Raw genomic sequence first — 72,089 nt, forward strand, 5'->3', positions numbered from 1 at the left:
CTTTGTCTCTGAGACTCGTAAGTTTTACTATTAGATTTCAGGGTATTGACCTAGTTTTGTTGATTTTGAGGGGGATTCTGTGTGCCTCCTGGATTTTGATGCCTGTTTCCTTCCCCAAATTAGGGAAGTTCTCTTCCATAATTTGCTCCAATATACCTTCTGCCCCTCTCTCTCTTCTTCTTCTGGGTTCCCAATTATTCTAATATTGTTTCGTCTTATGGTATCACTTATCTCTCGAATTCTGCCCTCGTGATCCAGTAGTTGTTTACCTCTCTTTTTCTCAGCTTCTTTATTTTCCATCATTTGCTCTTTTATATCACAAATTCTCTCTTCTGTCTCCTTTATCCTAGCATTTAGAGCCTCCATTTTTTATTGCACCTCATTAATAGCCTTTTTGATTTCAACTTGGTTAGATTTTAGTTCTTTTATTTCTCCAGAAAGGGTTTCTCTAATAACTTCCATGCTTTTTTCAAGCCCAGCTAGTATCTTTAAAATCGACATTCTGAACTCTAGTTCTGACATCTTACTAATGTCCATATTGATTAGGTCCCTGGCAGTTGGTACTGCCTCTTGTTCTTTTTTTTGAGGTGATTTTTTCCATCTTGTCATTTTGTCCAGAGGAGAATAGATGAATGAGAGAACAAAGTGCTAACAGGGTAACAATGACCCCAGAAAAATATACACTAAACAAATCAGAAGAGACCTGAAACCAGGGGAAAATAAAGGGAAAGAAAGAAAAAAGAAAAAGAAAAAGATTAAAAAAAGAAAAAACAGTATATGATCAAATATGATCAGGCTGGTGCATAGATCAGTGCCACACACTAGATTTTGGGCATATTTTGGTCTGTTAGAAGAAAGTCCCTCCCAAATTTTAAAGAAAGAAAAACTTATATGTGTACAAAAATAAGGGTAAATAGGATGAAGGGATGGAATATGACTGTAAAGGTGAAAATTATAAAACATTTTATAAAAGGAATTGATAAGAAGTTGGTTGAAAAAAGAAAGAAGAGGATTTAAAAAAAAAGGAGGGAATGTGATCAGGCAGGAGACTAGAACAAAGCCATACACTTGAGATTTAGGGTATATTTGGTCTGTTAGAAGAAACTGTATCCCAGAATTTTAAAGATAGAACAACTTATATATATATACCAAAAATAAGGTTAACTACTATGAAGGGATAGAATATGACTCTAAAATTGAAAATTAAAAAAGATTTTTTAGAAAAGGAATTGATAAGATGTTGGTTGAAAAAGGGAAAAAGAAAAATTAAAAAAAAAAAGAAAAAGAAAAAAAGAAAATTAAAAAATTTAACTTTGAAGGACTAAAGAATCATGGGAAAAAAGCCATGTCTTCTATGTACTGTATTCCCCTAGTGCTGGAGTTCTGCCATTCTCATTGATGGGTAAACTTGGTCCTGCCTGGCTGTTCTTGCGGATCTTCTGGGGGAGGGGCCTGTTGCAGTGGTTCTCAAATGTCTTTGCCGGAGGCGGAATTGCCCCGTCCTTGCCAGTCCAGGCTAAATAATGTACTCGGGTTTGCTCCCCGTAGCTTTTGTTCCCTGCAAGCTTTCCCTACAGCTTTGGAGGACGAGGGTGAAAATGGCAACCTCCCAGTCTCCACCCCGGAGGAGCCGAGAACTTGTGGCCCCACTCCTCAGTGAGCCCCCGGAGAAAAGCAGTCAGTCACTCTCGTCTCCCTGGTCTCTGGCCGCACTCCGTGCTCACCCGGCCTGTGACCGAGCATTTCTGTCTCTGGCACACCACCCCATGTGGAGTCTCCAAACCCAGCAGATCCCTGCCGTGCACTCCTGCGCCATTTCTCCCCGGGGAGGAAGAGGAGTCTCCCGGATCTGACGCTTGTTGGGTCCCTGCTGGAAGAGCAGTGGCCCGACTGTGCCACGGATCTCAGTTTATGGCAACCCTGAGCTGAGAGCCCGCTCCTCGCCTCTGTCTCTGCAGCCGGCTTCCCCGCTCTGATACCTGGGAGCTCTGCCACACTCAGGCACCCTGGGTCTTTCTGTGACCCCGAGGGTCCTGAGACCACACTGTCCCAGCAAGTGTTCCCCCCCACCGCTTAGCCACTGGAGCAATGTCCCTCAGCAGAGCCGACTTCTAAAATTTACGATTTTGTGCTCTGCGGCTCTATCACTTGCCGGAAACGGCCGATGGAGGCCCCCTCCCCCGCTGTCTATCTTCCCGAATATCGCCTCGGATTCACTTCTCCGCATGTCCTACCTTCCAGAAAGTGGTCACTTTTCTGTTCAGAGAGTTGTTGCTATTCTTTTCTTCGATCCCCTGTTGAGTTCGTAGGTGTTCAGAATGGTTTGATCCCTATCCAGCTGAATTCCGGGGACCAGATGAAATTTAGGTCTCCTACTCCTCTGATATCTTGCTCCTCCCACAGCTCCTTTGATAAACAATTTGGCCTATCCTTTCAAAGCTAAAGATGTAAATTTTTTGTTACTCAGATATTCCACTTTTAGCTATACACTCAATAAAATTGAAAATATGTGAACCTATGTCTACATAAAAAACTTAGACATGAATGTTCAATAGCATCATTATTCATATTAGCTAAAAATGGAAGCAAGTCAAATGTCTATTGACTGATTAATGGATAAGCAAATTGTGGCATAGCCATACAGTGGAATATTATTTGACAATAAAAAAGGAAGGAAGCACTGATACATGCTACAGCAGGTATAAACCTTGGAATATTATGCTAAGTGAAAGAAACTGGTCAGATAAAGCCATTTATTGTCTGACACCATTTATATGAAGTATCCAAAGTAGGTCAGTGTAAAGTAACGTTAAGTAGGCTAGTGGCTGCCAAGTATTGCAGGGAAAGAAGAATGAGGATCAACTACTAAAGAATACAGTGTTTCTTTTTGGAATGATGGGAATGTTCTAAAATTAGACAGTGAAAAAGCTTGCACAACTCCATGGATATACTAATTTACCACTGAACTATTTATACTTTAAAAGTATAAATGTTATATTTAATGAATTATATTCCAGGAAAGCTGCTACTAAAGAAAGAATGTTTGAGCCCATACTTTTTTAGTCAAGGGAGAATTTCCTGACAAATCCCTACTGGATCTTTCTGCAGTAGTCAATTTGGAAGACCCTCGTTCTCTGTGCATACTTCCTTTAACACTCAGCAGTGAAACTCTCACCCTTGTGAGTTCATGGTTATTGCACTTATCAGAGTGTAAATCTATTAGCTGCTCATATGTTCATTGACCCTCCTGGAGGTCAGAAATCATCTCTCATATATATCTCTATTGCAGGATCCAGGCTCTGTGTGTTGAATAAATGAATGGAACTCTGCACTATAGGGGAGGGGCAGAGGAAGCAAAGGAAACAGCTTCTTAACAGGACAGGTAACAGGACTTCTGATATTTATCATATATGCAGATATAAAATGAAACATGATTTCTCAGCAAGGTTGATTTCTAATCAGTGAGTAAGGCTATAGAATGTTGAGGTGAAGGAAAACAGATAAGATCAGAATGTAAAGATCAAATTTAGGGGCACCTGGGTGGCTCAGTGGGTTAAATGTCTACCTTTGGCTCAGATCATGATCCTAGGTTCCTGAGACTGAGCCCCATGTTGGGCTCCTTGCTCAGCAGGGAGTCTGCTTCTCCCTCTCCCTCTGAACCTCCCCCTGCTCATTCTGTCTCTCTCTCAAATGAATAAATAAAAAATCTTAAAAAAAGATCAAATTTATTCAGAGGAATAAACCTGGGAGAAAATAAGAAAGAAAATCAAAGAGAAATGTTTGGGGCTTTTGCATCTGACAGGAGAGCAGGGCTATTTGTGAACACTGTGCCACATGAGGACAATTTATTCTGTTGCCTGAAAAGTTATCTTTTGCTTAGTGTGACCCATTGAAGTTGCAGGATTTCGGTAGCTGCCCATTTAGGGCAATCCATCATTTTCAACCTAGCTGCTCCACCCTTACTAGCAAAGTGGGTGGCAAAATGTAAAAGAAACAAATGGCTCACTTGTGCAATGAGATACTTTTTTCCCCAGTGTTCCCCGAGATGACAATTTCTTTGGTGAATTAACCTGGCCCTTCCATTGCTCAGTAGAAGTGGGATGTAAATATGTCAACAAAGATTTCCAGAGTTTCTGGAAGCAATCAACATGAACCCTGAGGGAGACATGGCCCTCCTCTTTTGTTCCAGAACCATGCAAAAGAGCTGATATACTCAAATCTGTAACAACAGAGAGGAGGTAGAAAGCTGATTGTCAGAAAGTTATTTTTGTTCGTTAACTGTGGTAGGTGTGTATACATAATCCCACCATTAAACTCTATATTGTGGTACATTCCAGATTCCATAGTCCTAGTGACTGCTGGTAAGCCATTCACAAAGTACTTATACCATCAGACCTTAAGTCCAAATAATGGTCCTGAACATGTAAAGCACACAGGATGGTCGAGTTTCAGGAGAGGATTTTGTCAACTCTTAAATTTACATTCAAAACTTATTTTGCTTGTGTTTAATTCTATACTTTGGAGTAGCTTTGCTCAGTTTGGGGACACCCTCACCCTCATCCCCATGGGCCCTCTCTCATTGTCGATCTCATTTTTAAAATGTATTTAAAATTGTTTTATTGAGGTATAATAGATACACAACAGTATTTTAGTTTCAGGTGTACAACATAATGATTTGATATTTGTATATATTGCAAAAGGATCACCACAATAAGTCCATACCTAGTTACAATTTTTTTCCTTGTGATGAGAACTTTTAAGATTTACTCTTTTAGTAATTTTTATATATGCAATATATATTATTACCTATAGTCACCATGTTGTACATTGCATCTTCATGATTTATTTATTTTGTAACTGGAAGCTTCCACCTTTTGACTCCCTTCACCCATTTTGTTTACCCACTCCCTTGGGCAACCACCAATCTGTTCTCTATTTCTGTGAGCTTGGTTATTTTTTGTTTTTGTTTTTGTTCTTGTTGTTGTTTTAGATTCCACATATAAGGGAGATTATACATTTATTTATCTTTCTCTGTCTGACTTACTTCACTTTAGCATAATGCTCTCAGGTTCCATCTATGTTTTCACAAATGGCAAGTCTTCATTCTCTTTATGGCTAAGTAATAATTCCATTTTGTGTGTGTTTATTCCATATTTTCTTTATCCATTTATCCGTAGACGGACCCTTTGGTTGTTTCTGCATCTTGGCTACTGTAAATAATTCTGCAAGGAACATTGGGGTACAGATATCAATCTCATTTTTTCACCCTCCACAACCCACCCAATTCTCTGAATACATGTCAGTGTTTGCTTCCTCTTGAGCCCTGTGTTATTGTCCATAATTTCCTGTAGGAGATAAGAATCGGATTTTTGGATCCTGATGTTGGAAAGAAGTTGGGGGCAATCAGTGCCTCACAGTAGCCTGGCATCCAGGTGTTAAGATGCCATTAGATGCTTTTAATGGTGAATGCTAATTAACTGCCAGCTTATCTTCTGCCCTTTATCAAACTCAAAGATGACCATGTCTTCTCATGATTTAAACTCTTTTACCAAAGTCCCCCTTTTACTATTTCTGAGGGTGCTGAGGAGCCATGTGCCCTGGATGCAGGTAATAAGGTAATGCATTATGTGTAGGTAATTTAACATAATAATAGAGTCTGGCTGAAAGTCTTCTTTTTCCTATTACTCTGAGCCAGAAGTTCTAAACAATGCCAGGAATGAAATACCCTTCCCTGCAGGGGCAGACTCTCCCACTGCCCCCAACTTCACCCCCTCACACTACTATTGAAGAGTGCACAGAACTTTTTCAGAGAGAGAGAGATGATTACATCATGGGAGAGGACCATGCCTGATTTATTCAAAGCTGTTCACTTCACAGTATCTTCCATAATAGTTTAATCTTCCATTATAGGTGCTCAGTAAATAATAAAATAAATGCTTAGTTTTTAAGTGAGAACATTGTAAGCAAAGGGAAAAAAACATGTCAAACAATTAAGGTTAAACTATATGATATGTTCTGATAGCTATATAAAATTAGAATTCCTAATGCATAACATAGAAGAAGGATCCAGGGCATGAGATGCCCATGAAAAATGAGGAATATGAATTGGGTTTGCCAAGATAGTAACATATGAAAAGGCAGTAAAGGGTGATGGGAAAGGAAGAGTGACACAGATTGAAGGGAGATACATTTATTCGATTACTCAAACATAATTTGAGTACTTTCTATTGAAGTGTCCAGGATGTAAGGTTTATAAGATGTTGTTCCCAAATAACTCACAGTCTATGGGGTGCCTGGGTGGCTCAGTCAGTTAAGTGTCTGCCTTCAGCACGGTCGTGATCCTGGAGTCCTGGGATCGAGCCCCATATCGGGCTCCCTGCTCAGCGGGGAGTCCGCTTCTCCCTCTGCCTCTCACCTGCTCATGGTCTCTCTCGCTCTTGCTCTCTCTCAAATAAATAAATAAAATCTTAAAAAAAAAATACTACCAAATAACTCATAATCTAGAGGGAGAAGTAGAAGGCATTAATATAAAAAAACATAAAGGATGTTTTTGAGTGCCTTCTATATACTAGGCATTTCCAAATTTAATATTCCAATAAGGCTGCAAGGCAGGTGTAATTATTAATAGCCTTTTAAAAATGAGGAAACTGGGGCGCCTGGGTGGCTCAGTCGTTAAGCGTCTGCCTTCAGCTCAGGTCATGATCCCAGGGTCCTGGGATTGAGTCCCTCATCGGGCTCCTTGCTCAGCGGGAAGCCTGCTTCTCCCTCTCCCGCTCCCCCTGCTTGTGTTCCTCGCTATCTCTCTCTCTGTCAAATAAATAAATAAAATCTTAAAAAAAAAAAATGAGGAAACTGGGTCAAAGAGGCCCAGTTTCACAGTTTCAAGTGGGACAGCTGGTTATGTGAGGTCAGTCCTATCTGTGACCACTGGGAAATGGAAAGGGATCTAAATTAGGTCTGTTTGGTTGCAGGGTGGGGTTCATAGGGGAATGCAGGGAAAGTAAGATAGGAAAAGATGGTTGGAGTCTTCCAAGGGGCTTCTGAAGTCCCCAAATTATTGCTGAAGTCCTGAAAAGAAAAAAAAAGCCATTTGTTAAAAAAAAATGAAAGTGGGTAAAATCAATACCTAACATTTTGAATCCTGTCACAGAACAGAGCAGTATCTTGGCGTTTTCTCTTAATTTGATTTCCTTTAAATCCTGGTAGTGGTATATAATGTAAAAATAGAAGTCTGAATAATATCTGGCTTAGTTCCATAAAGATTGTTTGAGTCCTCAAATTGTCTGGACTTACTAATATTATAAAATGTATTCCCGGAGATTCAAGTAGATTCACTCCAGAAGCTACCTTTTAAAAAAATAAAAAATCGTAACTTAAAAGCATTATTTTTAAAAAAAATTTTTTTATTGTTATGTTAATCCCCATACATTACTTCATTAGTTTTAGATGTAGTGTTCCATGATTCATTGTTTGTGCATAACACCCAGTGCTCCATGCAGAACGTGCCCTCCTCAATACCCATCACCAGGCTAACCCAACCTCCCACCCCCCTCCCCTCTAGAACCCTCAGTTTGTTTTTCAGAGTCCATAGTCTCTCATGGTTCATCTACCCCTCTGATTTCCCCCCCCTTCACTCTTCCCCTCCCGCTACCTTCTTCTTTTTTTTTTTTTCTTAACATATATTGCATTATTTGTTTCAGAGGTACAGATCTGTGATTCAACAGTCTTGCACAATTCACAGCGCTCACCAGAGCACATACCTTCCCCAGTGTCTATCACCCAGTCACCCCATCCCTCCCACCCCACCCCCACTCCAGCAACCCTCAGTTTTGTTTCCTGAGATTAAGAATTCCTCATATCAGTGAGGTCATATGATACATGTCTTTCTCTGTTTGACTTATTTCGCTCAGCATAATACCCTCCAGTTCCGTCCACGTCGTTGCAAATGGCAAGATCTCATTCCTTTTGATGGCTGCATAATATTCCATTGTATATATATATATCACATCTTCTTTATCCATTCATCTGTCGATGGACATCTTGACTCTTTCCACAGTTTGGCTATTGTGGACATTGCTTAAAAGCATTACATTTATCCAAGTCTCCAAAGCTGCATATAAAAAATATACACATATATATGCATGTATAGATATGTGTGTATATATACACATTCATGTGTATATATGTATATATATGTAGTCAGACACATACAGATACACCCATCCACATGCATGTGCGTATGTGTGTACAGGCACATAGTACACCCATCCACATGCATGTGCATATGTGTGTATCGCCTGTTTAGTTTCTGCAATTTCACAATGACATATAAAATGAACAGGACAATTGGACAAAGGGTTGGATATTGCCCTATGTCAAAGTGTTAGAGATGTTATATATTTTAAGTGGATTTCTTAGTTTTTTTTTTTAATGCAATTCAATGTTATTGTAAATACTTGGTGAATCTTCAGTACACATCCAACCTAACAGTCTTTTTAGAAGGTTGTATGTGGAACACATTAGTGAATTACTTTCAGATATTCAAAATTCTGTTGTATGTGAGTCACAGTGAGGAGAATTTGAGGATATTTAAGTTCACTCCCAAGGTATCTCCTTTGTTTTCAGTGGTATTTGATGTTTAGTTCTCTGGGGTGTTGTAGGAAGAAGGGGCAGTTTAAAAAAGCCCAACAGAAGCTGCCTGTTTTACGTTAAAGAGCCTAGTCAGTTTTGCACTTGCATTGCTGTGTTTTATCCTGGGGCCTTGGGGATGAAAACTATTTCAGGACAATCTTCTATTCTATGCTGGGGTCACAGAAGGCCTTCAAATCAGAAATGCAGGGCTCCAGCAGTCTTAAAGCAAATTTAATTTTTCTTTACAAATTACTTGATAAGTTAGATCATAATTTTAATAGATTATTCTAGTGTTTTTATATCATCTAGTAAATTTGAGCTCAGTGTTTTTGGAAACATACTCAAACCACTCTCCTTCAGCTTTGCATTGGGAGTTCAGACACCATTAAGAAAAACTGGATGCCAAAAAAGATAATTTTTTCTTTTTTACTGAATTGATGTTTTCTTCTCCCTTTTAAGCCTAACTTTAAATAGCTTTCATGCTCCTCAATTCAAATAATGTCCATGAGTATAGTCTATTCATGATAAAGAACATAATCAGCAAAATTTTCAACTATTAGATAGCTCATATATTTTATTTTGGGGAATGTGTACCAAGCTTATAAACTCATTTTTTCATCTTGAAGAGTGAGAAACTGAAACTTGAACAGTTGGTAACTTCTCTGGATTATCAATGAGTACTTTATATTTTTTAAGCATGAATAGGCTTTGGGATCTGCAATGCTTATCCATAAAAGCCACTTTTGAGTTAACTGTAACAAAACCATTCTTCTATGCACATTCATACACAAATTCCCTAGATAGCTTAATCAAGACTCTTTTGTTGTTGCTGCCATTTTGATCAAAATTCAATCCAAATTGGCTTGGACAATCATATGCATTATGCATGCTTAGAAACACACACACTCAATAAAATTTTAAAAGAAGAAAAGGGAAGTTGAAAATATTAGTTCAATTAACCAAATCACAGAATCAGGAGTCTCAGTCATGAGTAAGAAGGCATGCTGTCTTTCTCCATCTACTCAGATTTTTATCCCCTTAGACTAGCATTTCCCACAGGAGTACAGCCTCCTGGCCTCATACATCTTCGATTTAGTCACACAAATGGAAAAGACTTTCCGCCCAACATTTGCACTTTGAAAAATTGTAGGGTAGATCCTTGATTGGCCCATCATGAATCATGTAGCCTTTCCTAGAGCAGTCATTCAGGCCAGCTCAGTAAGAGCACTTAAGAAGACAGGTCCTATGGGACAATTCTCAGAATACAAAGAGGAGTATAAATTTTACAAAAGAAGAGAGGTAAATGAAGACATGATCAACAGGATGAAAATTCTGTACTGGGAACTCAGTTTGGGTGTTCTACCACAGGAAATTAATTTCACGGAATAGTTATCCTTGACTTATTTATCTCCTCCAGGAATCACTTAAAATTAAATCTAATAGTCTTATCATTTGCTCTCCTTTTTTTTTTTTAAAGATATCCCATCTTTATTAAAGTATCCATCTTTATATAAGTGGCCCTTCTCCCTCCACTACTGTAGATGGTGGTGACTTTTCACTGAAAAGGGGTGTGGTAGGGGAAAAGGGAGAAGGAGTCAAGTTATTAATAGAGGTGAAGTGAATGAGGAGAATGACACTCAAAAACCACTCAAGAATCACATCAGTTTTTGCAGGTGTGTTTTAGATTCCATAATCAAAGCAGGCCAGGGGATCCAGTTTTACGGATTAGGTAACTATCACTCTTAGCCTCGCCTCCTCATTTAAAAACAAAAAAAAACCCCAAAAAACAGGCTTCATTTTTTAGAGCAGATTTAGGTTCATATCAAAACTGAGTAGAAAGTACAGGTGGCATGCCATCTCCTGCTTTCTGCCTCCTCCCAGACCCCAGTCTGTACCCCTACTATCAGAAATTCTCTCTCTTCCCATTCCAAACCATATTGCATCCCATTTTAAAGTGTTGGAAGATTCTTCCACATATCTATGCACTTCTTTATTGGCAAAACACTTTGCATATTTAATGTTCCTTCTCTTGCTGATGACCACCCCCGCCCCCATACCTGTGGTTCTAGGTGGACAGGAGGCAGGTAATCTCTAAGAAAAGGAAATTATATAGCTCTTATCCACAGCAGCAGTGGGCATCAGGTTTAGAAACCCTAAGTATATTCTAGAACTTAATGTTGGTTTTCATCACAAATACCACAACCTATAAAGAAGTGCTAGTTGTTATGTGGTGAAGATTCATTAAACAAAACAAACAAAAGTATTCATATCTATGCAGGTATCAGGTCAATTAAGTCTGAAGATTATCCAAAGCAAACCAAACATAAACAGATCTGCTTCAAAGATATTATGTATAAGACTTGATGGAACAAAAGAAGTAGGAATCAGGCCACTAAGTAATTCCAGAGGCAGCCAGATGTTAGCTGCCTCTGATTTATAGTTTATATGTAATAGTACTGAAGGTGGATGCCTGAGATTGAGGGGGGTGGGTAGCTATGTTCTAGGTAACTAATGATACAACTTATAGAGAAGAGAATAGTACCTACTGAGTTATCAGAGTACACATTTAATCAATATGTGCAAACATACATAGGTCAGTTGAGAGAGAGATTTTCCTATAAAAGACTAAATTCTCTGTAACTCAACCCCAAACCGTAGATGTTTCATTTTCTCTAGGTCTTCAAGTGTAGTCTCTCTGTGTCCTACAGTGTGTGTTCATCTCCTGGGGTCATTTTAAAATATACCACTCTCTCCTATAGCTTTCCAGTGACACGGAAAGAGAAAGGACTTTTCTCTGAGTCATGTTGGCTTTTTTTTCCTTCTCTACATGCTATAGTGTTTCATAATATTCTGTATTTCAACAACTTGTCCTTAGGTGGTCAAGAACTTACCACTTAGTCCTTCTGGGTTTTATTTCTCGTGAAGTCACCTCAGACCCTCCTTTCCAAGTCAGTCTTCAGCCTTTGCACCATTGCTCACAGACTGTAATTGACTTTGATCCATTATTTCCTTGGGTGGCTGAGACCAACTGGTTGTATGTCAAAATCATTTCCTTTTGTTTCCTGGAAACACAGTTATGCTGCTTCTCCCAGTCTCCCTTGCACTAATGTGTCACCACTGACTAAGTTCTTGCCAACAGTGTGGCCACTAAGTTCTCGCTAATGGAACATGAGTAGGATGAATGTGCCCCCCTCCAGAACTGTTCTATTAAAACCTCCTGTCATCTCATGCATAAGCCTCTCTTTCCCAGCCACCAACTAAATAGAGAGTCCACTGAGGGTCATCCCAGGGGGAGGTGAAACCACAGTTGGAAAGAATGCTGGTCCTTGAATGATCAGTCGATGGCTGCTCAGCTAGAAGCATCCACCTTATACTGTGACCACAGAAAAAAATGCACTTTTTTTTTTTTTTGTCATTGAGATTTGGAGGTTCATCTGTTATAGAAGCAAGTGTTATTTTGACTAGTAAACTTTTCCCTCTGTGCTTAGTCAACATCACCTAGGTAGAGTTCATCATTCTCATCTCCAGTGCTTGGTGATGATTTGTTCACTAAATTTCCTCTTCATTTCATTGGCTTCTCATTTAGTCCAATGTCAGGACTCAAACTAGTCAGTCTATGGTAACTTCTTAAGGATAGGGACCTTCCTTCTTTTGTATGTGCCATGGTACTTACAAAGCAAGGCACAGAACATGTGATATAGATGTGCCTATTGATCCAGAAAGCCACAAGAGAAATCTGGGAGTCTTTCTTTCCTCTGCAGCCAGGAGAGGTCTATGGAACAAGTAAATAAGGACAAATGTGTTGTATTTGCCCATTCACAGAATGCCACTCAAAAACCACTCAAGAATCGCATCAGTTTTTGCAGGTGTGTTTTAGATTCCATAATCAAAACAGGCAGGGGATCCAGTTTTACCAATTAGGTGACTATCACTCTTAGCCTCGCCTCCTCATTTAAAAAAAAAAACAAAAAACAGACTTCATTTTTTAGAGCAGATTTAGGTTCATATCGAAACTGAGTAGAAAGTATAGAGAATCCCCATATAGTTCTGCCCCCATCTATACATAGCCTCCCCACTATCCACATTCCTCACTGGAGTGGTACATTTGTTACCACTGAAGAACCTACACTGACACATCATTATCACCTAAAGTCCAGAGCGTACCTTAGGGGTCATTCTTGGTGTTGTGCATTGTGCAGGCTTTGACAGATGTATAATGACCTGTATCCACCATTACGGTGTCATACTGAATAGTCTTACTGCTTTAGAAATCCTTTGTGCTCTGCAAATTCATTCCTCTCTCCCTCCCTCCTAACTTCTGGCAACCACTGAACTTCTTACTGTCTCCATAGTTTTGGCTTTTCCACAGTATCATATAATTGGAATCATACAATATGTAACCTTTTCAGATTGGCTTCTTTCATTTAGTAATAGTTATTTAAGATTCCTCCATGTCTTTTCATGACTTATAGCTCATTTCTTTTTAGCACTGAATAATATTCCATTGTCTGAAGATACCACAGTTTATCTATTTACTAAAAAAATCTTAGTTGCTTCCAAGTTTTTTTTTTAAAAGATTTTATTTATTTATTTGACAGAAAGATATAGAGAGAGCACAAGTAGACAGACAGACAGGCAGGCAGAGGGTGAGGGAGAAGCAGACTCTCCGCTGAGCAGGGAGCCCGATATGGGGCTCGATCCCAGGACCCAGGGATCATGACCTGAGCCGAAGGCAGACGCTTAACCGACTGAGCCACCCAGGTGCCCCTGCTTCCAAGTTTTGACAGTTATGAATAAAGCTACTATACACATCTGAGTGCAGGTTTTGTGTGGATATAAGTTTTCAACTCATTTGGGTAAATAACCAAGGGATGTGGCCATCTCATTTTTATTACTGAACTATCTCAAATACATTGTTGTTCTTAGTGGTGACAGCAGCTGGGCAAGCAGGTTTTCCTTTTCTTTTTTCCTCCAGCTTACAAACTCACACATGGAAACCCAAAGAATTTTTAGTTAGCTTATTCCTTCCAATCTCAAGAGTGGCATCACCTGAAGAGAGGGTTATGGGGATGTTAAAAAAGTCAGATGTGCTACCTCAAGTCTGGCACACTCATTCCTACGTATGTACCCAGGAAACAGAACTTTTTGGCCGTAACTCTGCGTCACCCCATAAAGATATTCCTATAGCAAGGCCTGACCTCCAACCTCCATTTAAATTAGCCAGTTTCCTTGATCTTTACTTCTTTTTGGTCCCTCAGCTGGGCTCTTTGCCTTGCCTCCATTTTATGGTTCTGAAATCCCTAGCCTCCTGCACAGATATTGATGTCTTATAGGATTTCTGCTGCTGAGTAAGGTGTGGTAGGAGCTTTAGTTTAGTATGATGGAGGATTAAAAGAGGCCAAAAACTGGTCTGGACCATGAGTTATAACTTGTCATTTCTTTCTTGTTAATTCAGATATCTTAAAATAACAACAATAGGAACAGTTCTCTTGCAGGGGAGGGCTACTATCTTGCTAGCAATTGTTAATGCTTTATCTTAATACTTAAAAGTGCACTGTCTCCTTTCTGAACATGAGTTGCATTGTGGAGGTGGTTTCATGACCATATCTTTATTTCTGGAATTATTTTTCTTTTTCTTCACTGCAACATGTGATGGAAAAGATCACCCCTCACAATTAATACAGAGAATGTTTAAAAAGTGTTGTTCTTTAGTGTTTGGCATCACAATTGGCATTGAAATTGTAATTTGTCTAAAAGTGTTACTATCATAATAAAAGGTGACACAATTATCTCACATATCATAACAATCAATTCCACTTTAATGGAAGGCAGTATCCTGAAAAGAAAGAATACAGAAAATGGGATGACAAGTGCCATGTGTCCATCTCTGTCCTCTACTGGGACCGTAAATCTGCAGTCTCTCAGCCACCACGCATCCTTCCCAGTGAGCGGCTTCAGTACTGTACTATTGTACGTCTCTCTGCCTTTGGCCAAGTTGCTTCCCCTGCCGAGAAGGCCGCTTCCAGCTCTCTCACCCTCCGCCCAACTGTAAATGCCTTTTTAGCTTTTATAGATTAGCCTTTGGATAATGTGCAGTAAGTATAGTTTTCTGACTACCTTCACGCTCCATCCCGCCCTTCACAGAATCCACTCCTCTTCCCTAGGGGCACAACTCCCGTCACGTGGAATCCTCTGGTTGGATCCTCCTAGAGGCGGCCTGCCTCCTCCTATGTGTCCCCCAAGAGCCCCATTTCAGCACGAAGGTCTGAAGGCCGGGGCCTGTACCCTGTCTGTGGCGAAACCATAAAAAATAAGAAAAACTTGGATTTTTTTTTTAAATAAAGCCCCATATATCAATTTAAGAATCTGACTATTCTGAGAGCGTGTTCTTTTTACATATCTGATGTTAAATAGTTTCATAGTTTATGAAAATGTAAAGTGATTGGATTTTCTCAATGCCTCGATTTGGCAAAATCAAAAGTGAGCAATCAAACTTGAGTTTTCAAGTATTTATTTGTTTACTAAATAAATATTTATTAAATTTATTTATTTATTTAGATACATACTGCTTTATAAAATCCACATATCTGGCTGTAGCACCTGTCCACACTTTATTACAAATGCTTTTTTATGTAGACGAATGTCTCTCTGCAAGTTCTAGACCCTGTGACAGTAGGGATCATGCCTTATTCATCTGGACACCAGGATCTCGTTAGTACAGAACATGTTTAAGGAATATTCTCTGCAGAATGGATGGAGGGAAGAAAGTTAACAACAAAAGCAACTTGAACAGTAGAAATATTTTCTTTTAATTTTCTTTTCTTGTAAGCGTAATTTTAAGAAGTATAAAAGGCTCCTCCCCTAAAACAATATGGTACTTCAAGAAGCCAATATTTGTCTATAACAGACATTTCAATCTTTTAGGTCTACTTGTTACTACCTACCCATGTAAGTATATATGAAATGTACATATGAAAAAGAGGTAGTTTATTCAACGAAGTAACACTGATTTCACGTTTTTGAGAGAGAGAATACCTTGTGCTGAGTGAATGTAAAAATAATTTTAAAAATAATACCAGTATTCATTCTTATGATATTTATAAAATTTACACATTTTTTTCACAACTGTTACCTCATCTGAGCCTCAGAGGACTCAATGAATTAAGTATGAAATCCACTTCCCAGACGGAATGATCAGAGAGCCTCGTTTCTGAAGTGGCAGAGTGGAAACTCAGAGCCATTTATTCTATCCTCAAGCATAGGCTTTGTTTCTTCCCCATAGCAGTCATGTACCAAGCAGGGATGCAGTGAGAACAGAGCAATTTCTGTCTCCTATCCTCTGTTCCCTCATGCATGCACATGAGAAGGAACATTTTATCGTTAGTATTGTTTAGGTTTGTCAGAATATGGTGATAAAACAGACTGATTTTTATTATTATTGTTTTTAAATTCTGGACCCATAATGCATCACCACTCTTTTCCTGCGCACTGAGAGGTAATAGCTACCCAGTCATTGGTACACCCATGTGTGTTAGACAAAGCTAGCTGCTAACGGTAAATACCGCTAAAAATCAAATGATTCTTTTTGCACAATAACAATTTATCTGTCACAACACAGTATAATATAGTTCTTCAAAGGGCTCTCAGTTTCATGCAGTCTTTTAGAAATCTAAGCTCTTTATCCTGTGCCTCTGTACCCTTTAGGTCCCATTCTCCCTATTCAGCCTATAGATGGTGAAAGAGAAAGCATGAAGATCTTGTCAGTCAGGCTTGTGAGTGGCATCTCTCAATTCTGCTCAGGAAGATGGCACATGTCACTGTAAGGAAAGCTGGGAGATATGAAGCTCATCTGTACCCTGGGGTTAGGGGGCTCATTGGGTTTTGGTGAACACAAAGTATCTCCAATACACCTGTGCCCAGGCTTCGTTCACTCGCAGGGCTAAGCTGATGAATAGTCAGGATCCTGGCCATGGTGGATGTCTATTAATCATGCATTTGGCATAACATTTTGCAAGTCGTTATTGAAATATAAACACTATTTTTCTGGCAATCAAACTTTTTTAATGCTAACTCACTTCAATTATCATTATCAGAAAAATTCAGTTTACTTTCTGATCATTTTATAGTTTGCAAGTAATTTTTACATCAATTTTTTTATTCTAGCTTAACCATTACCCTATGGATGGTCAAGATCTATTTCTCTTCCCATTTGATATATGAATCATTGACACTCAGCAAGGCTAATGGTGTTTACCCCTTCATCTAGTAGCTGACAAATACTCTCCAAACGGAATTCTGTAAGGGGAAGTGTGTCAGACACTTTCTATTTACCCAACCAATATTCATTCATCCAGTTTCTTTGTTAAAGATCATTCTCATTTCATTCAGATTTGCAACAGATGGGAGTTACATGGCACAATTCAGGGCAGTAATAGAAAAGTAGAAGTCTCTTCTAAAAAGGGAAAGATAAAGCTGATTCTGCCTTCTTTCTTCTTGTGTTGACCAAAGACTGTCAGTGCTTACAACAACAGCAGAAATTTATTTTCCCATAGATCTGGAAGCCAGAATTCCAAAAATAATCTTGGCAGGATCATGCACCCCCTGTAAGGGAGAATTCTTCCTTGACTCTTCCAGGTTCTGGTGGCTCCAGGCATTCCTTGGCTTGTCTGAGTAACTCCAGTCTCTGCCTCCATCTTCACATGCCTTCACCTCTTCCCTGTGTCTTATTTTCTTTGACATCTTATAAAGACAGGTATCATTGGAATCAGGACCCACCTGGGTAATTCAGGATAATTTCATCTCCAAATCCTTAACATTATTGCAAAAACACCTTCACCAAATAAAATAACATTTACAGGTTCTCAGTGTTAGAATGTGGGTGTGTCTTTTGGAGGGCCACCATTCAACCCACCACACCATGTCTACAAGAATGGTTTCCCGTTGTTGCCATAACACATTACCACAAACTTAGTGGCTAAAAACAAAACACTTTTACTGTCTTATAGTTCTGGATGTCAGAAGTCTAAAATCAGTTGTCCTCAGGGCTGCATCCCTTTTGGAGGCTTTAGGAGCGAATGTGCTACTTTGCCTTTTTCAGCTTCTGCAGGTGGCCTGCATTCCTTGGCCCAACACCCTTTCTTACATCATTGCCAACTGTTGTTTCCATCATCATATCTCCTACTACTAACTACCTCCCTATTGCAAGTGCTCTTGTGATTATGTCAGGACCATTCATATTATCCAGAGTAATCACCCCACTGCAGTATCCCCAACTTAATCATATATACAAAGCCCTTTTTGCCATTTGAGGTCACATACTCACAGGTTCTGGGGATTATGGTGTGGATATATTTAGGGGGCTTTTATTCAGTCTACCACACCTACAGTGCCCCCCCCAACCAAAAAAAAAATGTGCATTGAATACTTCACGCTTTGGTCAATTAAATTAAGTTCTGTGGTTGACCTCGCAAGGGATGTTGGGATAGGAGATGGATGTCCCATTATATATGGGCCAGGGCTGATGCTGGTGGACACAGCAAAAATGACCCCCTCTTCCACTCACAAAAGAGCCAGGGCTTGGGATTGTCAGCGCTCTGGTTACTGACCTCTGATATCTGGATTCTCCTGCTCTTGGAGCAATGGATTTTAATCTGCAGCTCTCTCCCTTGTGGAAAGCTTAAAGCACTCTACAAGCATTTGGCTTATTAATCTTCATAGTATCTCTGAACACCCCTGTGACGTTATCAAAGGGCAAAGGAAAGAGCAGCAGTAATTGTCCTTATTTCACAGACAGGAGAGATTGTGACAGGAAAGTAGTTCAATTAAGTTCTCTAATGAGTTGTGGAGAAAGACAGAAAAAGGACCCAGATCTCCGGAAAAGCCCATCCATTCCTCATCCCCTGCACCACTGTTTCACTTTTACAACTTCCTGACTAAGGAATTCTTAAAAGCATGGTCTGGGCTTTCTGGCAGGTGAGTTAGTGACAACAGATGTGCAGGCTACATTCATTTATGCATATCTGCCTATGTCCAGTGTCACTGCCTTTGAGGGGAAGCTTGAGAGCTGTACATCTCAAGGTGGATGAGGCCAGAATGAGCCAGCCCCGTGGGAAGCCGAAACTGAAGTATCAGCAGTGCTCATAGAACTCAATTTCTCCCTATTAAAATGATTCGTTAATGTAGTTTTTCAAAGGGTAGAACAGGTCTCTTTGCAATCTTAAATTTGAAATGGGCACAGGGTGGAACAGTAAGTTCTATTGTATTCACTCTACTCTTGTGTACTTCCTAGGAAATATGCATATGCTCCTTAAGCTTTGTAGGCCTCAGTGAGCTAGTCTTTAATAACCTTTTACTAAAGGAAATTCTTGGAGATCATTCTGCGATGGGAGAAGAAAAAAAGGCCTAGGATAATGATGTTTCCTTATTCATATTCCCAAAGCAGGCACTGAAGGACATTGATCAAAGACTCTACACTCTGCTCTTTCCCTTCCAACCCATCCTTTGTGCTATAAAATAATAGCACTTTTCAGATTTTGTGTCAGGCGGAAGAATTCACCAAATTGAGGGCAAAAATCTGAGAGATTATGGAATGAAACAGTCGAGAGCGGAGGCTGTGCAAGATCTCACTATGTTGAAACCCTTCTTCAGCTCCCTCAATCCCTGCAGGTGGACTTTTTGCAGTCTGGCTCCAGCCATCCCTCTGTTCTCTGGTCTTCAGCCATCCTGAAGTACATGTGATTTTCAGAGCATACCATACATTTTCTCATTTTATTTCCTCTGTGTGAAATGCATTTTTCTCTTATACCTAATTCTCTTGATTCCTATTCATTCATCAGTTTACATGCCATTTCTGTTTAGAAGCCTTCTCTTCCTCCCTAAGGCCTGATGAGATATACCTACATGGTGCTCTAGGACACCCAATATGTGTTCCAAAAAGATTTCTTAAATATATACTAAGTTCAATGTTTCAGCATGTTTTAAAGGTGAGATCTGAGGTACGTTTCAGAAGAATCATCAATCAAAGAAAAAAATAAAGAGCTAAGACGATCCTCATCCAACATATCTGTAAACCTGTATTCTGGAATCCCAAATCTAGGAAATTTTCTTAAGGAATAATCTGAAATTCAGAAATAGTTTTGGAAAAATGATATTCATGGCAGCATTATTTATAAGCATAAAGCATTGAAAACAATATAAATTCTCAAATATAGAAGTAAGGATATACTGTGGAAGGGATTTTATTCATCCATTAAACTTCTTCCAATGAAGACTTTATAATAACAAGGAGAATACTTTTACTGTAGTGTTACATGAAGAAAGTAAGCTATAAAATTACATATAACACCTAGTAAAAATTTATATATTAAAAAAATCCAAACAACCACAAACTTGGAGTAAGAGAAAACAGTGGGAAAAAAATCCTCAAGAAACAGATACCAAAATATTGGGGTAGTAGAGCTATGGATAATGATCTTTTATTTTATATTCCTTAATATATTTCAAAATGTGATAAACTCATGTTAAAAATAAGTTTATTAAAATATTATTACTTTATAATGAAAAGCCCTCTATTCACAAGTTCCACAAAATATGTACAAAAAAATCCCTATATATATATATATATATATATATATATATATATATATATAAAACAAAATAGCAGTAACATGTAACTGTATTGTAAAAGGCATAAATTCATTAATAGTTTAAAAATTAATGGGTTTATCTTCTTTCCTGGCAGGACTTGCATATTTCTTATCACTTCAACTGGCAACAGATATAAAAGTATCATACTCAGGAAAATTTCTTAATTTGCTTGTAGTGGACATCTGTTGTTTTTTTTTTTCCTGCCTGGGATTCCTTCTGTGTTCTTTGGAGATGGCATCCTGATTTTCTCTGGGGACCACTTGTACTATATTTGTAATCTCTGGGGTTTTTATGGGGATGGGCACAGGACTCACATCAGTCAGTCATTTTATTTTATTTCCAGAAACAGGAATTGATCTAGAGATGGAATAAGAGCCAACTCAGTTTAATGTCAAGAATTCGTAGGGTTTTGTTGAAACTTCTAGAAGAGGGGTACACATTTTCCTATAATTACCAATACTAAGTGCTGTAAGATTAGAGCTACGGGGTCCTATCTTCGCCAACATAGGAAACATCCTGCTGGAGAATGATACGGTCCCAGAGAACAGTGCGGAGAGTTGGAGAAATGAATGGTTAGGGAACGATTAATAGACAGAGAGAGAAAAAGTGAGAGGGAAGATAATTTCAGTTATTTTATTTAATTTCTTGGATCCATTTGTGTCTGAAATAACTTGAGACACTACATTTTCTATTTATGTTTAAACTCTCTTGAGTTACATTTCTATCCCATGCAATCTGAAGAATCCTAATTCCTCATTCTTATTCAAGTGCCTCACAGGTTTGTTCCTCATCTACCCATAAACCTAGCCTCTACAGAGAGAATTGAAGGAAAAGGAAAGTGTAAATGTTTCCATTGGGAAAACATCTAAAGAGCCAGCCCACCCTGTTAGAGCAACGTGACCTGTGCTGTTTTATCATTTAGGTCCTTGATCATACTTGACTGCTCCACGGCCACCAACCTTCAGCTCACAGGTTCAAATATGTGGAACACCTTAGATTTTACATTCCCTAGCTTCAATATTTGATTACATTCTTAACTCTTGATATTTTCCATCTTTCACAATTTGTATTTTATACCATCAGTAGTTTTCTAAATATTCTCTTCAAAGGGTACTGGTTTCTTATGATTAATTACACAATTACAGTATACACTTTATTTAACTTTCATTAAGATATTTATTTTAACATCTTTTAAACAGATTCTTTGTGTGCCATATCTTAGAGCCCTCCCAATGTTGTTATGTTTTGTTGTCTTGTAATGTTTGTATAAAAATATTTTTATTGCCTCAAGTGAACAAAATATCTTTTTATGAAATAAATATTTTTCACACTTACTTACAGAAGTAAATGGGAATTATCAGAGCTGAAGGTCTGAGAATCTTTATGCATAAAATTAAGTACTTGATTCTGGGCTTCTAGGTGATGAAAGGAGAATAAACACTCATTCTCCGAGCCAGTAAGAAAGAAGCTGATAAGAATTTAATCTGGGCTTTTCTTTTAACTATGTTTCTTTCATGAGATTTTTCAGCTGCTGAGGAATAAATGACTCTCAGTTAAACACCAAAATACCAGGTAATTTTCCTGCAGAATTTTCACCAAAAAAAAAAAAAAAGTAACCCCAGAAAAAATCAACCCTTTCTCCTGGGACACTAGATGGAAGGTTCCACAGATGCAGCACCTGGGGTGAACAGGGGTAATGGGTTTATAATAATTAATTCACAGCAGCTCTTCTCTAGTGATCAAAGATTGAATCATATGCAAGTGTGGTTTTAATTTCCTCTTTTAAATGAAGAACAAGCAAAACTATAAATCACATATCCAGTTCTGCCATAAATCTCATTTGTTCCATCGCTTGCCGACAGTCTGAAAGAAATATTTTATTCCTTGCATTCCTTGTCCATATCAGGTTCATTATATTTTATTCTTTCCAGTAATAAGTAAGCACAGGACATGCAAACTCTGAAGTCATTAGCAGTGATTTCTCTACTACCCACAAGATCGACAGTGACAGGCAATCAGACACGCAAACAATGTTGGCTTGTCTCCACACATTGCAGTTTACATTCCAAAGGAGACAAGATACATGCACTACTACATGTGAGGGGCATCCTACAGTGATTTGTGGGTTGCAGTGGGGAAAAAAAATAGTCTCCAGCAACCTCTGGTTTTAGGAGATAAATTTTCTTCAATTTCGAAACCCCCAAACTATCTGGACATTAAACTCTTTGAAACACCAGTGCTTCGGAACTCCCCATACCCACCCATAGGATTCACTGACAAAAAACTAAAAAGACATGAAAATACCCTGCACTTATGTTTTTTTAACCTTCTAGAAACCAGGCTTTTCTGAAAGATCTCAGATGCTTCAGATACCAAGAGAGAGTCAGGATTTTGAGCCAAATTTGTGAGATGTTTTATTTTCTTTTGCAATTCCACTCTTCCTTTGAAGTTTTGCAGACTTATATATAATTTTCTCTTTGTTTATACTTTCAAATATTTGATATATTTTTGTGGATACATAGCTTTTGCTAAGGAAATGGCTCTGCTTGATGTAAAAACCTAATAGTAGATAATACAGATGATTTTTCCCTTTCTCTCTGAAATAATGGTTTTGCCCCAGTTACATATTGATATGCTGAATTAGAAGTACAATGTTCCAAGAATAATGAAAAACTTATGCAAGATGTCTTCAGTCTTTTATATTTAGACCAGTTTAATAGAGAAAAGTATTAGGATTTTGATCATAACGTGGTGCAAATTTGTGTTTGTTGACCATAAATTTGAAAGTAAGATTATGACTTATCTTGAACTTGTAAAGATACATATTTTTGTATAATATCACCAAAAGTCATAGCTCATCACTTTGTAGGCCGGGAAATAACTTTCAGAAAAGGAGTCATGGATTGCAGTTCTAATCTCAGTTTCTTTTCTAGGTCTTTTTGTGTAAGTCATCTGATTTATTAGCTTTTTTGGCTTTCTCTCAGGGAAAATAGTCCTTTCTTCCCACTTACTCTCAAGAAAATGTTGAACATCTTTTTGCTAAGATAATATAGTTTATTTGAAAGAACACCAAACCAAGAATAAAATTGCCCAGGCCAAATTATTTAAATTTATCCTCTTTTGGGGGATAAGTTCCTCAATAAATAAAGCATCTTGGGGTTTCTATTTCCTAAAGTATAAAATGAGGGATTTTAAGGAGGGGAAATCTAAATTTCTTCCAAATTATAATGAAGTATGATCAGAGCTTTGTTTTCTTCTCCTCTCCTTCTATGAGAAGCAGGCTGAGGTAAATTTGAGATAAGGAAATGCATGTATAGGATGAAAGATATAAATTATAATACTGTATAACAGAAAATATATGCCAGACAGTGTTTTTGGCAATACACACACACACACACACGCACATGCACCCATGCACACACAGTTCATGTAACCTTCATACTTGTCTTTTTTTGTTAGGTAACATTATTATCTGCATTTTACAGATGAGGAAAATGATTCACAGAGAATCAAACAGAATAACTTGGCCAAAGTCTCATAGCCAATTAATGTCAGAATCAAGCTCGAAACACACAGGCAGTTTGGCTACATAGCTTACACTCTTAAACTCTGAGCTATAATGCCAGTTTTCTCATTGAAATGTGATAGTCCAGGATCTTTATAAATGTGGTAAGTTCTTGCATTGTTCAGAGATATCTGGAAGACTACCTCTGGCCATGAACACAACCTCTATAGCTTGCCTTCAAAGCATAATCCCAGGAGTCCTGTCTCATCATTATTCCTTCTTTACAAAGAAATAACTTGCTCCTAATGACAGAGCCACATGTTGGTGGAGAATTATCTGTATGTTTTGGTTTGTTGCAGCTAATTCATTGTAGTCATGGGAAATGGTCTCTCTGATATTTGCTGCGCTCTAATTTCCTGAACAATATGTCCTTTCTCTCATGTGTCTCCTTTGGAAGGCCTTCCTGAGGTTTCCTGTGGTACTGTAATTCTTGTGGATTTTGCAAAGTGGTTTTGTGACCTTTGAGACTTGAGACAGAGTAAGAAAATGTTAACCTCTTATTTCCCTCAGAGGAGGAAGGAACAACTTGAATGATGATACCAGTCATGATTATGATAAAGAATAAGGTGGAATTTTTAAATCCATATACAACCCAGAGTTCAAGTATTTGTTTCCATTTTGGAAAGTTTACTTTAGCAGCAGTACAACGTGTTGTATGGGAAGAATACTTGAGTTGGGAACAACCAAGTAGGAGAATGCAGCTGTAACCCAGATGACAAATGGTAGTGACTGAATCGATCTGATGGTTAAAGGAATAGCAAAAAAAATTTGACTGAATTTGAGAAATATGAAAGAGATGATCTGACTAAAATTTTTACAATGGCTTGTATTTGGGGGGCATGAGGGAGAGGAAGTTGTCAAAGTAATATCATTTCTAACTTCAGAATTAGGAGGACCGTGGGCAAATTACTTCACCCCATTGAGCCTCAGCTTTTCATGTTTGAAGTAGACATTCACACCTGGTGAGTATATTAGAACATTCCAGTGAAAGGATGCAAAAGCACCCAGGTCAGAGGCAGAAGTAGGTAATGCTCAGTGAAAAGAAAAGATAATTATTTAAGATGCATTAACAAATTATTATTTTCCCATAGACTTGTAAGACGTATAAGATGCCTTCACAAAACATGGGTGCTTCGGTGGCTCAGTCGGTTAAGCATCTGACTCTTGATTTCAACTCAGGTCTTGATCTCAGGGTTGTAGATGGAGCCCCGTGTCCAGCTCCATGCTCAGCAGGGAGTCTGCTTGAGAATCTGTCTCCCTTTCCCTGCTTCCTCCCCTTCACCCCCTTCCCCCATGTTTGTGAGCTCGCTCTCTCTCTCAAATAACTAAATAAATCTTCAAAATATAAAAAGCCTTCACAAAACAGGTGACAATCTGAAAAAAAAAATGCACAGGGACAAGAAAGTATATGACCAACTCTGCTTCTCTTCTAGAATCTAAACAGCCAGAACATTAATAGTCAGAAGTCATTTTAACTTAGAGTTCTTTCTTGAGAGAAGTAGGCAAATGATAACTAAACATAATTCTCAGAAGAAGTAAGAATTTGAGAAACCTTCGGCCTTACTCAGCACAAGACCATGCTTGTCACCAAAGAGGGCAATGGGGTCTCAAAATCGGTATGCTCCTGAAAAGACCCCCCCAATACTGACAATCCAGGCATCACGACCTCTGTGCAGAGCATCAGATGTCTCAAGCTGCCCTCTGTGTCTGCAGGCTGGAAGGCAAAAGAAACAGGGGTTGACAGTAGAAAGCATTTGTTGAAGATGGCAAAGCCTTCATTGGCCTAAGTCTCTAGACATGTTTATAGAGAAGAGCAGGTATGCTTAACTGCTCACCCACCCACTTCGATTAACTGTGAAGGAAGTAAACCTCTATTATGTTAAATTACTGAAATTTTAAGGTGTATTTTAGCAGCTGGTTTTATTTTAATACAGTATACATTTTACTAATTTACTTATTTTTCTGTCTGCCCCACCCACCAAGAGCCCTGAAGAGATGGATCCTTGATGCCAATCACTGGACAACGAGAGCAAAGCCAGGAAATCAGCTGCCTCCAGACATCTTGCTACCTGAGAAGAATATACTCGTATTTGTTTAAGCTACTATTACCTGCCTTTCCTTGGAGCCAAGAGCACTCCCAGCTGATACACCATTAGTGAAGATAGCTGAAAAAAAATCAGTCTCAAATGTGGAGTTCTGTATGACAGTTCTTAGTCACGTCAAGCAGAATTTAGCTCATTTTGTGTGAGTTAAGCAAGTACCAGGTTTATTCAAACAGGAAGAACAATTACAATAGCTTTGATGCTTTCATGGAAATTTAGTTTTTTTTGTTTTTGTTTTTGTTTTTTTAATCAAAATGCCTGCTATGTTTGTATCTGACAAACTTAAGGTACTTGGAAGTCTAAATTAAAAAAAAAATCTAAAAACTGGCTTTTTATGTAACTTAGTTCATTATAAAAAATGTTCTGCCATTTCTTTGAGTGTGATAGAAACTTTGTTTACACAGTCTTTCTCTTTCTGCAGTAACTGAAATGTTGGCCAAGCACAGTAAGGTGTGTGCTTGACATATCTAATGTCAACATTACATGTAGCCTCATTCCTTTGTCAGAAATTAGATAAATTAAGACTGGGACAGAAATTTAAATGCCATAAATGTATATTCAGAAAATTACTTTTAAGATTTTATTTATTTATTTGACAAAGATAGAGAGAGAACGCAAGTAGGCAGAGCTGCAGGCAGAGGGAGAGGGAGAAGCAGGCTCCCCACTGAGGAAGGAGCCTGACGTGGGGCTCGATCCCAGGACCCTGGAATCATGACCTGAGCCGAAGGCAGATGCGTAACCGACTGAGCCACCCAGGCTCCCCTAAAACCATTTTTTAATCCCAGCATCAGTTTATTGAGATGTCACTAGCCTCTTTCTTTTGGGGAAAAGCAAAACAAAACAAAATAAAACAGGGTAAAAATTGTTTATTTTTCTTATTTGGATTCAGTTAAATGAAAAACAGTGATATTCCATGCCAAGCAAGTGAAACTGGAAACATTATGTAGAATAACCTATCAAGAATTTAAAAGAGCTTGGAAATTTTTTGTGTGTTTTCTCACTGGTGGAAATGGTCACTTAAGCTAACAAAAGCTTTTAAACAATTAAGATTGCACTTCTGAATCAATGTACAGTTGTAGTAATACTTTTGTTGAGGACATAAGATTAATTTATGATAGAAATGCTTTATTAATTACCTCACCTGTTTATGGCCGTTTTATCCAATGAATTCACTGACACTATCAAGCATTCACTATATGGACATTCTGTCTAAGTAACAACCCTGCTCTGAAGAGAGAGTTTAGGGTTGCAGGAGGTATAATGGTTTTGCAGTCAAGCATTCCTGAGTCTGAAGTCCAGCTTGGCTTTTCACTTCTGTTGCCTCAGGAAATTTAATGAGGGCATCGACGCTCCAGTTTTCCTCTTGTGTTAATGGACCTTATAGATTTGGTGCAAGGATAAGGTGAGATGGCATATGCAGAATGCTCAGCTCAGTTTCTAGATCAGAGGAGACTCTGTGGACATGTGTTCTGTTCTTAGAGATATGACAGTTTACGTGGGTGACAAGACAATCCACCACACACAAAGGAAGTGTAGATAGAACATTGGGCACGGGGTATGCAGGAAAAGGAAGTATCGAAAGATGACCTGTGAACTGAGTGTTGAAAAAAGGGTTTTATCTGAACATGGAGAGATGTGTGGGTGTGTTTTCTGTTGCCCCTTTAGGAAGGATTATCTTCTTGCTTCTCATATAGCGGCAGGGTGATACATCTTTTTCAGTATTAACTGCACATCAGCTTTGGTAATGTACTGGATGATTTGAGTTCTTCCTTATTATCCCTCATTATTTGCTGTCTTGCCCAATTTAACTTCATCCATGTGAAAGCTGGAAAATTGTGTTTAGATTCTTTTTCATTGTTGTTTAGGTTAAGCTTGAAAGTGTTGAATCCTTAATGACCCATCTTCATTATGTGAGGAAATTACATAATGCAGTGTACCAGCTTGGCATTTAACCTTAAATTTTAACTCCATTATTTAGTCATTAGCCTTATGTTTTATATGACCCCCATTCTTAGGATGATCAGTAGAGGCTCACTCCTGCATTATTGTGGGATACAGTAAATCAAATTCAGCAAAACTTCCCAAGGACCTATCAGGGTGGGCTCAGGTACTTTATATATTCATCTTTGCATCTTCAAGCCCTACCAAGATACCTAGTACAGATTAGGCACCCAATAAATAGTTTTTAATGAATGAATGCTAGGGTCTCTGATGGATACCAATATGAATAAGATGCTGTTTTGACACTCAAGAATTTCTAAAAATGATTATGAGGGTGTCTTAGTTCGTTTGGGCTGCTATAACAAAAATACTATAACCTGGGTGGCTTATAAATAACAGCCATTCCTTTCTAATAGTTTTGGAGACTGGAAAGTCCAGGATCATGGTGCTGGCAGATTCGTTGTTTGGTGAGAACCCACTTCCTGTTTGCACTATGTCCTCACGTGGCAGAAAAGTCTAGGGAGCTCTGGAGGATCTCTTTTATATAAAAGCACAAATCCCACTTACGAGGGATCCACTCTCATGACCTGAGCACCTCCCAAAGGCCCTCTGTCCTATATAATCACAATGGGCTTTAAATATCAACATGTGAATTTGGAGGGGGAAACAAATATTCAGTCTGTAGCAGAAGGCTGATTAGAACAGAATAATTCCACATGTCTGGCTATATATGAAGGGACACAAAGTAGTATAGGAATTAGATGGTTAAAGGGGTGGATGACACCTGGTTGGTAAAGGAGAACCAGAAGACCATGCAAGAGGCAATACTGGAAAGCAGTATCAATGTGTGACTAAGGAAAGAATTCTTTGAAGTCCACGTGTACAACTCTAATACACCAGATACATCACTGTGTTGTCCTTGAAAGAGAGGAATGTGACTATCTTATCTGTATCCTTCCCACATTATGCAGGCATGAATAATCCCAGACATATGATAAATAGTAAATACTGTATAGTTTGTATATAACATAGACTGGATTGATTGATAAGATTGATCAGCTCCTATGGAAAAAAATGGGCCTACCTAGTAAAATTCATTTGTTTTTGTCATTTGTTGTGGGTTTTACAGATAAAGAGAAATTACACAGAGGGAAATTTTATTTTGCCTGGTATTACTTAGTAATGGAAATTATCCCAAACTTTCCATGTAAATTAAGAAAACCTTCATAAGCATAAGGTAAGATGTTTGGAGTTAGAAAATCTGATTTCATATCCAGAACCATCACTTTCTACTTATGTATGTAGGGGGTAAGATATTTGCCCTCACTAAGCCTCCATTTTAGTATTAATAAAATAACAGTAATAATCTTTACCTCAGTGGCTGTTTGCAAATTAAATGAGATTAAGGTTCATAAAGTACTTAGCAAATTTTAGAGCCTTAGTGCTTGAAAAATTTTACCAAGCCAAAATGCCTTGGCTTCCAAGTAATAGACATTTCTAATTCAAATTAACTTAAAGAATAAAGAAATTCCTTGGAACATATAATAAAGAGCCCAGGGAAACATATTTCAACTTGGATCATGCAGAAAACCAAATTTCTTTCTATACTGACTTCCTTAATGAGTTGGTTTTATGTACTGTCAGGTCAGCTCCGCTTACCCTCATGGCCCAATATAGCTGCATGGCCCAATATATTGCATCAGTTTCAGACATCACATGGTGACACGGTAATGGTCAAAGACATAAAGTGACTATCTTTTCCAGTGCCTCATTCTTTTGATAAATAAATATTTTCTAGAATAAACCTAGTAGCTGTGTTTCCTGTCTCTTTGATCAGAAATGAGACATACTCATGCCTATTGATTATTTCCTAGCAAGAGGATGGGGTTATTTTTACTAGTATGGACAATTCATTTGGGAGGGAGTGGATTTTGAGGATTCAAAAAACATCACTACCATAAAGTATGATTTTCTAATTTGGATTTTTGGTAGCCACTCTTGAATTTTTTTTTGAAGAGGAAAACTTTCTAATGAAATGTTTTTCAATCCCATATGAAACCTATTGAAGTATTTGTTTCTATCCAACAAAAATAATCAATTCTACTCATTCAATAGGGAAAAACTGTCTTAGCTTTGTCAAGTTTAAGTAAGCACTCAAAGATAAAAACACCAAATTCAATCTTGTAAACAATTCTAAATAAATTAGAGCAGATGAACTACCTCTTTTTTTTTTTCAAATTTATCTTACAAAAAAATCCACTGACTCTTGAGTGGCATGTATTTTTCATACGTTCTCTACTAAACATGTATTTGATTTTTATGAAGTAGTGTTCTGTTCCATGAAATTGCATTTAACCAGAGATGAAATATGCATTTTGAATTGCCCCCAAAGAGACATGACATCATTTAATGTTCAAATATGGATTTAGTAAGTTCTTAGAGTGTCTCAGAAGCAGTGACTTGCATGCCAGGCATTAACTCATGTTGTATGTTCCCTTTACACTTTTTACAAAGTTTTAATGGTATAAGAAAACTCCACCACAGGGCAATGCACAGGAAATCATAATTTAGTAGAGATATTATTATCTTAAAATACTATGTACAATAAATATATGAAGTTCTATGAAGACTTTGACCTTTTCTGAAAAAAAAGCAGAATACAATAAGCAGGAATGCTTCCCCTTAGATCTTAACATATTGGCCTATTTTTACCAGATGTTTTTATTTTAGTGATTTTTTTTGTTCCATATAAATGACAATATTTTTCTCCAAGTGTAAAAAGAATGAATGTTTATGGAAAAAATAGGTTGTGAAACATTATATTTGGCATTTCTGTTCAGTGCCAAGATTAAGTGATGTGGTGGGAAAGTTACAAATTATTAATGTGTTCATTCCATTGAATGACTATAAGGATTTCCTTTTATGGGTGAAATTTCCCCCATTTCCAATTTTATTTTTAAGCCTTTTTTTTTTCATGCAACGTGCCTTTGTAAACCACACAACCCACTCAAAACTGCTAATGATTTACACAACCCCCAGATGTTTAAAAACATGTAGGAAAAAATAAAGTAGCAAAACCAAACAATTAAACCACTAGTATTGTGACCATGACACTCCCTGGAAGGCTCTTGTATTTCTTGGTGAATAGCGTATGTTTGGGGTTGTAAATTAATATTACAGCTCTTTATTATGCAGGATATGCCATGACATTTTGAAATCACAGAACAAATGCTGGTTTTGAGATACCCAAATTGAATTGCAGTTAAAATAATAGGTGTCATTGTAGGACAAATGAATCTCAGAAATAATGCTACAGTGTGCATGAAGACTATTAACCACCCATCATGTTTTCATATTACGTCAAGACAATCAAGAGAATAATAACTGTCTGGAATTTTACATTTGTTTGGGTGGGAATCTGACAATTAAGACAGATTTTCAATATTATGTTTACTCATCTCAGTTTAGGATTATAGATATCTATAATTTGCTTGTTGTAGGAAAGGCAGTGATGACTGATTTTTTAGGTGGAGACAGAGAATGGAGGTAAATCAGGGGTGACAAGTGAAGGCTAATTAATTTTTCAACAAGAAACCTCATAGGATAATACTCTCTTGGTGTCTTCAAACGTTCATGTCAGCCTTGCAACATTCACAAATATTGGAATCCCTGAATCACAGTAATTAAACACATAAGAGAAAGAACCCTGTAAACCAACCACCAGTAACTTCATTTCAAAAGGGACATTCTTTCCAAATGACCAGAGTTATTGTCTCTCTCATCTAGAAAATTCTCATCCCAGTTTATAGTTCCTGGGAAACTGGATGACTATTTGAAATTTTTTTGCTTGGAAAGCATGGAAACAAAGTGAAGGCAAAAGGTGGGTTTCGCTGGATGAGTAGGTACCACTCTAAGGCAGCTGAAAAGTATCTTTCATATTTAGACATTCTGGGGCTGGATGCACTTGTTCACTGGGTGGTTCTTTGGAATGCCCTTCTCTTGTTCTTCCAGGCAACCCTCCTTTTTAATTCAGTCTTTCTCCCATAGAAATCATTAGTTTACCACTTCCAAATTTAAATCACAGTTCCGTTATGCCACTCAGGTTATTTCTACATCACTTTCAGTAGTGTTTCGGATGTTCCCAGCAGTTTTAAGGCATACAATTGCTACCAGATTTGCCTGATAATATTCAAACTCCCAGAGAATCATTTTATTTGTTTACTTACGTATTTACTTATTTATTATGAGGTACCTCTCCCAAGATCATCACATTTCTCATCCTCTGTAAAACATCCCTTTACTCTTTTTCTTACTGTGTTTCTCCTTGTTCTGTATCTATTTCCTAATAATAATGCTGCTGATGATAATTAAGATCTACTGCTTAATTACTAGTAACTCAAATGTCACAACAACTCTGGTACCAATGGAGCCTGGATCTGAAATCATGTTTGTATGGCCCAAAGGTCTATGAATTAATTACTAAATAAACAGAAGTAAACAAGATTGCCATTAAACCTATAGTTATATATAAAAATAATGATAGTAAGTAGTAAATATGACAAGAATTAAAGGAATCTTTCTTTGATAAAAATAAGTAACTAAATACTAAATAAGAAATTCACATTGGAAGTGCCACTGGTTGCTTCTTTCAGGTTCCTGCTGAAATTCCCAAATGCAAAGCAACTTCAGGGAATAGTGTATAGGATTGATAAGGTCCAGGAAGTAGGGACACTATTGTCCCTACAAGGACAGTATGAATGGACCTTCTTTGTCTCCCAGTGATTTTCTCATCCATCCCTTACTGAATCATTTTTTTCATTCCATGTGAATTTTATTTCAAATCTCTCATTCTTCTTGAGACTCCAGATCTCTACTCTTACCCTCTCCCACTTAACAATAATCTTGCCCCTTTTCATTTTATAGACAGAAATGGCATCTTGTTTCAATTCAGATTAGAATTTAATTTTAAAATATTGAATTATAAGCATTAAAAGAGAAAGTACTCCTCATCAGGAGTCAGGCTGCGATTATGGTTATAAGTTACGTGACATTAATTTATGCCACACTGACATTGTTTACTTTGGAGGACAGCATCACAGAAATGGTATGCAAAGGATTTCTGGAGACATAATACATTGGCATTTCAAAAATCATTTTACAAAGGCTCTTTGTGAATAAAATGGAAAAGACATGTACTTAAGGGTATTAGAAATAGGTGAATTTGTAATAGATGAAAATAGTGATTCAGATGTGGTTTTGCCCACAATTGGGGAAATTTTGAAAATCTATTTTGAGTTGTCACAATGATTTAAAGGTGTTGTAGGCATTTAGTAGGCGAGGGGGCAGGGATGATACATTTCTTGTATTTTATAAGATGGTCCTTTACAAAAGGAGCTTGCCCCAGTGCTGAGCACAATAGACTATAGCATATAAATATTGGACCAGTAGCAACGTAGATAATCTCTACAAGATCTATGATAAGTCTTTTTCCTTGGGGCTGTCTCTCTTTCTCATCCTTTCCCTCTTTCTTTTTTTCTTTCACTCTAAATTCACACACACACACACACACACATTAAATATTTATTCATGAACTCACTTAATGAGTTCATTGAATGGGGATAACACTGCCATGCAGTTCAAATTCATGAATAGCAAATTCAAGAATAAGAAAGAAAGAAGCCAATGTCCTGGCTAAAAAACCAAATTTCAAAATATTATAAAAGACCAACCACTAGAAGTATTTTTAACAGGAAGAAACTTAAAACAGAAATAGTAACTTAAAATTCAATCAGAAGGATTGTGTGGCCAAGAGTCAGTGAGAGCCTATTAACTTCCAGGAAGTCAGAATATGTAGATATTGACTGTAGACCCTGCCAATGATTTGAAAAGCCTCACTTGGAATCTTTGGAAAACCTACTCATTGCCCTCTGTCCACATTTTTACCAGCTTCTGCCATAGGAGAACAACCATGGCTTCTCCTTCTCCTCTATGTTCCAAATCTCACGTAGGTGTCTCTTACAGTCAGACCCTAAGCTATAACCCAACTAGCCAGGCAGTCAGCAAAATGTGGTTTTCAGGTGTCCAGCCCTTGTGATGCAATGAGAATATAGAGGGGGAGGCAGTGGTACTGAGATGTCAGTAGTCAATCTGGCACACTAGGCAGGATTTCCAAATTCTGTATATTTTCACTTTTCTTTTTTGCTCCATGAAGCACAGTATAACTACACCATCTGTTCCAATTTATTTTTCTTCCTTAATTACATTCGTGCTTCAGAAGAAAGACTATAAAAGATATGTTCAAGATAGAATGCAGTTTCAGAGATATAGCTATGTTGAAGGTATAGCTAGATTGTAGAAGCCACTGTAGAATCTAGCTCCTGAAATTCATAATTTCAGCAACACTAACCACAGGAGAGCCTGTGTAGAACACTGGGATGCCAGGTGGCCAGAAGAGGGACAATGCCAAAAATACGAGCATAGACTTAGCAATCGATAGCAAGAGCAAGAATGGATTAGCTGGCATCGGACAGAAGTCGGAGAGATTCATGGAGAGCATGTAAAGTGAGAATTACAAAAGTGAGGAAGAGAAAGCTTAAGTTTATTTGGTATGGGCAAGAAGAGAGGACTTTCAAGGTAAAGAGAAGTGATCAGGAAAATTAAGGAGACACACAGGAACACTCAGGTAATTTTGTTAGATGTAGTAGAGTACAACCATAGCTGTCCTTTTTCCTAAGTCACTCCTCAGTCGTTCCATGATTCTAAGGGTGTGGTGTAAGTCTTATAAAAATGTCCCTTTCATTTTCCATTATTTTAGTGTTTTTTGAAAATTCATTCTTTAACCCATTTCCCATTGACATATTGTATTCCTTTCCCTAGAAGTCCAAATTCTGTTCTTCAACATTCAGCATGTACTAAGTGGCATTTGTCATGAATACAAAATAATCTCCATATTGCATTCCCTAATGACTCCATGGGCCATAATATAGTTCACAGTTATAAAGATGGAAGAAGTAGTCAATGTGTTCACAAACTTTGATTCCTTATGTTTTAAACCGATTGTTGGCAATGGTTTTCTGTCAAGGGCCAGAAAGTAAATATTTTAGGTTTATGGGGCCATACATTATCTTGCAATGACTCAATTTTGCTTTTGCAGTGTAAAAGCAGCCAATGACAATGAATAAATGAATGGATTTGGATGTGTTTCAAGCAAACGTTTTTAATTGAGAGTAAAATTCAAATTTCATATAACGTTCATTTATCACAAAATATTATTCTACTTTTGATTCTTTTTCCAACCATTTAGAAAAGTAAAAAATCATTCTTAGCCCTCTGGCCATACAAAGCCAGGCTGCATGCTGGATTTGGCCAATGAGCCAGTGTTTGCCAACCGCTTCTTTAGATCTATACTGTCCAATAGTATCCACTTGCCACATATAGTTATTGATCATTTGAAATGTAGCTAATGTGACTAAAGAACTAGATTATTTATTTATTTATTTTTAAATTTTCCTATTTTTTTAATTTAAATTCAATTGGCCAACATGTAGTACATCATTAATTCTTGATATAATGTTCAATGATTCATTAGTTCATATAACACTCAGTGCTCATCACATCACGCCCTCCTTAATGCCGAACACCCAGTTAACCCATCTCCCCACCCAACTCCCTATTATTCATTTTTATTTTAAATTTCAAAAAAGAAAGTTATTAGTTCGTTTATTATAAAATTTGGTGCATTTGGAAGAACCTGGGTGTGTAAACCTGCTTTTCTAACTGAAAATTTTATGAAATATAAATAGCAATAAATATTTCTGATTAAAATTTAACATCTGAATTTAAATGTGCCGAAAGTATATAAAATACATAACAGATTTTGAAGACTTGGTATGGAAAAGAATGTAAAATGTCATTAATAATTTTATATTGAATACATGTTGAAATGATAAAGTTTTGAATATATTGGTCTAATTCAATTGCTCTAATTGAATAAATTTGTCTAAATAAAATATATTATTAAAAGTGCTTTTATCTGTTTCTTTTTACAATATAATGCGGCTACTAGAAAATTTACAATTACATATGTGGCTCACGTTTTATTTCTATTGGACTGAACTGCTCTAGACATATAGCTAGGTTACATTTCCTGGCGTCTCTTGCAATTTGGTGAGACTATATGACTGAGTTCAGGTTGAAGGAATGTGGGCAGTAGTGAAATAGGATACTTCTAAGCTTAGTCCATCAATATTTCCATGCTTTCTCTTTCACCCTTTGCCCAATGAATGCAGAAAACTCATAAGAAAAGTAGGAGGCATTAGAGCATACTACATAGAAAAATGGAAGGAGCTTCAGTCCTGAGAGATGGCGTAGGGACCAGCTGGCCTGGAGAATGACCTGATCCAATACCCCTGCTTTGAACTATATCATGAGCAAAAGATAAACTTTTATTGTGCTAAGCCACTGAACTTAGTATATTATTTTTACAGTAGGTACTCACCTTAAGTAATCCAAAAAGCTTAAAAAATGTCCCATGGAACCAGCACAGTGTACAAGGAATGGATTTACCCTTCTACTTTAAACAATTAGAAAATGGACACAGTATATGACAACCATTTTTAGACTTAGAAAACTGGAAGCATGGGGTTGTGATCTCTGAAAAGGGAAACAAACAAAGTAAGCCCGATATTTGAGGGAGAGAGAGAACTCCAAAGACTTACAGAGGGGACTTCTCTTTAAGCTGACTGACACCTATCAGTGAATGTGTGCAGGAAACTTTGTGAGACCTGAGAAAGAGTCATCTAAAAGAAGTAAACAGGGGCTCGTGGGTGGCTCAGTCAGTTAAATATATGCCTTCGGCTCAGGTCATGATCTCAGGGTCCTTGGATCGAGCCCCACATCTGGCTCCCTGCTCCGCAGGAGCCTGCTTCTCCCTCTCTTGCTCCCCACCCCCCCCCCCCCCCCGGCTTGTGCTCTCTCTCTCTCTCTGTCAAATAAATAAATAAATAAATCTTAAAAAAAAAACTTATTTAAAAAGAGTAGACAAAGTGAATTCTGGTGCTCATGATGTGAGGTGGGAAAATTTGTGTTTCCATCAATTCTAGTGCAAAGACACAGTAATAAATGAGATATGTGATAGAATTCTCAGAAAGGTATTGCCTTAGTCATGAGGTTAACTTAGCCTTAGGATAAATACTGCTCTGGACCCAATTTGAAAACCTTGAAATAATCAAACTAATTCCAAGAAACTTAACAGTGTACAAAGACAAAATAAAATACTATTTAAAGGAATGCAGACATATCCAGCGACCAACAATATAAGAATTGTAACTCCAGCATTCAATAAAAATTGCCAGATGTACAAAGTAGCAGGAAAATATGATCCATGAACAGGAAAAGAAATACTGAATGGAAGCAAACCCAGAAATGAAATAAGTAATGGGACTAGAAGATACAGACATTATGACAACTATTATTAAAATGCTGTGTATGTTGAATAAGGTAAAGGAAAACACCACCTTAAGAGAACTAGGAGAGAGATAGAAGATATAAAACATCCAATCAGAAAATCAAGAGATGAAAAATAAAATATCAGAAATGAAAAATACACCGGATGTGATTTGCCACAAATTAGATAGAACAGGAAAATATCAGTTAACTTCATTTGAACATATAGCATTAAAAACCATTCAAAATAACGCAGATAGAAAAAAAATTAAACCTGAGTTTCAGTAAGCTTTGAGACAATAACAAGAAAATTTGAAGTTTAAGAAGTGGGGGAATGACATACAGAATAAATATTTTTTATTATTCTATTTTATTTATGTATTTATTTGAGAGAGAGAGAGCAAGCGAGAGAGAGAGAGCCCAAGCAGGGGGAGCTGCAGAGGGAGAGGGAGAAGCAGGCTCCCCGCTGAGCAGGGAACCAAACTCTGGGCTCCAATCCCAGGACCCTGAGATCATGACCTGAGCTGAAGGCAGATGCTTAACCAACTGAGCCACCTAGGCACCCCTGGAATAAATATTTTTTAAATGCCAACCCACATCATATACAAATTACCAAAAATAAGAGTTATATAGAAATTCTTAAAAGTACCCAGAGGGAAGAGGGAACATTATGCACAGAGGATCAAATATAAGAGTTATAGTAACTGTCAAAAAGTAGAACAGGTATACAGATAATCTAATAGTGAGTTATACAATGTAATCATAAAAATGTAAAACAAAACAATGCAAAAGAAGTCAGGAAAGAAATAAAAAGTAAGAATAGAAGGAACAAATAGAAAACAACAGCAAAATGGTAGGCTTAAGATGAACCATATAAATATTTTAAAGCAAATGGTATAACATTCTAAGTAGAAGTGAGATATTCTCAGATTGAAAAAAAGCCAGACCGATATGCTGCTTAGAAGAGACTCATTTTAAATATAAAGACATGCATAGCTTAAAAGCAAAAGTACAAACAAAATACCATTCAAACAACACTAAGAACATATGACTGACTGATGTGGCTATACACTCTATTAATAAGAATCAAATTAAGTTTCAGAACAAAGAATATTGCCAGGGGTAAAGAGAAACATTTATAATGATAAATGGGTCATTTCAGTAAGAGGGTATAACAACTCTAAATGTGTTTGCCTCAAATGATATGACAGAACTTGAATGGAAAAAAGAAATAGATGAAATCCACATGTATAGTACTTGACAAAGAAATACATAGAAAATCAGTAAAAATATCATAGATTTGAACAAAACTGTTAAATAACTTGAACAATAAACATTTATAATACACTCCACTCAACAACAACAGAATATATATTCTTCTGAAGTATGCATGGAGCATTCAATGAAATAGATTCTATTCTGGTCCATAAAACAAGTCTGAATACAGTTAAAAGGATTAATCATGGCAGGTATGTTCTCTGCCCACAATGGAATCATTAGATCAATAGCATAAATATATCTGGAAAATTCCCAAATATTTGGAATTTAACAGCAGATTGCTCAATAGCCCGTGAATCAAAAAAGATATCTCAAAGGAAATTAGATTGCAGAGGTGATAAATCTCTTCCTAGTTTCAGGGATGAGCATGCAACCTGACCCTAAACTAATCTGATCACACAATCCTCCTGGCTTCGGTCACTGATTCAGAGAATACATGAAAGAAGTTTACTCAGAGACCATCATGTTTGCGTTGCTGGAGTGAGTAGTTACGTAGAGAGGTGCTTCCTCCCTTTTGCAGTTGTAAAGAAAACAGGACCCAGGCTTCACGTTGCTACTGCCCTCATGTTATCTTGACAAGAAAGCTGCCTTGAATATAGAGACCCTCTCAGGGAATGGAGGCCAAAAAATCAAAAATGAGTTAATGCTGATGATATTGCTTGAGTTACTCAATTCAGCAGAGTCTGAACCCAGAACTTGTTTTGATCTTTGCTGTTACAGGAGTCAACAAAATTCCCTGTGGTCTAAGCCAGCACGAATTGGGTTTTCCACCTTTGCATCAGAAAAAGTCTGAAGTCCTGTGGGCATTAAACCCATTTCTTTGTGTCTTTCCCTCCTCACCAATATAGAAATAACCTTGTTCCCTGGTATTGACTTTGAAAAACATATAGGATAATAGTATTTTAAAAATGCAAATGGAATCCATATTCAATTTATTTTCCCTGACCTGTATGTGATCTGTAAGCTTCAAGTTAGATACAGGGAGGGTTTGGCAACCAGTAGAGAGGGGCAAGGGGCTAATTTATTCATCCTAGGGCAGACTTTTGTGGTTCAAAACTAAATACCTCTGAAAACTGAGCCCTGTTGCAAAGGCACTTATCATTTTGTTTTTTTATTAGTTGCATTTTCCCACCAAATTATCTATGTGGAGGAGTCATAGTCAAGTGTCCCCAATGGGTGGCCACTAGGTTTTACTTTTTAATGATTTTATGGGTTTAAATATAATTCCTTTGCTAACTACAGGATATTTTCTTTAATCTATTTGATTAAGCAAGCCAAGAATTGGGAAGATAATGTTTCCTAACTTCCTTTCTGATGAATAATGAATGTCACTAAGGAATTAGATAGTAGGAGGTAGTTGCCTCAGCCATCTGCTGCACATGGGGGCAGAAGAAAGATATTAAACTTTAAATTAGGTATTGCTTCACAGAACCTAAAAGATGAAAGGAAATACACACTAAACTGGAAGATAATCATCAATTCTTATCAGTCAATTTGCTTCTTTGAAAGTATAAAAAACATAACTATCTCTTTTACTCCCTGGTCAACATATTTTGTATTTAGTTGAATGCAGGAAATCAGTAATTATCACATCCCTTTTTCAGTTTAATGTATTTTCAGATTTCCACAAATAAAAGTGCTGTTTTTTTAAATATACAACTGATGAACATCTAAGAAAAAAGAAAAAAAGCGATTTTTTCCACATATGTAATATGCTAAAGAAACAGAATCTCATTTCCATGGCAACTACATCATAGGTCAAAGAAGAGAAAGAGAACATTTATGGCTAAGTACACTTACTTTAAAAATTATTCACCAAGTTATGATCATAAGCGTAATAGTTAATTGAAATGAAGAAAGGACTTCTCTGTTGCTTCATTTTCCTATATAACTATTCACAAGAAAAACAGTGTCTATTTATATATCTGTAAATGTCTGCTATTTTGATATGATATCTGTTTAAACAAGATTTAAGGAAATAGATTTTTAGGTGAAGAGTGTAAATACTGGAAAGATGCTATGGAAATAATTTAGTGTAGTTGTTAATAGTGTAGCTACAAAGTCAAGCAAAGAGATTAGATTAAAATTGTATATATGACACTTGGACATGTTACCTAATTTTTTTAGCTCTCAATTTATTCATCAATAAATTGAGTAAATGTTATTCATTTCACTTAATATACTAAGTACATAAAACAGTGTAAAGACACATCAATAAATTTTGAGCAAAGGATGTGGAAAAGCAATTTAGAGGAAAAGGAATATACATTATAACCATGTTAAAAACACTTGACTTCACTGGTGATTACATAAAAACGTATTTACTATCTTTCACGAGCTAAATTGAAAAAAAACTGTAAAAGATTTAGAATATCCAGCATCAGTAGAGCAGAGGGAAGGATCATTCTTTCACGCTGTTGCTCAATGTACAATTGGGGCAACATTTGGGGACAGTATTTAGGAAGCGCCTGAGACATTTTAAGATGCATCTACTCTTTCATGTATTTGTTGCATGATTAGGAATCAATCCTGCTGAGACACCAACAGGTTTTTAGCCATTTATATGAAAAGATATATATTGCTGCACTCTTTGTGATAATAAAAAAAATTGGACCAACTTAAATATTCCATAAGCGGATGAAGGGACAATGACATTATGAAATACTACGCAGTCCAAAATAAATAAAATCCATGTGTGTACAATGACACGGAAAGAGGTTTGTGAGATACTGTTTCATGAAAAAAAATAAAAACAGGGGAGAAACAACATATGTACTATGATTTTTCTGTTTATAATCATGGATATGTGTTTCAAGGAGCGTATTCAGGTTTCATATTAAAATGTTAGACCTACATTAATTAGAATGTTATTTTGTAAGCTACTCAGCAATATATCTAAGGCAAAAGCTGTGTTAAATAATTATTATTATTTCTGCAATTATTTATTTAATATTTCGAGACAACTCACATGAAGAGCTAATAAAAATAAGGGTGTCTAACCTAGAAATGAAAAGTTAGAACAAGAACAATTGCACCCAAGATATGGTGATCATGAGTGTCTTTCCAGGAGTCTAAATTCCATTATTTTATGAAAGAGTATAGAGTATTTAGACACAGATTTCTGTGTCTTCTTTCTGCTGCTGTAGATTAAATAATAAAAGTATTAAAATGCATCTTTCACTTTTTTCCTTTTTTTAGAAAAATAGTGATTATCCAGGCTTTCATGATCTACCATGGTCTGAATTCTTTGCTTATTTTTTGTTTTGTTTTCTTTTGTTTAATGTGGATGGTTTTAGGAGTGTGAAAGGAACTTCAGATTTTAGAAGATAGGACACTCAGAGGCATTAGGTCAGAATTAATGGGGGGATGGATAAGGCTGGAGGCTGAAGAAGCTGGGGAAAAAGAGAATATCTGAATTTCTTAACACTAGTGGGAAAGATTTACATTCCCTGAGACTAGGAAGACTCGGGAGTGCTGGGATTCTCATGTGGGAGTTGTGCACACCTCACTGGTATAAACACTCCAAAGTGACAAAACATTACTTGGGGGTGACTTTGTGGTTGCTTTGAGACCAAGCCACAGGTCCTGTGTGCAGTGGATCTAGTTTGGTCCACAGTGGCTTGATGTATCAGGGCCTCTTCTAACTACTGAATAGTCTACAATAGCTTCGTGAACAAAATGTGTTGAAAACCAGAGATTCTTTCTTAATATCTTCAGACTTTGTAAGTTCCAAATTCCATGGAATATACCGTGGGAAAAAGGACACACACATCAATTCTCCAGGTCTAGCTTCAAATAAGATTATATAATGTAACACTAAGTAGGTGATTAGTAAATATAAGTAGATTATAATTGCGGCATAAGCTTTTAGAATAAGAAGCTATCACTTTAAAATGTCTTCAACTTAATTCAAAGAAAGGTGAACTGAGGTTCCAAGATCTTTGTGGCTCTCACAAGGCCAAGTGTTGGGTTTCTTGTCTCTTTATAAGACATGAAATAGAAAAAATGGGGTCTGATAACTCCAGCCAGGACTGCGTCATCAGTTGGCTATTTGAACTATTTCACCACTTACATGATTCAAACTGACTGCATGTCAAGTATTGAGCTTGAACCATCCGCACTGACTGTTAAAATATCCAACTGACTAGCTTATCATAGATCCTGAGTTCTATACCTTCTTCTTAGCTAGTAAATCTACAATTTACATTTTAAATTGTTTTTCCAACACCAACAGGAAAGACTCTAGTGATTACTGTTTAGTTTTCTGTTTCTTGTTAATTCCTGGAAAAGTTCATAGAGTTCAGAGGATTTTTTTTTAATTTTATTTTATTATGTTATGTTAATCATCATACATTACATCGTTAGTTTTTTTCTTTTTTGTTCTTTTTAAAAAATTTTATTATGTTATGTTAGTCACCATACAGTACATCATTAGTTTTTGATGTAGTGTTCCATGATTCATTGTTTGCATGTAACACCCAGTGCTCCATTCAATACATGCCCTTTTTAATACCCATCACCAGGATTTTTATTTACTTTTGTTCCATTTAAAAATTTATCAACAAGTTACTGGTATATACTGATAGGATGAACAAGCTTGTGGATAATACAACTAGGATAAAATGCTAAAGTAACCGGATAATAAAATCAAGATATGAAAATATCTCATCAAGTTGAAACAATAGGTACTTGCTAACTCAAGAGGTGGAGATTAATAAATACGAAAACAGGTTAAGTAATTCTTAAAATGTAGGGTATGGGAAAGTTGCTCAATGGCAGTTCAAACAAAAATAACCTAGATTTGATTTGATTGAAACTCAATATATACTCAATATAACATGGATAGAAAAAATTCATACTTGCACATCATTTTAGTTAATAGTGCTATGATAATATAACTTTGAATATTTTATCACATTTTGAAATAAGACCCACAAAGAAGAAAAGTAAAGCCCACCTTAGCTGTATTTAAGAATCTTTTTATTTCTATGACAGTGTAAAGCATATTTAAATTCAGAAGAGAGACTCATTACTCCATCTTAAATAGCAAGATAAAATTTTGGTTTTTGAACTAGCAGTGATTTGAGTAAGAAAATAGAGAAAATTAGAATATTCTCAGTACAGTGGAAAATCTGGCAACCTTACCCAAAATGGTACTATATGTTGGCTAACTGAACATAATAATAAAAAAAAACAAAGTTACTATGTTAAAAAAAAAAGAATCGACCTTCTCTGTAATGTTTTATTTTTTTAGTACAAGTTGCATGTGCTCATATATTACTTATATAAATAAAAAATATACTTAAAGAGAGGGAGAAAAACGTTCCATCAGTGACAGACTCTGAATGGTCTATCAAATACAGAGTCAAAGTAAACTGTAAGTCAAAGTAAAATCAAGCTGCCGAGTCAAAGTAAATTTTCTTGAGCAGCTTCTCTAACATTTCAGCACAAGGGGAATATGTCTACAGAGCTAAATAGAAAAAAAAAAGGGGATCATAACATTTCAGATATACTGAGGTTATATAGCCAGTAAGTACAAAGCCTGAAATGTGGACACACATCTGATAATAATCCTTTTTTATTATATTCTACCTATTTATATCCAAGCTCTATGAGTGGGAAACAAAATCTTTGTATTTCCCAGGAACTATGTGTAGTCACTATGTGACTGTGCATAGTGGAGGTTTTACAAAGAAATATGAGATTTTGATTTATAGTTTGTAAACTATTATTTTCATTTGTTGACCATGATCCTGGGAAACAGTCTTGGGAGATATTATCAACATTATTTTTTTAAATCAAAGTTCAGAGGGATAAGGTAGTTTCTTCAAATCATAAAAGTATTAATGCAAATCGGAGGTAAGATCTTACATCTTTAAACTTTAGCCGAGTCCTCTTAAGTGTGTTCATCGGGCTTGAAACAAAACAAAGCATGGTGCTTAATCCATTTAAGCAGTTTTGTTAATTTATTTTGGATTTTTAAATTTTGGTTTGGATAAAAATTGAAATGTTTTCAGTGGTGTGGACTCCCAACATGGAACAGTAGAAAGAGTACAGTATGGGTAAGATGATATGAGGGTTAAGTAAATATAGGTGCATATTTTGCTTTGCACAGCAATAGTCTTGGGCAACTTTCTTAACTTCTATGAGCCCTCGTGTTTTTATGCTTAGAATGGAGATAACAACATTAAGTTTTAAAGCCTAGCACATGGTAGTTTCAGGTTCTCTTTAGCTATGTATCCTTTTTCCAGAACTAGTTTAAAGAATCTCTAGTGAAATTTCTTTAAAGTGGCTCATCGGCGTGAGTCTAACAAAGTAACTATACTTGTAAATAACTGTTATATCTGGAGTTCAGTTTGCATTGCTATAATTGCAATTACAGACTTGCAACAGTTCTTTGTACTCATAATTTCTTGAGCCTATCATCAATTACATTTATCTCATGTCTAAATTACCCTGAGAGCAGTATCAGTTAGCACCTTCGCTTACTGGATTTATGATTAGATTAGGATCACGAGCAAAGAAACCCGACAGGAAAATGGACAATGTGAAAAGCATCAGAGTGTGCTGACTCAAATCAATGAAACTACAAAAGGAAAACAGGAAGAAATAAAGGCAACATCACTGGGAAAAAATAAATATATGAAGTAGGTATTTTTAACTCAAGTGACAGGATTTTATAAATATTCATTTCTGAACATGATAAATTTCATAGAGTCGTTAGGTAGTTTGTGAATTCATTTTATCTTAAAATAATTGGCAAAATAAGACATCTGGTTTACTGAATCAATATTCATTAATAAAAATATTTATTGTGCATTTTTTTGTGCCAGGCACAGGGTCCATAATTGAATATTACTCTATTAGTAATTGACACCTATAGTAAAATATGGTCCAGGTATTATGGGTTGTCAACGAATCAGTGTACAACCAAGCATAATTGACATAAAAACACACTGAGTGATTTAACAGTTTTTCTGGAGCCATTCAGAATCCTTTTTATTCATTTAATCCACCTACCCTATTGAGGTGCTCTTTAGTGGAAACCCAGTGTTAATCAAAGTGGTCTTGTGCTTCAGGTTGTCCAAAGTTTAGAATTGGCAGAATAACAGTGTGAGAGCTGCCCTATGATTGAAGGAAGTCCAGTGGGCTATGTGGGTCCAGGAAGAGTAAGTAATTCTTTTGAGATAAACTTTAAAGGAGAGAGGATGTTTGAATTTGGTTTTGAGGAATAGATATGAGTTAGTCAGATTTTATTTGGGAGTGGGAGATATTACTTCAGGCAGCGAGAAACTTATTAAAATATTTTAGGGCTACCATTACTCACCTTCAGGATCACAAAAATTGCAGAAAAAATTTCATTGACCCTCTATCATATGCCAAACTTATTGCTGTGGTGATGAATGTCTAATATCAGCTTGTTTTCTATTTACCAGTATATTCTTCCCTTGGAAAACTCCTATCAATTAAGAATTAGTTTGCATTATCTTCATTTGGATAGGTTTCGTGTTGCCACCCACCAAACTGGTTAGGTGCTCTCCTCTGAGCTCTGATAAGCATTGTGTGCATACCTCCATCACAGGACAAAGGGCAGAGGGGGAAGGGAGAGAGAAGGAGAAAGTGCTATCACAGCACTTGTCAAGTTCAATTGGCATAATACCTATTTGTGTATGTTGCCCCACTGGGCTGTGGGCTCCTTGTGGACAGCTCTTATCAAAGGACCTGTCACATGGCAGGTGTTCCATAAAGGTTGAATGAGTTAAATAATGAATGAGAAGAATATGGAGATTTTCAATTGCTTCATTTTGCAGTGAGAGTTGAATACATATTCAAGCCAATGTTCCCCGTTGCCTAGGAAATTTCAGACAAACTGCTTAGCCCAGCACTCCATAGCTCCACAATCTTTTCTTAATCCATGTTTCCATCCCTATGCCACTGACTGCACATAACAACCTTATGCACTGTCCAAACTAGAGTCTACCGGACCCTAACTTAGACCAGCCATACCTCCCACTTTCCTCTGTATCCTCTCTTTCCCCCACTGTCTTATGAATATTAAGTAAGCATTGACTAAGATTTGGAAGACACAGGTTCTAATCCTAGCTTACTCAGTAATCCCTATAAAACCTAGAATATGCTGTTTGATTAATTTGGGTGTCCCTTTATTATCATTAAATAGTTATTTGTCACTTTAAGCCCTAGGTCTTCTCCAACCCGGTCTGCTCCCATGACCTTTGTTAAAAAAAACTCTGACAATCTCTTTCCCTTGCTTTAATTTTCTTTGTAGCATGTACCATTACTTGGTGTCCCAGAAACTAGAACAGTACCTAGCACAAAGTATATTCTAAGAATATATTTACTGAATGAATGAATGAATGAATAGTTAAGTGATTCTATGCTTATTTCATAACATAACTCTGAAGTCCTTGAGGCGGTGTTTGTCTAATATATATACCTTTGTGTCTCCATCATGCATCAGTCTGAACCAGCATATTGTGGATCCTCCAGGAATATATATATATATTTTTTGCATGGCAAATGCATGCATAATGCTTGAATAAATGGTTCTCATTTAAACCTACAGTAACCATAGCACAGAGGGAAGTCTGACTTGTTCATTACTGTATTAAAATCTTGAGCTAAATAGAATTTTAAAAACAGTATTCAGCATACTCTTTTAATGTAATATATACAAAGCATGTAATTAAGCTGAGATACCATTTTAAGGTATTGAGGAAAAGACACAGTAGCACATATTCTCTGTAGAGAAAATAGCATCCTTTGGACACTTTATGAAGTTGACTTAGAACAAAATTAGACTCTAATTCTGGGAAGCAATTTCTGCTTCCTCTGAGAAGCTTGTACTTCCTGAGATGTGGTTGTATCCTCTTTGAACCCAGTGACACTCTGTGTATACCACTCCTATTTCACACACCCGATTCTACAGTCATTGTGTGTGGGTCTTATTCCTCTTATTAGCTTACAAGAAACCTAAGAGCCAGGGCTCCTTTCCTGCCTTTGCTTCCCAGGAGGGTGCCTTGAATACAAATGACATCCCTATATCATACGCAACATCTACTGAACTGAGATGGAACACTCAGTTTCCCTTTCGGGCTGACTTACTCCATTTAAGAAAGGGACAGGGAAGGCTCTGTATTCCTAGGGTGTTCAAATATATGTATTCATTTTATCCAAACACTCTCTCATCCTTACTGTGGCTTTATCTCAGCTTTTGCTGGCCACAGTCAGGAAGAATGGGCTAGAGGGACACATAGAACCTTGACTTTGTAGTTCAGCTCCTCCATCACCCCTGCTCCTCAATGCCTAGATAGGCATGATTTCCAGGTCCAAGGCAGAGGATATGGCTGGCAGGACCATTTAGCACATATTCCAGGCCACATTCTCAGTAACTATGGTAAATGGGACTATGTCATATAAATGAGCCAAGGATGGCCTTCATGCATTGGGCCCTAGGTGTTTATTTCTTCACTGCAGGCCGAGACTCATTAGCTCAAAAGCCTGCTGGCACCAAACTCAAATTTATATGCATTCACTTATTTTAAAAGTAACCCAGCAAGTCGATTTTTAGGCATTTAGAGCCTGCCTCCTTTGCATACCTTCTGAACCCTCACCTCACATCTGTTGGCCATTGGTAAGAGAGAGCCTCGTGGTTATAAAAGTCCCAAGCTGCCCCTTCTGAGTTTATTGACCCAGAGATTCCCAGCTTGCTGCTGGGCTAGAGCCCTAGATGGGTGAGCCCCTTCTGGATCTCCCTCATCCCCCAGGAGCTCCCTTGACCTCCTCTCCTTCCAGGTGGTGGTCCCCTAAGGGACTTTCCCTCTCGTGCAACCCTGTCCAAGTGCTACCCAATAAAACTTGTTGGGTATAACTGCTTATTGTGCTCATATTTTTTTCCTAGGTCTGCTCCAAATCCCTTGAACAAACTCATCAAAGTTCTTTCTCAGAAGGGAAAAAAAGGAAGATAAATTCATTATTCCTGGGAAGGAAACAAAATTATATTCATGTTTTAGCCTTCATACATTCATATTGCTACTCACTAAAAGAAATGAAAACTCTTGGGCTTTACCTTTGCCCAGTATACATATATATACACAGATACACATATATACAAATACATGGATCTCCTTGTTTATGTTGCTTTGCCATGTTTTCATTTTAACTCACACTTTTCATCATTCCTTACCCTTTTCCCTTTTAAACAGTCTCATGGGCTTTTCTTACACTTCTTCTATGTATTTTCTAGAGAAATAGAATCTTAAACAGGCACAAGTTTATGTAATACATAAAGATTTAAAAACAAGCGCGGGGAAATTGTCCTGAAGGGTGAGCATGGTGTGCAAAACATGCACATCCTGACCCACAAGTTACCCAGCAAGAAAATCTGCGGAGCAAGCTTTCTGTGATCTGCAAGTTAGTTACACAATCTTTATCTTGCATGGGGAAATTATAGCTATTAGCCTTATTACCAGTTTGTTTGTTTTTAAACTACAGCCTTGATAAAGAAACACTGTATCACACCGGCTTTCTCTGGGCCCTCCTTTGTAGGCTCCAGGTTTGGTCATTTCAGGAGCCCCTCAATACCCCTGAACTCTTCCATGGTTTTCAATCACAATTAGGGTTAATAACGCTTTGGCCTCCGTGTGTGTGTGTTCCTCTTCTCCAGCTGTGATTGAATGCGGGCTTCCCCACAGCCCCAGCACCCCCCTCCCCTTGCATCATGGAAGGAAGCTCTCCACTTTCATCTAGGCTGATTATGCAGGTATGAGTTTCCCATGGCAGCTGGCTGAGATCTTGGTGGCAGCTTGCCTCCCCCTGGCATATATGCACTGTCACCAAAAGGCACTTTTAAGTCTTCCTTTGCTACACATCCTTTATAGCTCCTTGCTAGACAAAACAAATCCTTAAGAGAAAAAAAGACAGTGAAGGGGGGCAGGGTGTGGGGAATCACAAAGGGAGGGACAGGAAGAAGAGTGAGCAACAACTTCCCCTCTCTTCAAGTGCCCTGATTTAGCAAGCTCCTATAAAACTATTAAAGGGTGCTCACAGGGTTTTAGGAAGCCCGCATTCAAAAAGTTTTACCAAGACTTTTATGTAAGGAGGGAATCCTATTGAATCTTACTATTACCTGGATACTGTAACAAATATTTCAACTGCATCAACTCATTTCAAGTGGACAACACATTGATTTGATAGTCACTATTATTATTATTATTATTATTATTATTATTATTATTTTTACCAAAGAGTAAACTGTGCAGTTATGCCACCTAGTTAGCAATGACAGGGTCTTGGTTTATACTCCTCATACCTGTGGATCTCTCCTACCCATATCTACAAGTTTATTCAACCTCATGATAAATCAAAAATAGGTATTATACCCTACTTTAGATGAAGTTCCAAACTAAGGTTTGGAAAGTTTGCTATTTATTCTATTTTTTATTATTAATTTTTTTTTTGAGAGACAGAGAAAGAGGGGGTGAAAGGACAGAGGGAGAGGGAGAGAGAGAATCCCAAGCAGGCTCCACACTCAGTGCAGAGCCTGACTCAGGGCCCGATCTCACGACCCTGAGATCATAACCTGAGCCAAAATCAAGGCGCCCCCATTTATTCTTATATAAATGTTTATGTGCATATATTTTCCCTTCAAAGGGTCTGTGGTACCCTTCAGAAAAATTGAAAGCAGTAAAATTGGATCTTCAAAATTTTGAGTTGCTACCAATGTAGACAGCCGATAAGAGGATGGCAAGGGTTCAAGTACAGATACGTCTAGCTCCCAAACACTCTCACCTCCCCACACATCCTATTGGCTCCCAAAGTAGCCTAACAAAGGAGAATCAGTCTCATTCTCAGAGAGCATTCTCACGGGAAAGGTTGTTAGGTCTCATTGATGTGTAAGAGCTCTAACCTGGAGTGGTCCTATTTGTTAGAGCACTCCGAGTTATTTCAGCCCCTAACACAGATATAGGCACATATGCAACCGACAAATGAATGGAAAATCTGACAAATAACAGCCTATCCCATTAAGAAAAGAGGAATAAAAGCATTCTTCATTTTACTGGTCATCTAAGTAAGTTTGTATTTAAGGGGTCAGGTGTGCAGAGGTATTTAACAGGACCAGATCCTTGAGTTTTAAATTGTTACTCTGGGTATTGGCTTTCTAATCACCAATATGAGGAACATTACCGTATAACTACAGAAAGGAAAGAATGCTGCCTGGACCAATGCCAGTGTGAGACCGAAAGGGAGAAGGGGGATTTAGGGCACCTACTGAGTAAACAGGAAAATCTCCTGAAAGCCACATTCTCAGGGTAACATATGGCATGTTATTAAGGCATTTGATATATAGTTAATAAGGCCTGTTTTGTTTTATTGTAGCCTTTTTGAATTCCTATTTCTCATCAAATAGTTGACTTGTATATGACTGGAATTGGACCTTCGCCATCTTGGTAGTATTTCTTGTTTTATTATTTTATTTTGTTTTTTAAACAATCCAAATTAGTTAAATTTCTTTTTTTCTTTTTTTTTAAAGATTTTATTATTTATTTATTTGACAGAGAGAGAAAGAGAGCACAAGCAGGGGGAGAGGCAGAGGGAGAAGGAGAAGCAGGCTCCCCGCTGAGCAGGGAGCCCAACATGGGGCTTGATCCCAGGGCCTTGGGATCATGACCTCAGCTGAAGGCAGGTGCTTAACCGGCTGAGCCACCCGGGTGCCCCTCTTTTTTATTTTTTAACTTTTTAAAAGTTTTAACTGAAGTATAGTTAACATAATATTATAATATTATATTATATTAATATCTTATTATATTGGTTTCAGGTGTACAGTGAACATAGGGTTGCATATAGTTTTTCAAATTAGTGCTTTCATTTTCCTCAGGGAAATACCCAGAAATGGAATTAGTGGATCATATGGTACTTTTATTTTTAGTTTTTTGAGGAATTTCCATACTGTTTTCCATAGTGGCTGCACAAGTTTGCATTCCTACCAACAGTGCATGAAGGTTCCCCATTTTACACATCCTTGCTAATACTTGTTTTATCTCTTATCTTTTGACACCAGCCAATCTGACTGGTGTGAGGTGATATCTCACTGTGGTTTTAATTTGCATTTCCCTGATGATGAGTGATGTTAAGCATCTTTTCATGGTCTTGTTTTATATTTTAATGGGCAAATCTAATCCAGTGTTTTAAAGGAGTTATTTACAGGAAGATTCATTTACCTTTCCTCTGTTCATCCGTATCTATGCCACTATTTAGAATTACCAATATGCACAATCTTGGATTTTTAACATATCTTTGTTCCCTATGCTATGATGAAATTCTTAAAGGAAGAAACTTTAGCATTATAATATCCTTTTTAAATTTTTAGCTCTGTCAAAACAAGTTGTCAATAAACAATTGATGGTGACTTAACTGGATAAGGCACATTTTATGTTGGAGAAGTACTGAGTTGCTTGTTGGCTACATTGTTCAAAGTACTACAGTTTACAGAAGGGAAGGAGGAGGAGGTGTTTGATACATTCCGCTTGCCCTCTGAATCCAATCTATACTCTAAGGTTCTACACTTAGGGACTGCATCCAGGAATTCCCTTCTTGCTGTCTGGCTTTCATTTGGGTGTGGTCAATGTGAAGTATAGGCAGGCATCAGAAGGAGGTCAGAGCATCTATTACCCTGGCTTCCTTCCTCCTCGGTCACCACAGTTGGAGGTGTACCTCTACCATAATTCTCATCAACCCCTGATCCTCTCCATACCTTTCTCTAGCTGGGTTCCATAACCACCCTCTCTACTTATTTCTTCAGACCCAAAGGTAGGAAAATCTCCCTGCTGTTATTAGCCCCCCGAGTATTGTACCAATCCATATTCTATTCTCTAAACCCATCCACAGCCTTGAATATAGCTCCTTTATTAAACTAATCAATTATCTATCTCCGGAGTGCTGTTTCTTGCTGACAAAGAAGGTATTGAATACATCACATGTAACACTTGACAATTATTTACAGAGTACCCCTGTTTGGCAGGTATCATGAAGTAACATGAAAATATAAAACACAAAGGCTGTATTTTTATAAGTGAAAGCTGATATGAAAAATTCAGGTCTGTAACTCATGGCTTTTTCACATGACCCCAGATAATAACTTCCATTGTTTGTCACTGTTCTGCACTGACATGATTTGATTTTTCACTACACTGGGCAAAAACTAGGTGTGGTTATATGAATATAGCCCAAAGTCTCAATAACAGGAAATGGAAAAAGTGAAGGGTGGTAGAAGTTAAAACCACTATTACCAGCACCACACATTCATAAAATCAGCTTTACATTTTTAAAGGACTTTTTCTTCCCAGTCTCCAATTCCACAATGGACTCGGGATAAACAAAGACTGAGGCATGGATAATTACACTCTAAAATTTCAATTCAATTTTATGAAATCATGCAACACAAATTTTAGTCTTTTTTTTTTTTTTGTCAGATGTCTTTTCTGGATACTTTCCAGTGTGTTATGTATAAATTGAAGAGTCCAGTTTAGAAGTGTCTTATAAACCTGTAGAACTTTTCATTAGGAAAGCAAGTGGGGATGTTTGGGGTTGAAATGTGTGGAGAATAGTTTTTTTTAAGTGTAAGGAAAAAACTTAACTAATAGGAAAGGAAATTATGCATTATGTGGGAATACATATGACCTGCCTTTAAGACTTATTAAATTGTTCTTTTTCAAAGATATAGAGGAAACACTTCACTGGAAATAGACTGAGTTCATTTTTATGCTAGAGAAACTTGACCTTCATCTGATTACCCTAAGCTAAATTTGTTGCTATTGATACCATTGCTCCTATTTCTAGTTCCACATATTTTGTGTGCCCCGATTCTGACAATATAAAATCTAAAACTGTATTCTATTGACTGTTAGATGGGACTGGGGGTGGTTTCATTTTCAGGCTGTAAGTATCAACATTCAGTAGTAATTAATCAATTTATTTTTTCCCCAATTGCTTACTATTTCAGGTAAAAATGATACATTTGTTTATTCTGCTGCTGTTAAATGTTCAGAAAATATGCAAATTCTATAATTTTTCAGAACATAAAAGTTAATGAAGTAAGCATTTATTGAGTCACTATTTTTTCTTAGTATTTATTCAGAAAATAGATTTAGTTCTTACTATGTGCCTGTAATGTCTAAAAGAAAATACAAGAGCCAGATTCCAAAAATATTTGCAGTTAAATGAACAAACAGACATATAACTAGATGATGCAGTGTGATGAGCTGACAGCTGGGAAAAGATATATATATATATTATATATATATATATATATATAATATATATTAGATCACAACATTAAGAGCAATTATATTAGTCAGGATAGGTTAAGTGATGTGATAGTAACAATCCCCATAATCAATGGGACTTAACTGCATTTTATTTCTCTCTCATTCTGTATGTTGAATGCAGATGGGCACATTGCTCCAGTTATTATAGACACCCAGAGGTCAAACTAACAAAGGTTTGATCTTACACACACTTTAATAATCACCATACCAGAGCATACATGACAAACCACACACTGAATCTTAAAGCTTCCAGCTGGAAGTGACACATTTCACTTCTTCTTATGTTTCTTTGGTACAAGTAAGTCATACGACTACCCTTCCCTTCAGAGGAAGTAGGGAAGCACAATGTGTTTAGATCTGGAGAACTGAAATATTTGTTAACAACCCAAACGATGAATACAGGATTAAATCTAAATGTATACCTCAGAGAATATTCTGCAGAGAAGGTAATACTTGAAACAATTCCTAAAATAGGAGAAAGCATTTTTCCAGGAAATGCTTATATCAAACAATGTTTTTTACCCTGATCTGTTCTACATGTCCTTTCAACTTATTTTTATTTAATAATTTGTGATAATGAATAAAGATGTGTCTTTATAATTATTAGCCATATCTTTATACACATAAGGTCTTTCTATACACACAGATATATTATAGACATATCATGATCTGATACTTTTGAAAGCCTAAAATATTTCACTAGTAAAAATTATCCTATGCCTATTGTCACATACACACACTAATACCAATGTTTTCATAAGTTTATAAGTATGGTCTGAATTATTTTTTGAGAGGTTTGAGTTTTCTCTCACGCTAAGTATTTCCCCCTAGTTGTTTGTTCTCTGTCATTTTCAAAGCAACACTAGATGCTATGATTTTGATTTATTTATTAAATGACTTTTATGAGTTTTTTGATGTCCCAATATACTGGAAGCCCTTTATAAAAAAAGCAAGGATAAAAATAAATGCACAGATAAAATGTTTTTCTTAGATAACAGAAAATTGTATTTTGCTATTGGTAAATGGAATTTTAACTTGGAAAGGTTGGTATCTTGTTCACAATTCAAAAGTGACAGTGCTCAAGCAAACCCTGGACCTGGGAAATTCAATTTGCTAGTAATTTTAGGACAGTCATTAGAAGGCACATATTCTATTTGAGAGAGTTTATCTGTGGAAGAAATGATAGCAGATTTGATATATTTTTTAAATGAATCCAAAACAAGTTTCAATGGTAACATTAGAAAGGTTTTCAAAGGCTGTAGATTCATGAGAAAAGAGTTGCAGTCTTATTTCTAGTTTCCTTTGGGAGATAATTTTGGACAGTGGGAATTTTGGTAATATATTTATAGTTTTCTTTAAAAGCCATAATTTTTATCTTTTATCCCAACTATTCAAAAAAAAAAAAAAATGCTGCCAAAATCCTACCAGTCTTCCCGAAGGAATGAAGTTGATTTCCATCTTCAACTGCATATACAGCTTCCTTCTCTTTGTAAAACTCCTTCTCACTTTGTTGCCTCTTCTAATACTTCCTTCAGTTCTACAGTTTCCTGCCTGAATGTCCTGAGTTTTATTTTTTATTATAATTCTATCTTCTGGGTTTCCAATAGTTGCTTCTCTTGTGTTTCTGTGAAATGATACTTGTTTCTCTTTCAAATTCCTTGGTTAAAAAAAAAAATCAGAAAGTCCCAAGTCGTTGGCTTATACACAGCTCTTGGAATGCTCACAAATAAGTCTTATTGTACTTATACTGTACGGTGAGGAAATTGAGATTCAGAGAAATAATAACTATAATAGACAAAATTATAGTAGTTAACCTGTTTCTATCTTTAGGGCACTGTGATATGTCTGTTACAGAAATTATCTCAATTAATCCATACAGTAGTCCCAAGAGCTAGGTATTATTGTCTCCATCTTATAGAAGAAAACAAAACCCCAAAATATTAAATAACTGGCCTACAGAGTGTGCCCTTTAAACTATTGCTCTATAAGGAGGTCCCCAAAATGGTATTAAAAAATGATTCATAAGAAAATTACCATAATCTTTGATTTTTATAAATATCTACTTTGAATTGACTTTAGCTCTCGTATCAGGTTCATATATCAGAAATCAAAATAGTGCATGTGGTATGTTGATGAGTCCTGAGGTAAAGATGGTGTCTTAGTCTTTTCCAGCTGCTATAAGAATTTATGACAGACTGGGCAAATTATAAGCAACAGTTGGGAGGTTTGAAGTCCAAGATCAAGTTGCCAGCATGACCACATTCTGGTGAAGGCCCTCTTAGTTCCAAGCTGGCAATTTGTCTCTCTGTCCTCACATTGTCCAAGAGCAGAAGGTCTCTCTGGAGCCTCTTTTATATCAGTACAAATCCCATTCATGAGGGCTCTGCCCTCCTGGCCTGAACACCTACTTCCCAAAGGCCCCACTTCCTGATGCCACCATCTTTGGAGTTTAGGATTTCAATGCATGAATTTTAAGGAAACACAGGTATTCAGACTATAGCAAATGGAGATTTCACCTCGCAGAGAGTCTAGTAGTTGGGATAACTACATCTTTTGCATTTGCTCTCAGCACATTAAGATGCGTCATGGTTGGGACGCCTGGGTTAAGTGTCTGCTTTCAGCTCAGGTCATGATCCCAGGGTCCTGGGGTTGAGTTTTACATCAGGCTCCTTGCTCAATGAGGAGCCTGCTTCTCCCTCTGCCCATTCCCCTGCTTGTGCTTTCTCTCTCTCTTTTGACAAATAAATAAAATCTTTTTAAAAAAATACGCATCATGGTTAAATTACCAATAGTTAAATCAATTTACAGAGTGTACTATCTTAAATACTTTTATGTTTTAATAATCTACTTTGTCATGGCATAGGAAATGACTACAAAATGATATTTCAAAACTTAAAAAATTCCTTTGTCTTCTTGTGGCAAAGAACTTATGAGAATAATCAACCTTCAAGATAAATTATGTAATTTATTTAACTTAAAAAGCACAGGTGCTTCAATTGCTGATCTTTTTATGGCATTGTGGAGATTAATTACATCTATACCCTCTTCCATGTAACTCTGCATGGCTTCTACTATGGGGGGACTGTATTTTCCAGAGTCATGATGTTGGACTTGCCTATGTGACTCTCCTGGCTTACTGTAATGTTAGTAAACATGATATGGGCTTGAACATGTGGGTATAGTTTGCCTTGCCCTTATGAGCTCCTATGACCTGCTATAAGAACATGACATGAATAATTTCTGATCAAGAAATTATTATTAGAAAACATAAGCAACAGAGTTGAACCCAACCCACAGTTCAGAGCCAAGACTAGTTGATCCTAAGTCAGAGCCACAACTGACCCACAGACTTTATAAATATATGAGGTTGTTAAGCAGCAAAATTAATACAGATATCAAGTGGTAGTTAAGTGGTATGATGAAAAGCAGATATTTTTGAAAATACAAACACCCAACATCTGTCCCGTAAAGAAAAATGAGTAGCCACATAATGAAAATGGTATTTGCTGTTACTCCCTACCAAGTTAGAACAGGAATTCCAGTTCATACTGATATGATCTCTCTCATAGACACTGATTCAGAACTTGACAATGTTCTTATAATTGATTTAGCATATTAGTTATTCATGAAACTCGTTGTTATTTTACTCCCGTAAATTTTAGTCAGCACCCGCGTGGTGGGCTTTCAATCTCTTTCTCTTTTCATCTATGTCTTTATAACTTAAACAATTCATATCTCTAAGTCAATTCCAAGGGCTCAATCAGGTAAAACATTATTGATGGAATTGCTTTTGTATTTTTCTCTGTTTATATAACTTCCTTGTTTTATTCGAAAAATCATATTGAAAACACATATACATATAGGTTGTGAACATGGGCTCTGAAACTGGACTATTTGAATTAAGCCAAAATTACTTAATCTTATTAAGTTTAAAGTCATTTTTTTAGTCTTTTCTCTTTTTTTGAGAAAGAGAGAGAGAGAGAGCCAGTACAGGCCCCACGTGAATGGAGGGAGAGCAGAGGGAGAGGGAGAGAGAAACTTAAACAGGCTCCATGATCATCAAGGAGCCTAACACGGGGCTGGATCTCACATCCCTGAGATCATGACCCTGAGATCATGACCCTGAGATCATGATCAAGAGCCTGATCCTTAACCAACTGAGCCACCCAGGCGCCCCAATCTTATTAAGCTTTAAATGTCAGTTCTTGTGTGAGTTAATTTTAGTATTTGCTTTTAGAGTTGTTGCCAGTGTTACGTTAAGTCAGTACATCTCTTAGCACAGTGGTTGGCACGTTAAAGTGCTCAGTGGGCAGTGTGGGAGACTAGGTAAGAAGGACGGTAAGGCAAGAGACTACCCCTTTGGTTTAGCAGACAAGGACCATCATGATTTGGTCCAAACCTGCCTTGAAATCTACACTACCAGATACAGCACACCATCCCATACAGTAAATGCCATTCATACCATTCCTCCTCACTTTAATATATGCTTTTTTATTCTGTCTGTAATAATATAGATATCCTTGTTCTTTTCTTTATTCTTCAGCAGCCAGACTTCTCTTCTTTAAGATTCAACTCATTATTACCTCCTCTGAGAAGCCCTCTGTGATTCATCTATAATGCATTAGTCATTTCCTCATCATTATTCCTATAACAGTTTGTGCTGTAATTATGAGTCTTTGTGTTGAAATATCCATCAAACAATCAGCAGCAAGAATGTTGGAGGTCATATTTATTCATCCCAATAACACTCATGCCTATGACCATGCTCAATATGTATTTATTAAATTAATGAATGAATGCATGTATGCAAAGTGAATGAGAACAATTTTTCACTTTTTGTGAAACAACCTAAACATGAGAAGACGCCTTACACATTTGTATTTCCTGACAAAATGAATAAACACAGAGCTTTCACAGATTTAATAGTCCAGGAGTCCACATGTCCAGAGATCTGTGAATACCATAGAAACCCTTCCAAATATTTCTTTATATAATTTTAAGTGAGTTCATCCGTTACTCATAGTTATATAGTTTTAATATATCTTGTCATTTTATTCAAAATGACTCTATCAATCTGTCATATTTGACAACCTCAGGTAAATATTAAGCATTTTAAGAGTTTCTGGGAATTTTGCTGTCCTTGCTATACTCTGTAAATTGGATATTCCCTGTTCACATTTGGAGAGCACAGTTGGATGTCTTTACAAAGTCTTGAATAATTTTGATACTAATTTAACTGTGATAGACTAACTCCAGCATCTTGATTAGCCTCAATATTTTTAGTGCTCAATGAGGCATTTTTTCAATGGTTTAAAGCTTACAAAATTTAGATATGAACATCTGCTATTCTTTCCATCTTCACTACATAAGAAATCCAATTCCAGAAGAAAATCAGAAAACCTTCCAGTATTAGGTGCCTCTCTATATTATCCTTGATTTCACCAATGTCTGCAGTTTAAATGTATATGTAGACTTTAGTTACAGTAAAAGTCATCTCAGCCTGGGTACATACTATGTGCCAGGCATTGTGTAGACTTCAGACAAATTACTCACTGAATTCTAAGTTGATACTAAGAAATAGTTTTCATTATCTTCAACGTAGATAGAAGGATGGACAGGTAGATAGATGAATAGATGTGGAGCATCAGATAAATCAATTTGCCTACAGACACATATTTAATAAGCATCAAAACCTGGCTTTGAATTCAGTTTTGAAGGATTTCAAATCCCTTAATCTTTTACCACATGGCCCTCTCTGCTATTTTGCACTTAAAAAGAGGAACTTAGTTGTTCAGTTAAATTATGTAATAAAGTATTCCATAACCAAGACAGTTCTAGCCATACATACACACTCACATATGCATGCACATGCACACACGCACACACACACACACGGACTGACTTTGTCCCCATTCTCCAAACTTGGCAAAGTCTTGATATGCAATTATAATACAGCAGAAATAGCCTAGAAGGCCAGGGGTTAATATTCTCCTGATGTTCCTTTGATATAAATGAGCTGGGAAGGCAAAAAATATTTCAGTCTTCCTCTTATTAACCAAATGAACATCTGAGAAACCTGCTTAAAACAGTCTTTGATGTAATTTATGGCTCTTACCAAAGTTCTGCCCAAAGCACTATTATAAAGATGAATAAGGGCATTATTACCAAGTTAACAAAAATATAGATCCTTGATACAGTAATTTAAATAGAGTTCATGATGTAACTTAAGTACATGATGAGTGCAAAATGGGAGAGAAAAAATGATGAATTGTACATATATGGGAAAGAATATGAATTTTTATAAGATTAAGTATATTAACTGACTAAGAAGGGAAATTTTGTCATTAAGTGAAGGTTTAGTTCTGTTGTTATTTCACAGTATAGGCTATTTTTCCAATATAGCACTGATTATGTTTATAAATTAAACAAGCATGCATTTATTTGCTTGCTGCTTGTTCTAGCAACAGAACATTTTTTTTTCCTGAGCAAGAACAAAGTTTATCATGTATCCTTTGTCCCAAGCACATAGTAGGTGCTCGGTAAGTATGTTTTTGCATAAATCAGTGAATGAATGTATTTAGATTTATTCAAAACTGGTCTAATTGATGACAACCAAAGTAAAGTATCACATTAGCTTGAAACATAATTTTAAATTATTTTGAAGTGAAAGATAAAATAGTGCTCCAAACCTAGTTTTGCTGTGTACTTGTTATATGGGCAAGTTATTTAATTTCTAGTACCCAGTTTCCTGTTTTAAGTTAAGATGATCTACCTCATAGCAGTTTTGTGGATATTTTCAAAAATTGAGGACAGTGTCTAGTAAAAACTGTATAAATGTTAGATCTTAGCTTTGTTCTTTATTAAAGACCAGACTCCTTGCTCTGCACCACCATCCCAAGCCACGCTGAGTGGGCAGGCTTGATGAAGATGACAGTGTGTGAAGGCTAATCTCTAGTCCCCTTATCAGAACTTTCTGGCACCAGGAGTTTTCCATGAGGGCAGTCACGTTTCCTTAGTAGTTTTTGCCTTTCATCATTAAGCAGATTCAGATAATTCTCTAGAAATCAAGGAACAAGTGGGAATTGGGTATCAGAATGGGAAAAATAGAAATATTTCAGTCCAACAGACCTACCTTCACATTCCGGGTATGAGTGTGATCTTAGGTGAGTATCTTTTTGAACTTTTGTTTCTTCATCCATGATATGGGATTTTTAAAAACTGCCTTTCAAGATTATACCATGCAGAATCTTAACAAAGTCGTAATTTTTGCCAGAGAATTTGGTATCGCTTCTTTGATTTTCACACTTTCTCTCACCAGCTACAGCCTTTCCAAAACAACCCGAAATTGCAAGGCCTTGTGGGTGGAAAATTTGCTCTTTCTGGTCCCAAGGGGATGGGTATTGGACAGTAGAAACTAGCAGGATGGTTTAGCAGCTACAGCACTGAAAGAAACATATGGATCTTGAGTCAAAATTCTAGCTCCTGCACATTCTCACGCACTGGGACTTGAGAAAAGGACCATATTTCTAAGTCTTTGGGTAGCTCCACTAAGTTTATAATAATTATGATGTTTAATCATAATAAAGACCAAACGAGAAAATGTGAGAGAAAATACATTCAAATCCATAACGTGCTGTACAAATGTAATTGATTGGGTTATATTTGCTCGGGGACACAATTAGGCAACCTCCATTCATTTCGAATCGAGCAGACACTGCTGCGGAATGTGGCTGGGCATTTATTTGGCACACTTGAATTAAAACAGGAACTATTAATCTGTCTCCAAGTATTGTGAAGTTCATTCATGATTCACTCTGCTCAAGCTTCCCTGCTAACAAATCCACTGAAATACAGCCCAGCCCACTCAATACAGCTTATTCACCAAGCTTACTGAGTATCTTCACGAGACAGAATCATCCATTAGGGACACGTACTATGTGTAAGGCTCTGATATTTTTTTTTAAGCAAGAAAAATTGTGTTGTTATCCTGTTTCTAGGTAAAAACTCTAATTTCATAATGCCATCTTACGTTCATACCAAACAAATGAACACAGGCATTGCAATAATGTAGTCTTTATTTCAAGTGTACTGATTATAACACTCAAGTCAAGAGATGGTGTATTAGTTTGCTAAGGCTGCCATAACAAAGTGCCCCAGATTGGGTGACTTCAACCACAGACATTGACTGTCTCACGGTCCTGGGGGCTCAAAGTCTGAGATGAAAGTGTCGGGGAATTTGTTTCTTCCTGGGCCTGTCTCCTTGGCGTGTAGATGGTCGTCTTTCCCTGTGTCTTCTCATGGTTTTCCCTGCATGTGTTTGTGTCCTAACCTCTTCTTCTTATAAGGATACTGGTCCTATGAGATTAAGGCCCACTCTAACAACCTGATTTTGAGTCATTACCTCTGAAAAGACCCAAATGCAGTCACATTCTGAGGTAGTAGAGTTAGTTTCTGGAGGACACAACAGCCCCAAACTTCAACTGCAAAGCAAACACTTGTAAGGGAATTGAATGAAGTATTTTAAAATCTTTTTTTTAAAAGATTTTATTTATTTATTTGACAGAGAGAGACACAGCGAGAGAGGGAACACAAGCAGGAAGAATGGGAGAGGGAGAAGTGCTTCTTGATGCCGGCTTGATCCCAGGACCCTGGGGTCATGACCTGAGCCGAAGGCAGACGCTTAACGACTGAGCCACCCAGGCGCCCTGAAGTATTTTAAAATCTTAATCGTTTATTTAAATATCAAAGGCTTAGCATACATTTACTAAAGATCGATTTAGAGCAGGAACCTACATTATCCTCTGAGAAATAACAATGTGGAGACACATGTAAAATAAAAATCAGAATTCTGCAAGTTTTAATTATCTTCCTAAACACCCTGAAATATTATGTCTATTTTAGAAAAAGGTAAACTGAGATAAAAGTTACTTGTTCAAAATCATACAGATGGTAGGTGGCAGTCCTGATAATCAATCCCAGAACTATTGTACTTCAAAGCCCATAATTCTTTATTTTATTTTTTATTTTTAATTTTTGCTCTACTATTCTGACTCTGTAGGATTTATTTATTTATTTGAGGGAGAGCGAGAGAGAGAGCGAGAGAGAGCACAAGCAGGGCGAGCAGCAGAGGGAGAGGGAAAAGCAGGCTCCCCACTGAGCAGAGAGCCCAACCCAGGATCCCGGGGTCATGACCTGAGCCGAAGACAGATGCCCCAGTAATCAACTATTCTTAAAGACTTCAAAGAAGAAGAAATTTACAAAGGGGTTGGTTTCAAGTGTAAGCTTTAGAGTATGACCTTATACTCCTACCCATGAATGGTTGCACCTCCAAGCATCCTTAAATTGTGCAGTCCAGTGGTTCAAAATCTTTTCTCTTTGTCCCAGAAGGATGGATACTGGGTAACAGGAACCTCTGGTGGGATTTAGCAGCCAGAACATCAGAAGATGAATCCAAAAAGTTCTGAGGGTTAGCAAAGAATTCAACAATACACGTTGAAAGGACAGTATGAAGAAAATAATAGGCCTGGGAAAGCATGATGAGATCAGGAAGCAAGGAAGGATCTGGCTCATTAATATGCACGGAGAGAGATGGTATGAAATAACCTCAGAAAACCAGCTCAGGGACAAATTTCGGAGGACATTGAATGCCACATTAAGGAATTTCTATAGTAGTCTCTAGGCCCGTGGTTCTAAACAAAGGAAGGGAGGACTTGGGACCTGTCCCTAGAGTTATTTATCTTGCATCCCAGAAAATTCTAAGGCTAGGCTTCCAGATGTCACCCACCGAGAATTATGGCTGTTAATAATGCACAGTCAGGAGAGGTTGGTGAGCAGGAGTGACATATACTGGCAAATGATGGTTGGGAAGCTGGAAGACCAATTAAGAGATTATTTCAGTAGATGTGAAGGTGGTTATAAATTCCAAATGTTTCACATTTTAATACACATACAGCATTCTTTTATTCAACTTAATGGAAGGAAAGTTGCTTGTTATTCTAAGCTAGGATTGAAACTGTGTTTGGTCCCAAATAATCTCAGAAAGCATTTTAATTCTCTGTAAGCATTTTGGCTGCTTATCGGATTGTTTTTCCTTTAGCTTAAACCTAATAAGGTAATAAAGCCACTAAGAAAGGATTAGTGATCCCTGACCTGTTCCTCTAAGATGCTTTCAGTACTAGTATTATGAATCAACTGAGCTGACTTAAGTAAAATAAACGACATCCTTTACTTTGTTTAATCTGGCAGTCAGAAAGACCAAGATCTTTCTTAATGTTCCTGCCAAAGGTTCCATTGGGTTCATTGCAAATCCTTTCTCCTCTTGAAGGGACATGGACTCCCTTTCTAGTTGTCTGCCCTGTTGAGCAATTCTGGGAGAGAGTGAGGTGGCCAACTCAAGATTATAAATATCAAATGGCCCACAAAAACAGTGAAACCTCAGTTAATCAGAATCCTGCCATAATAGAGGCTTCCAGGTTACTAATTTTCTCATTAACGAAAGGTCGATCCTATGCTCCTTTTGGTTCAACCCATCTTTAAAATCATGGGATGGAGACTAATTTCTATTTATGTCGGTAACTGTTCTTCAGAAACAGCACCTACAGAGTTTCACCTGGAATGGGTACTTGAAACAAAACGAAACAAAACAAAACAAAAAGTACTGAACTGGATTTCTATCTTCATATATTCAATCTAGTGAATAATGCTTAATCTCCTTATAGTAGAGAGATTTCAGTCTCTCACCTGTCTATAACTCTATGAATATCTTCTGGCGATAAAATATTGTTATGACTATGGAAACAATATATATCTTTCTGGACCATTGACAAAATAGAGACAACAAAGTTAAGAAATTAAAAATATCTACATTCTCATCAGAAAAAAAGTAAATGTTTTAATAAAATATTCTTACAGGATTTAGCTTGTTTAAAGATATACATTTTGTTTTTTCATAACTTTAGGCCCATATATTCAAGCAGAATACACATGTGATTAAGCCTATGCACAACCATGCACCCATATATCCATATATTCATAGTTTGTGATACAGGCTGATGCCCATATGTGACTTTTGCCAAGCATAGCAAGTTTAGCAAAGGGTTTTTTACTTGGTATTACTGATTAGAAATAATACCTCACTTCCAGCCTCATATCAAACTGTTTCATTAAAGATAATGTATCCATTAATTAATTTACTTATTCGTTCAACATTTATTGACTCACTGCTCTATCTAAAACTCCATAGTCAGCATTGTCAGAAATATACATATGCAAAGTGCACACTCCCAAGTCTCAAGTAGTTAGCTTATAAAGCAGTTTCTATGCTCGTGAGCCAGTTTTATCTTTTACCCAAAGCCTCCCTAGTGCCTGTGCAGTCCGTGTAACTCATTTGCTGACAAGGCTTATAACCCTCAAGAATGGGATAGAAATTCTCATGGACCAAGGAAAGATACCAAAAAATCGTCAACTTCCACTGTGTGGCCCATATGCTTCTTGTGCTCCTTCAAGGATATTTTGCAACCGTGCAAATAAGAAATGTCTCCCGAGCGAATTCCTTCTTTAACATGCCTTTTATTTGAGGACTTGGATTACACGATGGCTGTTCACATATGAGAATTTGGGAGCTGGAGAAGTTCTTGGGCCACTCAGCAGTCAATACCTATCCTTTGAGAGAAGAGAGGTGTCCTCATTCACTGGTGGCTACTTGCTGGGCCTATGAAGTCTATGGTTCAGTGAAATAGATAGTTATTCTATTTTTATTTGTAAGGCCAGAGAGAGTATCAAACAAAACATTGACTTTTGTACTTATCAGAGAGTACCATCATGATTTATATACTGGTATTCTGGTTGAAATAAATGACTTTTTAAGGCTATTAGGCTGTTCAGTAAAATAATTTTTTTATTTATTTGAATTCAGTTAGCCAAGGTATAGTACATCATTGGTTTTTGATATAATGTTCAACAATTCATCAGTTCAGTATAACACCCAGTGCCTAATTTTTGAAATAAATATACTGGAATTCAATTTGAATGGGTTTTTGATTTTTTGCTTGCTTTATTTTCAAAGCTTGGTCCAATTTTGGTAATTTCACTTACTTGGGGACTTAAGATATTTTGTTTCAATCTGATTTCCAGTTCTTGCTTTCTTAGATAAAACCTGATATTCACTTTATCCTGATTTATCTTCAGAGATAATACTAATGACTGAGAAAATGTCTATTGAATTGTGTAGCATGTTTTGGATAAGATTTATAATTCATTCATTCATTCATTCATTCATCCATCCAATAAACATTGTATGTCCAGAATGTATCAGATTCTGGGTTAGATGCTGGGCTAGTTGAGTAAGAGGTGATCACTCAAGATGACCCAGGATAAGGTATTTTGAATGAGTATGCATGTGATGCCAAGAAAATATAAAACATGAGTGTCTTAGGAAAAGTATGGTATTTTGGAATCATTTTTTGAAGAGAATAGGATGCAAGAGGTCTTAAAAATGAGCTACCATGACATATTTGGGAGACATTGACTAGTACAGTATGGTGGAGGTCAGGATTGGGCATTTGAAGTCATGATAGGGAAGAGTGTTAGGAAGAGGCCTCCATCTTGGAGGAGTTGAGAGTGAGATGGGGGAGAGCCTAGCAGAGGAAAGGCAGAGGGAATTTGGGGAGGGCAGGCTGGAAAGTTGGGGCCAGTTGGGGATATTCTTTCGGACCTACCTCAGGGAGGTAAGACGCCTCAGGGAGTTGACTGACACTAGCAAGTGCTTTGTGGCAAGCCTGGTGCAGAGTCAATGTCCAGGAAATAAAGGTGGCTAATACTAGAACAACGTTCTTATTAGAATGTTCTGATTATAAAAATAAAACTTGTTTTCTTTTTTGAAAATAAACATCTTTGCAAGCTATGGAGTAAAAGTTCTATCGCAACTAAGAAGGTATTTCAGTAAGTTGGTCATCATCACTATTTATAAACAAATGTAATAAGGTGATGATTATTAACAAGGACAGAATCTGAATCATGCTTCTTTACATTTTCCTCATACTGTGCCCTTTTCCTAGAATGATTTTGCCTACTATTTCTATGTGGAAAATTCCTGTTCATCTTTTAAAACTAATTTTAAGATAACTATTCTAGGAAGCTTTCTCTTACCTCCTACCCTCAGCAGCCACACCCTCCTCTGTGCCCCTTTAATGCCACATTAATACCTAATTCATTGAAATTGCACTGACATTGCACCTGTCAGGTTTCTTCACTGATCCATGAGATTTATGAGAAAGTAATTGTGACTAACTCATCTCTGAATGTCTTGTGTCTAGTGATGGAATAAAATGGAACAGAGAGTCAATCAATGCTTCTTGAAAGAATGAATGAACCGTAAGACTTTCTAAAGCAAAATTGGTCCCCTAATCAATACTCTTTTACCTCCTTTCTCCTTCAGCATCCAAAATGTCTTCAACTGGATTATTTTAAATAAACCATATGCTCTGATTTCCAATGGTTATTAAATAATGCATGTAAATTGTCAAAAGTTTAAGAAATGCTGAAGAGCAAAGGGCAGAAAATACATACCAGAATCCTACCACCTAGAGATAATCAGTGGTAACATTTTGGAATATGTGTGTACAACTTTTAAAGTTTATTATGGAAAAACTGACTTTGTTCTATTTTGTACTGTACATAGTACTTGGCAACCAGTTGAATTAAATTGAACATACAATGAAAATGTCTAGTTTATTAAAATTCCTTTCTCATTCAACTTTTAATGACTGCATGATATTCCATCATATGGGTTTGTTATAATTTATGAACCATTTTCCTTCTTTAGGACATCAATGTTTCATTTTGTTTTTAAGGAATGTCTTATTATAATAATTAATGATGTGAAGAAGATTCTTTGATTTCACCTATGACTGAATTTTTATGAGGCTTTTGTAAAAACGACATTGATAGGTACAGGGAGCACCAGAGTTGAAGACTTTAATATATATTTTAAATTGCCAACTGGAAATGTTAAATAATTTATACTGCCATCAACAATGACTAAGACCAGGAATTTTCTCAAATAGCTCTATATTATTTTCATTAAAAATTGTCAGTTTGGTGAAACATGATATGTTTAAGTCTGCATTTTTCTAATGACAGAGAATTTGGGTATTTGGATATTTTCATAGTAGTCTTATTCAGTACAATTTTATGTTATAATCATACAATTGTGATTAATTTGCAAATTTATAATGCTGTCTGTCGAATTGCTGTCAATCGTTTGTTGTGGATTTCTAGTTTTTCAGAATAACTTTGCATAGATTTTTTTTCTATTCCCGTTCTAATGCTGATGGAATGGCCACAAGTCACAAACCACAGCTAAAGACAGGTATCCCCCACTTCCTGAAAGTTTGCGTTACACCACTTTGCTTTTACTAAAGACCTACATTAATACCTGTTTTCAATAGCTGAAAGCAATCTGAAGGGGATTTTCAGTTTTACAGGAAAAAAGGCAAAAGGAAAAGAGTGTTTAGAGGTAGTTTTGCAGAAGCTTTGAAGAGATAGCGCCCACCCCAAGCAGCCAGAGTGGCTTCACCAAGCTCCTTCCTTGGGAGCTGCACTCAGGTGTCTCAGCATTAAGCTGCTAGAGCTTTGAACTGTGTGAGCATCTGGGCTTTATCTCAGTTTAGTTTATGCATCCATTACCAAGATGTGTTATAAGATATCAGAAATGCCTAAGAGAGGTTATTTTTTGGGGTCTGGGAATGCTTAACAATTTTTCCATATAAATTAATGGTAATTGCTTCTTTGCTTTAAGCCATTTTAGACTTATGCAAGAGGTTTCATAAGAACACTCTACTTTCGGCTAACCGGGGAAACCTGTACTAGAAATGACACTGGATATCTTTGAGTTTTTCCTTGAGTTTGACTCTAATGTGTATGTCTTTATAGACATTATTCATAATTTATATTAGCTTTCTATATCTGAGATAGATTATCTTCTTTCTTATAAGGAAATATTATTTTATTCTTAATTCATGAAACTATTTTTTTAGGCATAGATGATGCATTCCATCAAATATTTTGTACATTCAACTAGATGTAATTTTTTTAATAATCAAAGAAATTAATGACATGAACTGATTCCCTAATACCGAAACACTTGGCATAGATTTATAGTTGTCTACATTTTTATGGTTTCCTTATTCTTTCAAGGAAATGAAGGACAAATATTTGCAGCTATAGTCATAAATATTTGCTCACTTTTTTTTTTTTTTCTATTGAGACTTCTTTGTCATGTTGTGACTTCAGGGTTGATTGATTGGATCAGTCTTATGATTTGGAAATCTGCAGACTCTTCTCTTTCAATTAAATTAATAATCTGTGGGTTAGTTAAAATTATTCTTTCTCAGAAATAAAGAAATCAGTTATAGTCCTTACTATCTTATTGCAGGACACTATCACATTTTGCTTGTATTATTTTAGTAGTCTTCTAACCAGTGTCCTTACAACCACCCTTGTGAGCCTACATTCTGTTTTCCACATAGGAGCCAGTGACCCTTTCAAAACACAAATCAAATTATGTCAATCTTTTGTTCAAAATCCTCCAAAGGCATCTCTTGGCACTCAGACTAAAAGCCAAAACATTCTTACCATGAATTCATAATCTACAACTTATACTATAGAAAATAGATAAGTCCCTAATCAACTTACTGAGTGCCCAAGTAAAGTGTGAATGTAGCAGGGTTAGGAGGAGGTATATCCCACCCCCTGCAACATTACCCTTTATTCCTAAACCCCAGATAGAGCTGGCATAGAACTAACTCCCTCTAGAATCTCAGTGCATCCATTTGATACTATTTGATTATTACAAGGGTGGTGGTGGAGAGTTATTGTAGAAAATGTAATAGGCCATGCCATGATAAAATGGAATCAGAAACTAATGTAAGTACGCACACACACATATGCATGGATGTATCTCTAAGTATATGCGTGTGTGTGTGTGTATTTTATGAGAGCAATACAAGCATGTTATTTTTTAAAACCCACATGAAGTGTGAAATATTAAGTAGGGACATATTTGTTCTACCATAATGTAAAGTTGAAAATCTTCTGGCTGGTAAAACCCAAGTTAAACAATGCCATATCCATAATTCCATAGAAAGTCCTACCTCCATTATATGTGGTTCTCTCCCCAGGTAGATTATCTCAGTCCAGTTATGCCTCGGCAATTCACTTCACATGACTGTAAGTCACACCAACGTTGAATCCAACGTAGTTGTTGAAACTACCTTGCTTTTGGAATGTGAATGGAGCAACATGAGAGATAAGTGTAATTTCAGGCACCTCTTTATCTCTATACACCTAAAGAGAATGTTAAAATCTATCAGCAACTCTTATTAGTATTGTTCCCTTCAAATTATAAAATGGAAGATTAGAACCATAGACATAAAAAAAAAATGCTAGCTTTCACAGTAGGTTTTAATTGGCAAATTGGCCTGAGAGTACTACTATACATAATCTTTGCTTTGGTCCTGGACTTTGCCTTGGAGAAAATGTTAAATTATGAATTCCCATTTGATTTTTAATACATTTTGACTAGTTACACTACAAAATAAGATCTCCCAATCCATTCCACTACAAAGTATACACAGCATATAGCATGGTGGGATTGTTTTAGCTCTGGTCAACAAAAACAGAAAATGCCCATTCTATGGGCAGTTTAGGGGATGCAGGTGATCCATTTGGGTAACTCAGTCCTCAAGGTGGCGAGAGTGAAGTAAAAACAGGCTCTTCTGAAGCACAGTTAATAAGGTAGTAGCAACTGAGTTGACTTGGCTGAAGCCATAACTAAATCCACGCTGAAAAGTACGTTGTTGCTTTAATAGAGAAATACTTACATTAGTTTGTTTTTATGCAATTTTATTTATATTTTTTTTTCCTGTAAGAAATATAGGAGAAATTAGAGATAATAAATGCCTTCCTATTGGACTGGAAGGGGGGGCAGAATGGAAGTGAGGAAAAAATGGACTTCCCCCAGGGAATTAGGCCTTCACTTTTTAATAAACACTTCTCAAGGACCTACACTGGCCAAATTGTGCTGCATGAAGTGAGGCAAGTATACACGCAACCAATAATAGAGTAATAAATTGCTGTAAAGGACCTAGAAACAAATGCAAGAAAAACATTAAAAAAAAAAAAAGAAAGAAAACAAGAAAGAAAAGAGCCCTGATATCTCAAAGCTTTACTACATAGATACTGCTTTAAGATCTGGTATGTTTGGCTACAGAAAGTTGCCATTCATGTTTGAAAAAGTAAAAAGGGAATTGCTATTTGGAATTTGGTCTGTTTTTGTAAGATTGTGAGTCATACTCGGTAGGTGTTTGTTGAATGAATAATTGTATAAACAAATGGATAGAAGAGGTATGACTACTTATTTACTTGTTGTCTTATGATTGATTATTGGGTCTATAACTCCATCATTACCATTAGCAAGATTTTGTTTTGAGGAATTAAAAAAAAAGATGCTCTTTTTCCATGTAGTGAAAAATGCATTGTATTGAGAAATAGATTTCTAGGCTTAGCCTTGGATTATAAGTAGCACTTGCACTTGGATAAAACTAACATTATATAGCTCCCATTTTCTTATTTGACAAATAAAGGTTTGTATGGATATTCTCTATAAGTCTTTAGCACTTGGTGCTTCTATAAATTCAACAACAACAAAATACAAGATTACCCTTAGAATGCTTTTGAATATTCTTAATTATTAATGTAATTTTCAGGCCTGGTCTTTAAATTCATTTTTTATTATAACTTTTATAAATATTTTCACAAATGAATTTTAAGAGGAAATGCTCTCCTTTAAAAGAAAAATAGGGATGCCTGGGTGGCCCAGTCGGTTGAGCATCCCACTCTTTTTTTTTTTTTTTTTTTTGAGCATCCCACTCTTGATTTTGGCTCAGGTCATGATCTCAGGGTTGTGAAATCAAGCTCCTCCGAGTAGGGCTCTGCGCTGGGCATGGAGCCTGTTTAAGATTCTCTCTCACTCTTCCCCTTGGCCCCTCCCCTTCTCTAAAAAAAAAAAAAAGAAATAGACTTAACCTTGATCTATCCTCAATCGTGCCAATCACTTACATTTATTAGAAAGTGACATCA

The sequence above is a fragment of the Phoca vitulina genome, unplaced genomic scaffold (assembly GCF_004348235.1).
Source record: "Phoca vitulina isolate PV1807 unplaced genomic scaffold, GSC_HSeal_1.0 scaffold3, whole genome shotgun sequence".
NCBI lineage: Eukaryota > Metazoa > Chordata > Mammalia > Carnivora > Phocidae > Phoca > Phoca vitulina.